This window comes from Mytilus trossulus, chromosome 5 (genome assembly GCF_036588685.1).
Source record: "Mytilus trossulus isolate FHL-02 chromosome 5, PNRI_Mtr1.1.1.hap1, whole genome shotgun sequence".
NCBI lineage: Eukaryota > Metazoa > Mollusca > Bivalvia > Mytilida > Mytilidae > Mytilus > Mytilus trossulus.
This window is the reverse complement of record NC_086377.1, coordinates 65,363,130-65,435,218: the sequence shown is the minus strand read 5'-3', so window position 1 is coordinate 65,435,218 and position 72,089 is coordinate 65,363,130. Positions and strand designations below refer to the sequence as shown.

The 72,089-nt window shown below is 33.5% G+C and overlaps 3 protein-coding genes and 3 long non-coding RNA genes across 6 annotated transcripts; all 6 read left to right on the top strand.

Moving 5' to 3' along the window:
* Nucleotides 1-1,254: 1,254 nt before the first annotated feature.
* LOC134719079 (uncharacterized) lies at nt 1,255-10,409 on the top strand. The gene is made up of 3 exons (XR_010107498.1): nt 1,255-1,417; nt 4,549-4,746; nt 10,146-10,409. It is a non-coding gene; the product is annotated as an uncharacterized LOC134719079 (long non-coding RNA).
* Nucleotides 10,410-14,469: 4,060 nt separating this feature from the next.
* Nucleotides 14,470-24,115, top strand: LOC134719078 (uncharacterized). Its single transcript, XR_010107497.1, has 5 exons — nt 14,470-14,668; nt 15,116-15,167; nt 19,339-19,392; nt 20,158-20,225; nt 21,472-24,115. It is a non-coding gene; the product is annotated as an uncharacterized LOC134719078 (long non-coding RNA).
* A 9,077-nt stretch (nt 24,116-33,192) lies between these two features.
* LOC134718205 (uncharacterized) lies at nt 33,193-34,362 on the top strand. Its single transcript, XM_063580698.1, has one exon. The coding sequence runs from the start codon at nt 33,193-33,195 to the stop codon at nt 34,360-34,362; it is 1,170 nt and encodes a 389-aa protein (XP_063436768.1).
* A 1,367-nt stretch (nt 34,363-35,729) lies between these two features.
* LOC134718204 (uncharacterized) lies at nt 35,730-37,001 on the top strand. Its single transcript, XM_063580697.1, has one exon. It carries the CDS (start codon nt 35,730-35,732, stop codon nt 36,999-37,001), a length of 1,272 nt encoding a protein of 423 aa, XP_063436767.1.
* Nucleotides 37,002-37,079: 78 nt separating this feature from the next.
* LOC134718203 (uncharacterized) lies at nt 37,080-38,342 on the top strand. The gene has a single exon (XM_063580696.1). It carries the CDS (start codon nt 37,080-37,082, stop codon nt 38,340-38,342), a length of 1,263 nt encoding a protein of 420 aa, XP_063436766.1.
* Nucleotides 38,343-56,197: 17,855 nt separating this feature from the next.
* Nucleotides 56,198-60,468, top strand: LOC134719075 (uncharacterized). Its single transcript, XR_010107491.1, has 3 exons — nt 56,198-56,320; nt 57,652-57,739; nt 60,065-60,468. It is a non-coding gene; the product is annotated as an uncharacterized LOC134719075 (long non-coding RNA).
* Nucleotides 60,469-72,089: the final 11,621 nt, after the last annotated feature.

Genomic DNA, 72,089 nt, shown 5'->3' with positions numbered 1-72,089 from the left:
TGCTTAGATTTGCAATGGTGGTTTAAAATAAATTCAAATGGATTATTAATTGGTACTTAACCTCTTTTCTGTTATATAAATTGGTTATTTTGAAAGTGTGTACAGGTATTCATAAACTTCTGAATTAAGAAATTATTCGGCAAAACTAAGTTTCCCTGTAGAATGTTTGAATTGATTTAAGTAAAATCAGGAAATCCTTAAAGTTTGAGATGTTTTATGAGACCAAAATAAGTCTCTTCATAAGAGGTCCCAATCAATTGCATGCCACATGTTTCACTGCATACAACATCTACCATGAGTAAAGACAGCTTCAAATACGAGTTGAGGATATAAAGGCATTCATGTAGGAAACAAAATATAAAGATATGATAGATAAAATAAATGCATCCAGAATTCCACATTCCAAAGCAAACTGAGTAGGTTTGTGCAATTTGCATAAGTCATCCGGTTAGTAGAAATTAGGATTTGCCAAAGGGTTATAATCGGAAAAATTATGTACATTCCCAAGTAATAAATAAAATAGTCGAGCTTTAAAATAACTATTCAAATAGAAGAGGAAATATATACTTTCAACTGACTTCTTATATTCACAGTCAATTATTTTAATTCAAAAGCAAACACAAATTCAGCAACAATCTTTTGGTGAACCGGCAGTCAGCGGTCTTAGGTTCATGTATTGCTTTTCTTTTTTTTTAAAGAAAGCAACTTGTTTTTGGATTGATTGTGTATATATATGTGGTTAAGGTGGTACCCAACACTTTCACTAAAATTAATTTGGCTCGTTTAATTTTCATAATATTTTGTCAAAATATTTACTTTGACACTTAAACAACAATATAATTTTTTTTTTAAATTTTAACCAATTGTTTTGTCAGAAAAATTACACTGGTTATATAGCAATTTGACAACCCCCAATTTTGATCATTGAGAAGCTTAATATTCCTTTTACAAAACAACATAATTAAAACGTTTAGCTGACTTTACAGAGTTATCTCCCTGTAGTGTTAGGTACCACCTTAACAGGTAATTTTTTATATTTTTATTTTTGTATTAAATTTTTACATAATTTATTATATATACCATGTATATCTGATGAGTTTGACAAATTTAATTCTTTATATTTATTGAGTAGTTTTAAGTTATGCATCAGTGGTTATATTTATTTTAAGACTTTGTCATGGCTCAGTGAGTTCTGATATATTGGTTATACATGTAACTCTCTAGGTTTTACTAATTTGTGTTATGAAAATTCTGTTCTGTATGATAATTGGTTAATTAAGTCATATGTCCATTTTTTGGAGGGAAATTCTATTGTTTGGTTAGAATAGGATTTATTTTGAACTGAGAGAAAGTGTTATGCTGTTATAGTATTCATAATTTGGTGGACACCTTAATTTAATTTCGATAAAAACATAAGGTCAGTTTTCTCAACTTATTTATAGGGATTTCTAAAAACATGAAAATGTAAAAAAAAGTTGTATAAATAACATATACAAACAGCAGCTACATTTGAAATATTTTTATTGCTATATTCTGGACAGTAATTCCTATTTAACATGTTGAGAAATATATAGTTCAGTTACTAATTATTTGAATTGAAGTCCTAGATATTTGCACACATTTCCTATAGTTGTGTTACAATAGTGTCATGTTTGAATTAGACTTGTTATAGAGAGAAAATGTATTTTTTTAAAGTCCCAATGAATGTGCATGAAGTATATGCACTACAAAAGTCAAAAAGTCTGAAAAGACCAGTTTTTGTCTTGATTTGCATGAACTTTTACTTGACATTCTCCAAAAGTATGACTCGTGTCTTAATTTTTCTTGACAAATTCTCATTAATATCAAATTTGTATGAAATTTACTCGACATATTCTTGACATTCTGAATATGGTCTTAAAATTTCTTGACAAATTCTTGACATTTGAATACTGTCTTGAAATTTCTCGACATATTCTCGACATTCTTATTCTTTCTCAGTTTGGCTTGACATAGTCTGAACATTTTGAATTGTGTCTTAAATTTACTTGACAATTCTAAGTTTTACAAATCATGACCAATATTCATAATATAACTTTAATCTTTATTTCTTTTTACATAATATACTGTTGTTTTTAAGTTACATTCCTTACAACAAATATGAATTTTGGCATGTAAAACAATTGAAAATTTTGGTATTTAAATAGTTTCACAAATGCAAATAAATTGGCTACGAAATCTAATGTATAAAATAATTTAAATGAGGGTGTGTTGATATAAAACAATTTAATTGTGTTTTTTTGTAAAAAAATAAAAAATTTTATTCCTAAATCTTAATTATTATTTAAATTATTAAAACCAATCATATGGTAGACATATTTCACACTACATTCGTAATATCCATTGTTAATATGGTAAATAATTATTGTACAAAAATGTGGTTTATATAAATAGCAAATTATGATGATATAGAATCATTCATTTAACAGAAGACAAATTTGTGTAATGCCATCTGTTGAAATATATATTAAGTATTATACATGAACAGGATGTTCCCCATGAAATTTAGTTATAACACACCCCAGAATACACGCAACTGTCAAATAGAAATTACTGATTTACCTGTAATCAGCCATACAACTTATCAGTTGACCTGCCATAAACATTCCAAAGATTAAAAGAAAATTATTATCTACTCCAGGAATAATAATAAAAAAAAGTATTCATAATGGTTCCCATCAATGATTTCTATTTACTATTCAAATTTGAGTGTTGAATTTTATAATTTTTAATCAATAATTTCATTGGTCTCAAACAAACATACATAATATAGATCTAAACATTTTTTTTCAGGAAGGAGCCCGTTATCACAATTTTTTGTTGACAAAAAATTATAAAACTCAACACCCAAATATAAAACAAAAATGTTTTGGGGTTGTTCTAAAAATATAGAGTTTGAATCAAGACGAGAACAAATTCTTTGACCAACACGAAAGCCCCCCTCCTCTTTTTTTAGCCACACAAACCCAAAAGATTTCATAAACCGTTCAGGCGAAATTTATACTGTTGAGATAGTGTCAAGACATATTTAATACTGTCAAGAATGTGTCAAGACATATTCAGACATTATTAAGAATGTCAAGAATATGTCAAGACAAATTCAGACATTATTAAGAATGTCAAGAATATGTCAAGACAAATTCAGACATTATTAAGAATGTCAAGAATATGTCAAGACAGATCGAGACAAATTTAAGACAGTCAAGAATTGGTCGAGACTAATCCAGACTCTTTATCAGATGATACAGGAAGTGTCGAGAAATTTTAAGACAATGTTAATACTGTCAAGACACTTGTCAAGAAAAATCAAGAACCTTTTTAGACAAACTAATACTATGTCAAGAATTTTCAAAAATTATGCAGACAAATTAAGAATGTCAAGTAAAAATTCATGCAAATTCAGACAAAAACTGGTCTTTTCAGACTTTTTGACTTTTGTAGTGATGATAGCTAGTAACAATGGCGGATCCAGAAATTTTTATAAGTCAGGGGCCCCGCTCTGAGAATGCTTCAATGGTTCCCTGTATTCAACCAAATTTCTAAATTCGCTGTAAGGAAATGCTATATTATTTTAAAATAGTATTTCTATGAACTCGGAGAAATAATATATCATGGATATTAAATGATACATGTTTTTTTACATGCAGCTACAAAAGGTCCAAAATAATGTCTTTGAATAATAATATACTTAATGTAATGTTCTGTGAAAGTACTTTTATTCGTGGGGTACCAATATCGTGGTTTTCGTGGATGACTTTATTCACGAATTTAAGTGTCCAACGAAATAAAACAACCATTGTCCAAGACATTGAAAGATCCCCATCGGTATGTTTGACTACTGATATGATCTAGAAAATGATATATTGAATAACGTCAAAACTGAGAATACCTTAATAGCGGTCACAGAACTACAACTGCATGCAGGATTTACCCATTTAATCTTTAATAACCTAAACTGTACAACTTTTGATCTTTTAATAAAAAATAGTTTTGATCGATGAAAGGCATCTTTCCGGTATTGATATGCTAGTATGATAAAGTGTCCATTTTATATCCTCATAGTCCTCGCACTTATGGGAAATAAAAATTTCATGCTGGGCTTTAATAAGAATTCTTGGACAATATAAGATACGTTTATAGCATTTGTTTATATTACTGTTTTCTTTAGGTGACATGTTTATGGCCTAATTAACACCTTTGATGGTCTTTAATCTGGTGATCACTTTATCATGGGTTAATTGGTGTTATCACTACGATTTACACGGGTCAATGTTTACTTTGCAATTTCCTTCATGATCCAGACTATTTGTTACCTTCGTTTCTAAAGGCGTTTTTTTTTTTTTTTTTATATAGATTTCTAAAATCCACGAATTTAAAAACCCACGAACATGTAAATATTGTTCAAACCACGAAAATTGATACCCACGTTTTAAAGTACTTTCACAGTAACTGCAGTTATAATTTAGTTCATTAGACTTATGTAGACCTGTTATTTTATATTTTGTACAGGATTAGAAAGCTGATGTTTTAATGATCTGGTGATCTGGTGTCGGTGATGTTACCAAATAATCTGATAATAGGAGATGGACATTTGTATAAATATACATGGTAGAAGATCAGAGTTTTCATTTTTGTCGAGCCTGTCACTTTTGTTGCAGAAAGCTCGACATAGGGATAGTGGCGACAGTGAAGATTATGTGATATTAGGTGAGACGTCATTTCAGTATGTGCATTCTTGTTTTAGATACTGTGGGTTTATTGATATTCATTGGATACCAATTTTCAGGGATTTTTTGGAATAAGGGAACCACAAATTTGAATATTCAACAAATAACAAATTTTCAAAAGGAATGAATGGAGACTTTGCCTTTATACCATGAAATTTAATATCCACCAATATGCAAGTTTTCCTTAAACCGCGAAAATAAATGAATCCACAGTAGTCTGTGTTTGTCTAAAGAATATACACCCATTTCTTGTTTCAATGCTAAGGCAGCAACCATTTGATTTTCGGGGGGGGGGGGGGGGGGGGGGGCTATGGGGTTTTTTTCTGTGCAAACTTTTTTTTCGCCTTCGGGGAAGAACAATCTATTTTTTAGCGACAATCCGAAAACATTTTTTTTTTTCAATTTTAACATTACATATCGTGGCAGCTGAGGGTGAAAGAAACAATTTTTTTTTCTCGGGGTCCAAAACAATTTTTTTTTTCTCACTAAAACCTGGAAACAAACATTTTTTTCCAAAAAAAACCATAGTCCCCTCTGAAAATCAAATGGTTGCTGCCTAAGCATATGAAAATTTTAAAGAAACTTTATAGTAATAGATATACCTCATTTATAAATCAATGAGTGATTACCATTGTACATGGGACAAAATTACCACCATATTGGGTGTTTACTCCTAACCTATTGTAGTGGATACTAAGAATGTAGTAATTTAGTAGATCTACATCGTACGACGATTCATCAGCTCATTGATGACTATACATGTATGTCAGCGCATCGCAAACAGTCACACTTAATAAAATATAATAACGAATGAGTGCAATAATTCAAAAATATTTTTGTGCAAAAACAAAACAAATAAATTAACACATTTACATATTAAATTGTACACACAGGTTGGATATCTAAATATACTGACTCTGGATCAGTATTTTAAACTGATCCAGGGAGTTACCCACGGAGATGGGGGGGGGGTAACTTCCCATTATTGGGTATACAGGGATGTGCCAAACATATGGGTCATTATAATTTTGCAAGATTTTATATAAGGATGACCCTCCTTTTTAATGACATCCTATATTAAAATGCATTTATGTTTAATAACTGTATATTGATTTGGGGTGTGATCTACATATCATATATAAATATGCTATTTAGAATCTTACATTATAAAATATTTGTGCATCAAACGATGTCAATTCATATATAAAAACTTAAGGGTAGCTGGAATATTTATGAATTATGAGTGATGATGAGTTAGTGCTTATGTCGATGTGTCTCAATGTCAGGCTAGCTTATACCAAACAAATATCGAAGTAACAGATCAAGTTTGATTTTTAGCTCACCTGGCCCAAAGGGCCAATTGAGCTTTTCCCATCACTTGGCGTCCGTCATCGTCCAGCTTTTTTTTTACAAAAATCTTCTCCTCTGCAACTACTGAGGCAAATTACACCAAACTTGGCCACAATCATCATTGGGGTATCTAGTTTAAAAAATGTGTCCGTTGACCCGGCCAACCATTCAAGATGGCTGCCATGGCTAAAAATAGAACATAGTGGTAAAATGCAGTTTTTGGCTTAAAACATAAAAACCAAAGCATTTAGACCAAATCTGGAGTAAAGTTGTTTATCAGGTCAAGATTTATCTGCTCTTGAAATTTTTGGATGAATCACAACCCGTTGTTGGGTTGCTGATCCTGAATTGTTAGTTTTAAGGAAATTTGCTGTTTTCGGTTATTATCTTGAATATTATTATAGATATTATATTTTTATACAGATGAACTGTAAACAGCAATAATGTTCAGCAAAGTAAGATTTACAAATAAGTCAAGTGACTGAAATGGTTAATTGACCCCCTAAGGAGTTATTGTCCTTTATTGTAAATTTTTAACAATTTACAAAATTAGTAAATTTTTTCTAACATTTTCCACTGAAACTACTGGGCCAAGTTCATTATAAATAGAGATAATTTTAAGCAGCAAGAATGATCAGTAAAGTAAGATGTACAAACACATCACCATCATCAAAACACAATACAATGTACCACAATTTTGTCATGAATCCATCCTCTTCCTTTGTTTAATATTCACATAGACCAAGGTGAGCGACACAGGCTCTTTAGAGCCTCTAGTTTTTCTGTTCTAATAAATTTGTGCAAAGTTTTGGTTTTTGGACACAAAAAAATCACTTAAATAATCAGTTTTCAACAACTTCTTTACATTGAAGACCTGGTGGTGACCTTCTGCTGTTGTTTTTTTCCATGGTCGGGTTATTGTCTCTGATACATTCCCCATTTCCATTCTCAATTTTATTCATCTGACCTTGACCTCATTTTCATGGTTCATTGGTCAATGTTTAAGTTTCCTGGTAAATGTTAAGATTATGTGACAAAGCTTTATATTTAGGACTATCAATACAATATCAATGATAAATAAAGACATTTCAGCATGTGCTGTCTTGTTCTGGTATCACCTGTAGGTTGAACAAAGGTTACAGAAAAAAACATATTAATTAACATTACATTGCATTGTACATTTGTGCATAAAAATATGAGTTATATTACAATGGTATGATCAGTTTAGCTGACAGGTTAACATCAGAGAGAATCCAGTTTGTCATTTATAATTCTAATAAATTGGCACAATTTTTGAAGTTTAGATTTCTTTTTTTGGTTCAGTATAGCATTGTATTTTAACAGCTTATCAATAAGTAGTGCTATAGTTCGTTTTTATGTTGTACTGTTATACCACTGTCCCAGGTTAGGGGGAGGGTTGAGATCCCGCTAACATATTTATCCCCGTCACATTATTTATGTATGTGCCTGTCCCAAGTCAGGAGCCAGTAATTCAGTGGTTGTCGTTTATCTGTTACATATTTGTTTTTCGTTCATTTTTTTTACATAAATTAGGCCGTTAGTTTTCTTGTTCGAATTGTTTTACATTGTCTTATTGGGGCCTTTTATAGCTGACTATGCTGTATGGGCTTTGCTCATTGTTGAAGGCTGTACGGTGACCTATAGTTGTTAATGTTTGTGTCATTTTGGTCTTTTGTGGATAGTTTTCTCATTGGCAATCATACCACATCTTCTTTTTATACCCCACGCAATGGGTTGCCGAGGGTATAAAGATTTTGACCCGTCAGTCCTGTTTCTTGTCATCGCAACTCCTCTGAAACCACACAACAGAATTTTATGAAACTTTGTAGATAATAAGGACATACTACGAAGATGTGCATATCGACAGGAAATTATGATTCATTTATAAAATGTTAAAAAAGTTGAAAATTTTCATCACATTTTTCTCAGGAACTACAATACAAGGATTTCTGAAATTTGGTTTCAGGATTTATATAAGTCAGCTATACCGTGTGAAGCGTTTTCAGATTAATCACTTGACAACTTTCTGTTTACCAAACACTTGTATGATTTTACACATGATAGCCAAGTTGAAAATTTTCGTCACATTTTTCTCAGGAACTACAATACAAGGATTTCTGAAATTTGGTTTCAGGATTTATATAAGTCAGCTATACTGTGTGATACGTTTTCAGATAGATCACTTGACAACTTCCTATTTACCGAAAAACTTGTATGATTTTACACATGATAGCCAAGTTGAAAATTTTCGTCACATTTTTCTCAGGAACTACAATACAAGGATTTCTGAAATTTGGTTTCAGGATTTATATAAGTCAGCTATACTGTGTGATGCGTTTTCAGATTGATCACTTGACAACTTCCTGTTTACCGAACACTTGTATGATTTTACACATGATAGCCAAGTTGAAAATTTTCGTCACATTTTTCTCAGGAACTACAATACAAGGATTTCTGAAATTTGGTTTCAGGATTTATATAAGTCAGCTATACTGTGTGATGCGTTTTCAGATTCATCACTCGACAACTTCCTGTTTCCCGAACACTTTCATATTTTTACACTATTAATATTATCCACATGCGTCGGGGGTATCATCAGTGAGCAATAGCTCGCAGTTTCACTTGTTTTTTCTAGGAGTTACGCCCCTTTGAACTTATTTGCTTCAATGTGCTTCTGCAACAGTTTGTCATCTCAACTCCTCTGAAACCACACAACAGAAATTCATGAAATTTTGAAGATAATAAGGACACACTATGCATGTAGATGTGCATATTTACAGGAAATTATTATTCAATATTTTTTCTTATAAATTTTTTTTTCCTTACACTTATTTAATTTCTCCAATGACAATGTGGGGACGTGGGGTATGTGAGCGTGCTCACTAAGGTTCTTTAATTAATGCTTTATTGTTGTCAGTAGACTTGCATTCCATTACATAGTGGTGTTTGTCACCTATTGCAACTCTGCACAAAGGACTGTTCTCAGGCAATGTTTTTCCATCTTAAAGATGTTTAATTTTGCTGCAATCAATTTGATTATTAATGTAGAATACGACAGGATAAATGAAATGTTGATTTGAAAATGTCTGATAGGTAAAGGTAAACCCCGATGCAAAAAAGGACTGTAAAACGTAACATTTAGTTTTTGGTTACATACATTGATGGTAGAAAACAGAGAAAATGTTGTATTTAACATTAAGAGACCTTTCCAATCTTGTAGTAAACAGGGAATCCTACTTTAGACAAATTATCCGTTGGTTATTAATAGAGGTCTGAAGCAAGGTTGAATCTAAATCATTTAAGGAGGCTCGTGGGTATAAGATTTTAAGAAAAAAATTAAACATTTATTTTTCATTACAAATTTATTAATTACCTTTAGTAGTTGTTACTTTATCATATGGTACAAATATCATCCCAAAAAATCATTTTTTGCTGGCCCCAGGTGACTTTTAAAATGGAGATATCATTGAAAAATCTCCAAATTATCTCCCTTTGGTGCAAAAATGCCTTTTTTGCCTTATTTAAAAATTGAAATATCTTTTTCAACTCATCGGTATTACCGCTTTTTCTCCCATTAGTTCAACAGAAAAAAAGGACATTATCAAAAATGTATGCTTCTTTCGAATGAAGATTGTGAGCGTAAATGAACGGTGACCCCATTTTTTATTTCATTTTTCTATATAGTATAAAATAAAATTCATTTATAGAAAAATATAGCGAAATCCTATATTAAATAAAAAAAAATATTGAGACCCGTGAGCCCCCTTAACCAAGGATTAAACAAAGGAGTTAAATTTATCCACAGGATGAACAGAAAATACCATACTAAAAAAAATTAAATGGCAAACATGAACCAACCACAATCATGTTCATTAGCAAATTTAAAAATGTTTGCATATGCATGTTTAGTTTTAGGATGATTTTATTCCAACCAGTAGCATAATCATGATAATGTAGCTAGGATAATGTAGCTAGGATAATGAATACTGTTTTTTGTTTATTTTTCAGTATGTAGAGAGAAGTTCAGAACAAGATATTGTTTGAAGAGGAATCACAGAGGAAAAGAGCTCAACTTTTAATGAATCTTCTTAGTACAGCACTGAATCATGTGACAATAATTCATAGTTGATTGTTATTACAAAGAGTGGATGTATCTGACTAGCATTTATATGACATTAATCATATGAAGACTTACAAGGCAAAGAATCAGATGTTACAAACACATGTGTGTGCATTTAAAGACATGAATATATGTAATGTTACTTTCTTCTTGTGATTTGAAGAGAATTTGTTTTAGATACTAACTGTGTATGAATTGATGGTTGTTTTAATACTATTTATAAATACATGATTGTAACCCTTAATCAATTAAAGAAGAAAACAGAAATGTTAGAAAAGTTGGGGTTTTTTTTCATGCCACTTATTATATAATTCTTATAAACTGATTCTTGATAAATATGCTTAGTGTACAGACATACCACACAAATAGACCTTTGGAAAATGTATGTATCCTTCCATTATCTTTATTTCATAGATTCTATAAGATGTTTGTGTATGACACATTATATATGTGTTCATAGATTCTATAAGATGTTTGTGTATGACACATTGTATATGTGTTCATAGATTCTATAAGATGTTTGTGTATGACACATTGTATATGTGTTCATAGATTCTATAAGATGTTTGTGTATGACACATTGTATATGTGTTCATAGATTCTATAAGATGTTTGTGTATGACACATTGTATATGTGTTCATAGATTGATTTACTGGAGCTAATGCCACACTTGTTTCATTTGTAAGCAACACAAAATACTACAGTTGTACTCTCAGCCAATGATGACACGGGAGATGTGAAATGATTGCCAATGAGACATTCACATACTCCATTTATTAAATATGTATCAAAGATAATGAATCAATGATAAATTATCATGGAATTAAATACATAAGAAAAGTCACCAAATTGAATACTATTAATGCTGTATAAAGTTATGATAGTTTACTGTTAAAAACTGTTTTGACATCTTCGTGTATTTCTGGTTGAGCTGTATTATTCAGTTTCTGTCACACAGTGTTTACCCTATCACCACAACTTTCCCTATACTTTCAACTTAAATTGAAGAATGAAATTGAGAATGGAAATGGGGAATGTGTCAGAGAGACAACAACCCAACTAAAGAGCAGAAAACAAGACAAAGGCCACCTAATGGGTCTTCAATACATCGAGAAAATCAGACGCTCAGCTTGCTTCAGCTGGCAGCTAAACAAAAATATGTACTAATTCAATGATAATGGACTGGTTATTAGAACTTGACAATTATAACACCAAGAAAAAAACTTTATATTTTTTATACCGATATTATTGAATTGCATTAGGTTCTTCAGTTGTTATAATTTTTCAGTGACTGACATGAAAAACAAAACATTATGTATAAGTTGGATACTTGTGTAAACATATGGGAAGTTAAGTCGCCATCTGTGTTTAGGGTTCACAGATACTATACCTCCCATTTAGGTATAGTAACGTCCCCTACCATATGTTACACAACGTATCCACAAACTGAGGCAGCTCAGTTTGACCGAGAAAAAAAAATATTCTTCAGCACACCATATGTACCTAGTAACCATTATTACTGGTACTAACTGAGAGTGAGGAGGCTCAATTTGACTGATTCAGGTCACTCGGTATCTACCAAGTATGCTCTATTACTGGTACTAACTGAGAGTGAGGAGGCTCAATTTGACTGATTTAGGTCACCCGGTATCTACCAAGTATGTCCTAGTACTGGTACTAACTGAGAGTGAGGAGGCTCAATTTGACTGATTTAGGTCACTCGGTATCTACCAAGTATGTCCTAGTACTGGTACTAACTGAGAGTGAGGAGGCTCAATTTGACTGATTTAGGTCACTCGGTATCTACCAAGTATGTCCTAGTACTGGTACTAACTGAGAGTGAGGAGGCTCAATTTGACTGATTTAGGTCACTCGATATCTACCAAGTATGTCCTAGTACTGGTACTAACTGAGAGTGAGGAGGCTCAATTTGACCGATTTAGGTCACTCGGTATCTACCAAGTATGTCCTAGTACTGGTACTAACTGAGAGTGAGGAGGCTCAATTTGACTGATTTAGGTCACCCGGTATCTACCAAGTATGTCCTATTACTGGTACTAACTGAGAGTGAGGAGGCTCAATTTGACTGATTCAGGTCACTCGGTATCTACCAAGTATGCTCTATTACTTGTACTAACTGAGAGTGAGGAGGCTCAATTTGACTGATTTAGGTCACTCGGTATCTACCAAGTATGCTCTATTACTGGTACTAACTGAGAGTGAGGAGGCTCTATTTGACTGATTTAGGTCACTCGGTATCTACCAAGTATGCCCTATTACTGGTACTAACTGAGAGTGAGGAGGCTCAATTTGACCGATTTAGGTCACCCGGTATCTACCAAGTATGCTCTATTACTGGTACTAACTGAGAGTGAGGAGGCTCAATTTGACTGATTTAGGTCACTCGGTATCTACCAAGTATGCTCTATTACTTGTACTAACTGAGAGTGAGGAGGCTCAATTTGACTGATTTAGGTCACCCGGTATCTACCAAGTATGCTCTATTACTGGTACTAACTGAGAGTGAGGAGGCTCAATTTGACCGATTTAGGTCACCCGTTATCTACCAAGTATGCTCTATTACTGGTACTAACTGAGAGTGAGGAGGCTCAATTTGACTGATTTAGGTCACTCGGTATCTACCAAGTATGCTCTATTACTGGTACTAACTCAGAGTGAGGAGGCTCAATTTGACCGATTAAGGTCACTCGGTATCTACCAAGTATGTCCTAGTACTGGTACTAACTGAGAGCGAGGAGGCTCAATTTGACCGATTTAGGTCACTCGGTATCTACCAAGTATGTCCTAGTACTGGTACTAACTGAGAGTGAGGAGGCTCAATTTGACTGATTTAGGTCACTCGGTATCTACCAAGTATGCCCTATTACTGGTACTAACTATGAGTGAGGAGGCTCAATTTGACTGATTTAGGTCACTCGGTATCTACCAAGTATGCCCTATTACTGGTACTAACTGAGAGTGAGGAGGCTCAATTTGACTGATTTAGGTCACTCGGTATCTACCAAGTATGCTCTATTACTGGTACTAACTGAGTGAGGAGGCTCAATTTGACTGATTTAGGTCACCCGGTATCTACCAAGTATGCTCTATTACTGGTACTAACTGAAAGTGAGGAGGCTCAATTTGACTGATTGAGGTCACTCGGTATCTACCAAGTATGCCCTATTACTTGTACTAACTGAGAGTGAGGAGGCTCAATTTGACTGATTCAGGTCACTCGGTATCTACCAAGTATGCTCTATTACTGGTACTAACTGAGAGTGAGGAGGCTCAATTTGACTGATTTAGGTTACTCGGTATCTACCAAGTATGCTCTATTACTGGTACTAACTGAGAGTGAGGAGGCTCAATTTGACTGATTTAGGTCACCCGGTATCTACCAAGTATGCTCTATTACTGGTACTAACTGAGAGTGAGGAGGCTCAATTTGACCGATTAAGGTCACTCGGTATCTACCAAGTATGTCCTAGTACTGGTACTAACTGAGAGTAAGGAGGCTCAATTTGACTAATTTAGGTCACTCGGTATCTACCAAGTATGTTTTATTACTGGTACTAACTGAGAGTGAGGAGGCTCAATTTGACTGATTTAGGTCACTCTGTATCTACCAAGTATGCCCTATTACTGGTACTAACTGAGAGTTGGATGGCTCAATTTGACCGATTTAGGTCACTCCGTAACTATCATTTTTACCAAGTAATTACTGGTTTAAATTTTGGATGTTCAACTGTTTTTGTAAAGTTTTTAGATTTGGATGTTAAACTGTTTTTGTAAAGTTTTTAAATTCAGATGTTTAACTGTTTTTGTAAAGCTTTCAAAGGGGAATATTTAACTGTTTTTGTAAAGTTTTTAAATTCGAACGTTTAACTGTTTTTGTAAAGCTTTCAAATGCTAATGGGGATGTTGAACATGGTGAAACTGTTTTTGTAAACTTGTTAAATGGGGATGTTAATCTGGTTTAGGAAAAAAATAACTTGGATTTTAACTGATTTTTGTAAAAAAATAAATAATTGGGGATGTTTACATATAGTTTTTGTTTTTGTAAAGTTTTTAAATCGGAATGTGTAACTGTTTTTGTATAGTTTTTATATTGGAATGATTTAATATTTTTGTAAATTTTTAAATGGGGATGATTTAATGACTCTCAATGTTTGTAAATTACAAAATAGTAAATCGGATATTTTACTTTCATCAACATTTTAGTGGCCTTTTTTTATTTAAAAAAAATAACAACTTGGCTGAATACCTTATGCCAAAGTCATGACAGAGAATTGAAACTGGTATATCGAAAGGAAGAGGCAGGTGTTTTGCAGTTGGCATTTACCTTTGTCTACATGCACTTTTAAGTCCAGATAGGCCACAGCTGAGCTGGCGAGCACAAGCAAACAGGTTAGTTTATAACATTTGACCTTTTTAGCACTTATTTTCACGTTTAGAATTTTGCCTTTTTTTGTCGAGCCTGTGACAAAAAAGCAAGACAAATCAATCCTACTTTCTGTTATTGCTGTCGTTGTAAAAGGTGGCGGCATCCACCAATATTTACTCTGTGGTTAGTCTTTGAAATTTTGATAACTCTCTTAAAATATCCTGCTTTTCTACCAAACTTGGACAGAAGATTGTTTATGATCAAGATTGTATCCAGAAATACATTTTTATAACCATAACCTCATGGTACTTTGGTCAATACTACATTTTTTTTTTTCGTTATTTCAATTATAATAAGCAATAGGTCAATTATAATTTGTGTTTTGAAATATTGGAAGATGTATATGTCTGTCTGACAGCATTGAGTTGTATACCGATAATACTGATGAAAAACTGTTTTTACTTCTTTAGATTGCTCTTCCGAATCATGAAGCCAGTATCAGGATGTCCTTCCACAGAAAAGGTAACCTGTAGATAAAATATATTCTCCAAGGTCAAAAATGGTTAAATTCATACAAGTCTTTTGGATTATTGTTGGTACAATACTAATTTACAATCACCACAAGGTATAATACTTATAACTTAAATCTTCTACTGTATTCTTAATATGGTCCTAAACATAGTACTGTCAGTATGAGGACCACCATCTTTGTTTGTAGGATGACTTTATTTTGGTCAGGCATTTTTTTTTATTGTACATCAAAATTATAGATATAGTGCTGAATTTCCGGTAGGACATGTGCTTTATGATGGTAAGCATTCATCTGTGCAAAAGACATTGGATGTTACCGATCTAGAAAACTTGCTCAAATTGGAGAATTCACTTCTGCTATAGCCATATGAGTTAACCCTACCTTTTTAACAAAAGCTTTCTATAGGCAGATCCTATTTTTATAGACGAATCCAATAGAACTGAAATTCTAACTATTGTTGAGGAAAATCGACCAAACTACCTTTTGATATTTGTTTGTAGAACCGTAGCTAATTTGCTTCTCCCCTTCACTACTTCACCTCTCTTAACTAGAAGATTGTCTAGGGTCATTTATACGGAAAGTTGGACTGATAGTGTGAGATATAACCTTCCTAACACTATCGGTATCCAGGACTCTCCTCTTGACTAGAAGATTGTCTAGGATCCTTCATATGGAAGGCATTAGACTGATAGTGTGAGATAAAACCTTCCTCACACCATCAGTGTCTTAGACATCAATCTTCACAGACTTGGATGCTTTACTCCCTTCCACTTCACCACTTTGGTTTTCTGCCATGTGACGAAGCAGAAGATTTGAGTTTAACAGTCCTCATGACTAGAAGATTGTCTAGGATCCTCCATATGGAAGGCATTAGACTGATAGTGTGAGATAAAACCGTCCTCACACCATCAGTGTCTTAGACATCAATCTTCACAGACTTGGATGCTTTACACCCTTCCACTTCACCACTTTGGTTTTCTGCCATGTGACGAAGCAGAAGATTTGAGTTTAACAGTCCTCATGACTAGAAGATTGTCTAGGATCCTCCATATGGAAGGCATTAGACTGATAGTGTGAGATAAAACCGTCCTCACACCATCAGTGTCTTAGACATCAATCTTCACAGACTTGGATGCTTTACACCCTTCCACTTCATCACTTTGGTTTCTGCCATGTGATGAAGCAGAATATTTGGGTTCAGCAGTCCTCATGACAAGGAGATTGTCTAGGATCCTCCATATGGAAGGCATTAGACTGATAGTGTGAGATATAATCATCCTCACACCATCAGTGTCTTAGACATCAATCTTCACAGACTTGGATGCTTTACTCCCTTGCACTTCGCCACTTTGGTTTTCTGCCACGTGATGAAGCAGAAGATTTGGATTCAGCAGTCCTCATGACTTGAAGATTGTCTATGATCCTCCATATGGAAGGCATTAGACTGATTGTGTGAGATAGAACCATCCTCACACCATCAATGTCTTAGACATCAATCTTCACAGACTGGGATGCTTTACTCCCTTTCACTTCGCCACTTTGGTTTTCTGCCACGTGATGAAGCAGAAGATTTGGATTCAGCAGTCCTCATGACTTGAAGATTGTCTATGATCCTCCATATGGAAGGCATTAGACTGATTGTGTGAGATATAATCATCCTCACACCATCAATGTCTTAGACATCAATCTTCACAGACTGGGATGCTTTACTCCCTTCCACTTCGCCACTTTGGTTTTCTGCCACGTGATGAAGCAGAAGATTTGGATTCAGCAGTCCTCATGACTAGAAGATTGTCTATGATCCTCCATATGGAAGGCATTAGACTGATAGTGTGAGATATAACCATCATCACACCATCAGTGTCTTAGACATCAATCTTCACAGACTGGGATGCTTTACACCCTTCCACTTCATCACTTTGGTTCCTGCCATGTGATGAAGCCGAAGAATTGGGTTGAGAAGTCCTCATGACTTGAAGATTGTCTAGGATCCTCCATATGGAAGGCATTAGACTGATAGTGTGAGATATAATCATCCTCACACCATCAGTGTCTTAGACATCAATCTTCACAGACTTGGATGCTTTACACCCTTCCACTTCATCAATTTGGTTTTCTGCCATGTGATGAAGCAGAAGATTAAGGTTCAGCAGTCCTCATGACTTGAAGATTGTCTCGGATCCTCCATATGGAAGGCATTAGACTGATAGTGTGAGATAAAACCATCCTGACACCATCAATGTCTTAGACATCAATCTTCACAGACTGGGATGCTTTACACCCTTCCACTTCATCACTTTGGTTTTCTGCCATGTGATGAAGCAGAAGATTTGAGTTCAGCAGTCCTCATGACTTGAAGATTGTCTCGGATCCTCCATATGGAAGGCATTAGGCTGATAGTGTGAGATATAATCATCCTCACACCATCAATGTCTTAGACATCAATCTTCACAGACTGGAAATGCTTTACTCCCTTCCACTTCGCCACTTTGGTTTTCTGCCACGTGATGAAGCAGAAGATTTGGGTTCAGCAGTCCTCATGACTAGAATATTGTCTATGATCCTCTATATGGAAGGCATTAGACTGATAGTGTGAGATATTACCATCCTCACACCATCAGTGTCTTAGACATCAATCTTCACAGACTGGGATGCTTTACACCCTTCCACTTCATCACTTTGGTTTCTGCCATGTGATGAAGCCGAAGATTTGGGTTCAGAAGTCCTCTTGACTTGAAGATTGTCTAGGATCCCCCATATGGAAGGCATTAGACTGATAGTGTGAGATAAAACCGTCCTCACACCATCAGTGTCCTAGACATCAATCTTCACAGACTGGGATGCTTTACACCCTTCCACTTCATCACTTTGGTTTCTGCCATGTGATGAAGCCGTGGATTTAGGTTCAGAAGTCCTCTTGACTTGAAGATTGTCTAGAACCCCCCCCCCCCCATATGGAAGGCATTAGACTGATAGTGTGAGATATAACCATCGTCACACCATTAGTGTCTTAGACATCAATCTTCACAGACTGGGATGCTTTACATCCTTTCACTTCATCACTTTGGTTTCCTGCCATGTGATGAAGCAGAAGATTTGGGTTCAGTAGTCCTCATGACTAGAAGATTGTCTAGGATCCCCCATATGGAAGGCATTATACTGATAGTGTGAGATATAACCATCCTCACATCATCAGTGTCTTAGACATCAATCTTCACAGACTGGGATGCTTTACACCCTTCCACTTCATCACTTTGGTTTCTGCCATGAGATGAAGCTGAAGATTTGGGTTCAGAAGTCCTCTTGACTTGAAGATTGTCTAGGATCCTCCATATGGAAGGCATTAGACTGATAGTGTGAGATATAATCATCCTCACACCATCAATGTCTTAGACATCAATCTTCACAGACTGGGATGCTTTACTCCCTTCCACTTAGCCACTTTGGTTTTCTGTCATGTGAGGAAGCTGTCTCTTGACTAGAAGATTGTCAAGGATCCTCCATATTGAAGGCCTTAGAATGATAGTGTGAGATATAACTATCCTCACACCATCAGTATGTTGGACTTCAATCTTCACAATCTATCCATCACCACTATGGTTTTCTTTAATGGGTTGAAGCAGAAAATCTAAGGTCAGCTATCCTCTTGACGATAATATTTTTTTTAGAAACTTTCTTTTGGAAGGTATAAGACTTATAGTATGAGATATTATACACCTTCTTCCCATTCGCAATGTTGCTTCAGCTGAGCCAATTTGGCCTAGAAATTCAATTCCATTGGATATGTCTATCAGAATTAATCTAGCAAGAAAAGTTTTGTTAAGAGAGTAGGTTGACTTTCTCGTATGGGCGTTAGCAAGTGAATCCTCCAATTTAAGCTGGTTTTTATCCCACTGTTTTCTGGTTTGTCATTTTGGAATTTTTGAGAACCATTTTTCAGGAATAAAATTTTTATTAGAAAAAGTAATCTGAGACAGGATTTTCTTTCAAATGGAAGTTTAATTCAATGGAAGATAACTGAAAGAGCAAATAGTAAAACAAAATTAAGGTTGAAATTAATATAAAAAAAAATGTTAGAAAACTAAATTTTAGGCTGCTGATTTCATAGATTTGTAAAATATATATTTGTGTTCATTTTTATTCTTTTGTATGTTATTTCAGCGACAATGTTTTCATGAATGTGGACTTGGACAAATACTGCATATATATTAGTAGGTATGTAATTCTTCTAGTGAAACACATTTTATTTTCGGAATAAAATAATTTAAAGGAAGTGTTCTAGTTTTTAAAGCTGAAAGAGGTGAGAAAACCATTTTTCTTCATATTTTTATGACTGAAGTTTTTAAAGATTTGAAATAGATAGTTAAAGCTGCAAGGAATATAATTTAGTACACCAGACGTGCGTTTCGTTTACATAAGACTCATCAGTGAAGCTCATATCAAAATGGTTATAATGCCAAACAAGAATTAAGTTGGAGAGCATTTAGGATCTAAAATTCAGAAAAATTGTGCCAAATATGTCTAAGGTATTCTATTCCTGGCTGGGATACGAAAATCCTTAGTTTTTCAAAAATTCAATGTTTTTGTAAACAGGAAATATATGAAAATAACAAATACAATTGACGTTCGTGTCAAAGTCTAGTAGATGTCATATTTTTTGTGTTTTTGGGATGATGTCAAACTGTGTTCCCTTCATCTCCTAGCAAATTTTCTATGGCTTGTATGCAGACTTTGGCAAAAAACTGAATCAAATTCCTACGAAAATACAATTCTTCCTTAATCCATGGGAATCTTTACCCACAAAAATCCTGAATAAATTGAAAATGTTACCCACAAAAATATAATTGTCCATCAATCCATGATAATAGTTAACAACAATAAATACAAATGTTCCTCAATCCAAAGTTAAAGGAATCTAATAATATTTGAACACTGATTTTTTTTAACAAATTTCGAATGACTTATCATTTTACTTTTTAGGCCAGCATTTATTATAATTTGTCAGTATGGATTGATGTTTTAAATAGTCATTGGAGTTGACTTTTAAGGTAAGAAAGAGTATTGTAATAGTATCACCTTGTGATTGCAACACCTGGAAACATTTGATAGACAGCTCTCATACTTGTTACGATAGTTTGCCATGGTGTGAGGTTGATTTCCATTTTGATCCAACCCTTTTTACAGGAATTTAACCATAAATGTCTATTGTACCACAATTACACATTCTCTTGACTGTTTAGTTTAAACTGGTTTATTTATAGTGGGTTGGGAAACAATTAGTTATTACAACTTATATGAATTCCTTTCCACTTTACGAGTGCAAGTGTTGTCTTGTAACAGCATACTAGCCTGCTCTTTTTCGAAATCTATAAGGGTTTTACGTGCAAGAGATAGTGCTCTCTTTTAACACAGGTCAGCCATTTATCGTCCTTTTCCGACGGACTATCATTGTTTCTCAAAACCATACTAACTAAACGTGTGACTGTTAAGGGAGAGCCGAAAATTCAGTCACTGAAGTTTTCTACCCGGAACTGTTATCGAAGCACCAACCTCATGCCTCGGCAAAATTTATAGGTCATAAGTGAGAAACATATATTGACACAGAGATATTGAATAATGATACAAATAATAAACTAAGCTATTGCTTGAACCAGTCTGGTATTTCTATCTTTCATTAAGAAAAAAATTAAACCTAAACTGTTTTTTTGGCCGTGCCATGATGAAATATCCAAACAATCCCCGAGCAGGGCGCTTTCACCTAATTCGTGGGAAAGTGAGTTATGGATGTTTTGGAACTTCGATTTTCAAAGAAGTTGTTTATAAAAACCACAACTACAATGTAACAATTGTTTTACTTTAACAGCTAACCAGCCTATAGGATATTTTTCATCAAATGCTGCTGTAGTGCGTTTGACACCTTCCTTTGAAGTATATTATATTTATAGAACTTAAACAAACCATAGGTTTGTTGTTAAGTAATCATGTTTGTTGTGATAAACTTACTTTTTAAATTTTCGTCCTCTCAACAAATACTTTTTATTTCTGAGGACACCCATGCTTTGCAAATTTTAAGGGGGCGCTATCCTGCCACAATCCCGCCTAAATCTGCGAAAAAAAACTATTTGATATCAACTGCCATATTCCTGACTGGGTACAGAACATTTTAAAAAATAGACAAATTGATTAATTTTTAAATTGTTATTTGGATGGAGAGTTGTCTCATTGGCACTCACACCACATCTTCCTATATCTAATCATTCCACTTGCTATATAAGTGTCTTAATTCTTTTTCAGCCTACCATTACCATGATAACTGTGACTGCATATAAAAATTGGAATTAATTTTGTCTTATCTAAATGTTAACATACAGTTAGCCTACCGTGCATGTTTTCATTCAAAGGACACAGCTTTCAATAAAGTTCATCACATTGAGCTAGCACTTGATAACAACTGTTGTGCTATTCTTGGTATGTGAGACTTATCTGCTGCATTTGAAGTTATTGACCAGCTGATTCTGATTGAACATCTTGAATACTTCTACAGAATATCTGTTATGCCATTTCATTGACAAGATTTTACTGAAGCAACTGAACATAAATTATCACAAAACTCTCTATTAAGATTACCACAAGGCTCTCTATTAAGATAACCACAAGGCTCTCAATTAGGATTACCACAAGGCTCTCAACGAGGATTACCACAAGGCTCTCAACTAGGATTACCACAAGGCTCTCAATTAGGATTACCACAAGGCTCTCAATTAGGATCACCACAAGGCTCTCATTAGGATTACAACAAGGCTCTGTATGAGGATAACCACAAGGCTCTCTATTAAGATTACCACAAGGCTTTCAATTAGGATTACCACAAGGCTCTCAATTAGGATTACCACAAGGCTCTCAATTAGGATGACCACAAGGCTCTCAATTAGGATTACCACAAGGCTCTCTATTAGGATTACCACAAGGCTCTCAATTAGGATTACCACAAGGCTCTCTATTAGGATTACCACAAGGCTCTCTATTAAGATTACAACAAGGCTCTGTATGAGGATAACCACAAGGCTGGTTTGACATATATAATTGCATAGATGAGTTCAAATTAGATATGCTTACATTAAATCAAGACAAAACTGAACATATTGTTTTTGCTCTTAAGCAACTAAAAATGGACATATTAGATTTCTGGCTTGCTTTCGTTGAATCTTCAGTGTGTAATGCTTAATTTGTTAATAGGTATATAGGTATATTTATACAGTTGTAATGATTATTCATTCTGTAATTTTATGTAGTTTTATTGTATCAACCTTTTTATTTTATCTGATGTGACATATTTTAGTTTGTTAATTGACAAGATTATTCAACATTTCATGACATATATAAGTGTGATTTGAAAATAGCCCCGTCCCCTCAGACAACCATTTCAATTTTTAAATGATATTTTGAAATCTAGTATAAATATTAGTTAAAGGAACCTGCAAGATAAGATTTTTCTTTGTTTAATTTGTAATGATCAGTTAAAGAGGATAACTTTTGTGTATTTGTCCATCTTCACCTTCTATCCAAAACTTCCTCCTGAACATGCATGCAATATATGACACTGGACGTAAAGCAACCAACAATCACTCAATCCAAAGTCCAATACGATATAATCTGAAAGTGATTCATGTATGAAGGGTTGGGTTTTGATAAATCACAGAATAAGATGATTTAAAAGAACAAGAGTTTAGGGATTGCTGCAGTGATTGGTAAGATAGACATAATTTGGTTTCTATGGCACCTTCATCAGAATTAAAACTACAGAGGTATACTAAAGCCTGAAGAAAAAATTAGTATTTTACAATGTCACCATCAGGAGAAATTATAAATAGGTAGTGAAAGTAGATGTGAAAGATAACTTGATCAAGAATGTTTAATAAAATATGTTTTTTTATAAATTTGGACGACATTTTACTTGCAATTATGTATCATTTCCTACATTGGAAATAGTACAGACTTGCAGTCCTGTACCAATTCAACACTTGAAGAAGTATGTACGGTTGTCTGAGCGAAGCCAATTGGAAGCATGTACCTCTTAGTGAAGCTAATTGGGAGTGTACCCTCTGTCCTTGCGAAGCCAATTGGAAGCAGTGCATATATATCTCTGTCTGCTAACACTAATTGGAAGTAATGTACCACTGGCAGAGCGGTCCCAATTAGAGGCATGTAACTCTGAGCGAAGCCAATTGGAAGCATGTACCTCTGCAAAATTAATTAAACACTTTTAAACAAATTTTATTTAACATTCTTTTTAAAGTTTACTTTCATACCTACTTTCATTTTCTATTTATGATTATTCCCCCTGTTGACACTTTGAAGTGCAAATTATTACTTCACCATTTTGTACTCATCTGTAGTTCTTATTCTGATGAAGGTGTCCTAGAAATTAAAACATGCAAACATCTTTAAATACTCCAACAATCCCTGACATTTATTAATTCATATGAACAAATTGTGCAACGATATCAGTTTGTTTATTAACATTTGTAACAATGAATAATCATAATATCCTTGACATAAAATGTTTATTAACATTTGTAACAATGAATAATCATAATATCCTTGACATAAAAGTAACTATAAGTCACCTAATAGAATTTACTAGAAACAAAGTACTTTTAAAATGTTGCACAAAATAGATTTAAACAGTAGCCTAAAGTACTTAATATGACAACAGATAGATTTTACTATTTATAAGTACTTAAAATAACACCATATAGATTTGAATAGAAACATTAAGTACTGTATATGGCACCAAATAGTATGAAATAATTCATTTATCACAACCAACATAATGTAAAATAATCTGTTTCATTGATACATGAGCTCTGTATCTGTAAAAAAAAAAACTTATTGCATGTTTTCATTGTATTTAGTTAATTAATCTGTATGCAAATTACAACATCATAATTTGTGAACAAAAATATCTATTTTCCTTTGTTTTAACACAATGTAATCTTTTTTTTTTTTATCTATTTTCCATTTTCTTATTGTTACAGCTTATGATACTTAGTGATAAGTAAGGATACAAAAGGGAAATAATCCATTACAGTAAACACATAGTTTTTGTTAAAAAAAATCAAAACATGCTGAGATTGTAATCAAAATGCATATATATACATATATAGATACAATATGCTACTACAAATAGATTTTAGTGTCAAATTTGATGAATTAAACTTAGTATTTGTTAGAAATATTCGTTTTGTGCTAGGATTGTTATGAAAATTTATATATAGATTTGAGCTGTTATTCCAAATTGATTTGCTATGTCAAAAATGTTGTGAAACTTTATATTTACTAAGATCAAATCTTATGAATTTTTATTTCTAGTGTTAAAATTCATGAAATTTGAAACCCTTTTACAGTCATGTTAGGTTTAGGAAATTTTGTCAGATTATTATTTTTGAACTCCTATGCTTTCTTTCTATGATTCAGTGAAAAATATTTTGCACTATATCACTCACTTTTCTTTTCATTTTTAAGACTTTAAAAGTTTATAAAAGGTCATTTACCAAAATTTACGCAGATTCTCTATTTCTTTTCTTAAGATTTTAGACCCCAAAAATGCCAATGCTAATTTGATGGTAAAAGTCTGTGTCAGCCATTTCCCATCATTTTTAAAATACATGTATTAGATATCAAATATCTTTAAAAGGAGTTCAACAACCATCAATATTTAGCTTATTTTGATTCTTATCTTATGCTCCTCCCTGATTCATAGTACCAATTTTAAATATCACTGGACTACTGCTTATTTTGATCCTTAACCTATGCTCCTCTCTGATTCATAGTACCAATTTTAAATTTCACCGGACTACTGCTTATTTTGTTTGTATCCAATTAAAAGTGTATGTATATGCATCACATAAAAATGTGCAAGCTGGACAATAGCTTTCTTGGTCTGTTTTATAACAACATGTGCACTGGTAAATGTTTATAAAAACATTAGGTTGTGTCATTTATGCATTTTGAATTATGAGGCAAAAGTTTCCCTCATTTCAGGGAATAGCAAGAAAACTTGTTAAGAAGTGTTAAGTTTTTGTTTAATTATAATTTAAAATATGAAATATTTTGTTTTTTAGCTCACCTGGCCCAAAGGGCCAGGTAAGCTTTTCTCATCACCTTGCATCCGGCGTCCGTCATCTGGCGTTAGCTTTTACAAAAATCTTCTCCTCTAAAACTACTGGGCCAAAATCAAACCAAACTTGGCCACAATCATCATTGGGGTATCTAGTTTTAAAAATGTGTGTCTTGACCCGCCAAACCAAACAAGATGGCCGCCATGGCTAAAAATAGAACATAGGGGTAAAATGCAGTTTTTGGCTTATAACTCAAAAACCAAAGCATTTAGTGTGTAATGCTCAATTTGTTAATAGGTATATAGGTATTTTTATACAGTTGTAATGATTATTCATTCTGTAATTTTATGTAGTTTTATTGTATCAACCTTTTTATTTTATCTGATGTGACATATTTAAGTTTATTCATTGACAAGATTATTCAACATGTCATTAAATATTTAAGTGTGATTTGAAAATAACCCTCAGACAACAATTTCAATTTTTAAATGATATTTTGAAATCTAGCATAAATATTAGTTAAAGAACCTGCAAGATAAGATTTTTCTTTGTTTAATTTGTAATGATCAGTTAAAGAGGATAACTTTTGTTTATTTGTCCAGCTTCATCTTCTATCCAAAACTTCGTCCTGAACATGCATGCAATATATGACACTGGATGTAAAGCAACCAACAATCAATCAATCCAAAGTCCAATACGATATAATCTGAAAGTGATTCATGTATGAAGGGTTGGGTTTTGATAAATCACAGAATAAAATGATTTATAAGAACAAGAGTTTAGGGATTGCTGCAGTGATTTGATAAGATAGACATAATTTGGTTTCTATGGTACCTTCATCAGAATTAAAACTACAGAGGTATACTAAAGCCTGAAGAAAAAAATAGTATTTTACAATGTCACCATCAGGAGAAATTATAAATAGATAGTGAAAGTAGATGTGAAAGATAACTTGATCAAGAATGTTTAATAAAATATGTTTTTTAATAATTTGGACGACATTTTACTTGCAATTATGTATCATTTCCTACATTGGAAATAGTACAGACTTGCAGTCCTGTACCAATTCAACACTTGAAGACGTATGTACGGTTGTCTGAGCGAAGCCAATTGGAAGCATGTACCTCTTAGTGAAGCTAATTGGGAGTGTACCCTCTGTCCTTGCGAAGCCAATTGGAAGCAGTGCATATATATCTCTGTCTGCTAACACTAATTGGAAGTAATGTACCACTGGCAGAGCGGTCCCAATTAGAGGCATGTAACTCTGAGCGAAGCCAATTGGAAGCATGTACCTCTGCAAAATTGATTAAACACTTTTAAACAAATTTTATTTAACATTCTTTTTAAAGTTTACTTTCATACCTACTTTCATTTTCTATTTATGATTATTCCCCTTGTTGACACTTTGAAGTGCAAATTATTACTTTATCATTTTGTACTCATCTGTAGTTCTTACTCTGATGAAGGTGTCCTAGAAATTAAAACATGCAAACATCGTTAAATACTCCAACAATCCCTGACATTTATTAATTCATATGAACAAATTGTGCAACGATATCAGTTTGTTTATTAACATTTGTAATAATAAATAATCATAATATTCTTGAAATAAAAGTAATTATAAGTCACCTAATAGAATTTACTAGAAACAAAGTACTTTTAAAATGTTGCACAAAATAGATTTAAACAGTAGCCTAAAGTACTTGATATGACAACAGATAGATTTTACTATTTATAAGTACTTAAAATAACACCATATAGATTTGAATAGAAACATTAAGTACTGTATATGGCACCAAATAGTATGAAATAATTCATCTATCACAACCAACATAATCTAAAATAATCTGTTTCATTGATACATGACCTCTGTATCTGTCAAAAAAAACCTTATTGCATGTTTTCATTGTATTTAGTTAATTAATCTGTATGCAAATTACAACATAATAATTTGTGAACAAAAATATCTTTTTTCCTTTGTTTTAACACAATGTAATCTTTTTTTTATTATCTATTTTCTATTTTGTTATTGTTAAAGCTTATGATACTTAGTGATTAGTAAGGATAAAAAGGGAAATAATCCATTACAGTAAACACATAGTTTTTGTTAAAAAAATCAAAACATGCCGAGATTGTAATCAAAATGCATATATATATACATATATAGATACAATATGCTACTACAAATAGATTTTAGTGTCAAATTTGATGAATTAAACTTAGTATTTGTTAGAAATATTCGTTTTGTGCTAGGATTGTTTTGAAAATTTATATATAGATTTGAGCTGTTATTCCAAATTGATTTGCTATGTCAAAAATGTTGTGAAACTTTATATTTACTAAGATCAAATCTTATGAATTTTTATTTCTAGTGTTAAAATTCATGAAATTTGAAACCCTTTTACAGTCATGTCAGGTTTAGGAAATTTTGTCAGATTATTATTTTTGAACTCCTATGCTTTCTTTCTATGATTAAGTGAAAAATATTTTGCACTATATCACCCACTTTTCTTTTCATTTTTAAGACTTTAAAAGTTCATAAAAGGTCATTCACCAAAATTTACGCAGATTCTCTATTTCTTTTTTAAAGATTTTAGACCCCAAATATGCCAATGCTAATTTGATGGTAAAAGTCTGTGTCAGCCATTTCCCATCATTTTTAAAATACATGTATTAGATATCAAATATCTTTAAAAGGAGTTCAACAACCATCAATATTTAGCTTATTTTGATTCTTAACTTATGCCCCTCCCTGATTCATAGTACCAATTTTAAATATCACTGGACTACTGCTTATTTTGATCCTTAACTTATGCTCCTTTCTGATTCATAGTACAAATTTTAAATTCCACCGGACTACTGCTTATTATGTTTGTATCCAATTAAAAGTGTATGTATATGCACCACACACAAATGTGCAAGCTGGACAATAGCTTTCTTGAATTGTTTTATAACAACCAGACTGCATGAACATGTGCACTGGTAAATGTTTATTAAAACATTAGGTTGTGTCTTTTATGCATTTTGAATTATGAGGCAAAAGTTTCCCTCATTTCAAGGAATAGCAAGAAAACTTGTTAAGAAGTGTTAAGTTTTTTGTTTAATTATTATTTAAAATATGAAATATTTTGTTTTTTAGCTCACCTGGCCCAAAGGGCCAAGTGAGCTTTTCTCATCACTTTGCGTCCGGCGTCCCGGGGTTACCTTTTACAAAAATCTTCTCCTCTAAAACTACTGGGCCAAATCAAACCAAACTTGGCCACAATCATCATTGGGGTATCTAGTTTAAAAAATGTGTGTCTTGACCTGCCAAACCAACCAAGATGGCCGCCATGGCTAAAAATAGAACATAGGGGTAAAATGCAGTTGTTGGCTAATTAACTCAAAAACCAAAGCATTTAGGGCAAATCTGACAAGGGGGTAAACTTGTTTATCAGGTCAAGATCTATCTGCCCTGAAATTTTCAGATGAATCGAACAAGCCGTTATTGGGTTGCTGCCCCTGAATTGTTAATTTTAGAGAAATTTGGCTGTTTTTTGTTATTATCTTGAATGTTATTATAGATAGAGATAAACTGTAAACAGCAATAATGTTCAGCAAAGTAAGATTTACAAACAAGTCAACATGACCAAAATGGTCATTTGACCCCTTTAAGAGTTATTGCCCTTTAAAGTAAATTTTTTACAATTATTCGTAAATTTTATGTCTTTTACAAAAATCTTTTCTTCTGAAACTGCTAGGCCAAATTAATCCAAACTTGGCAACAATCATTTTTGGGGTATCTTGTTTAAAAAATGTGTGGCGTGACCCGCCAAACAAACCAAGATGTCCGCCATGGCTGAAAATAGAACATAGGGGTAAAATGCAGTTTTTGGCTTATAACTCAAAAACCAAAGCATTTAGAGCAAATCTGACGGGGGGGGGGGGGGGGGGGGGGGAAATGTTAATCAGGTCAAGATTTATCTGCCCTGAAATTTTCAGATGAATCAGAGAACCTGTTGTTGGGTTGCTGCCCCTGAATTGGTAATTTTAAGGAAATTTTGCTGTTTTTGGTTATTATCTTGAATATTATTATAGATAGAGATAAACTGTAACAGCAATAATGTTCAGCAAAGTAAGATTAACAAACAAATCAACATGACCAAAATGGTCAGTTGACCCCTTTAGGGGTAATTGCCCTCTACAGTAAACTTTTAACCATTTTTCGTAAATTTTATATATCTTTTACAAAAATCTTCTCCTCTGAATCTGCTAGGCCAAATTAATCCAAACTTTGCCAAAATCATCTCTGGGGTATCTAGTTTATGAAATGTGTGGCGTGACCCGCCAAACGAACCAAGATGGCCGCCATGGCTAAAAATAGAACATAGGGGTGAAATGCAGCTTTTGGCTAATAACTCAAAAACCAAAGCATTTAGAGCAAATCCAACACGGGATACAATTATTATTCAGGTCAAGATCTATCTGCCCTGAAATTTTTATATGTAATCGGACAACCCGTTGTTGGGTTGCTGCCCCTGAATTGTTAATTTTAGGGAAATTTGTCTGTTTTTGGTTATTTTATTGAATGTTATTATAGATAGAGATAAACTGTAAACAGCAATAATGTTCAGCAAAGTAAGATTTACAAACAAGTCAACATGACCAAAATGGTCATTTGACCCCTTTAAGAGTTATTGCCCTTTAAAGTCAATTTTTAACCATTTTTCGTAAATTTTATATGTCTTTTACAAAAATCTTTTCCTCTGAAACTGCTAGGCCAAATTAATCCAAACTTGGCAACAATCATTTTTGGGGTATCTTGTTTAAAAAATGTGTGGCGTGACCCGCCAAACGAACCAAGATGGCCGCCATGGCTAAAAATAGAACATAGGGGTAAAATGCAGTTTTTGGCTTATAACTCAAAAACCAAAGCATTTAGAGCAAATCTGACGGGGGGGAAGAAGGGGGGGGGGGTGAAATTGTTAATCAGGTCTAGGTTTATCTGCCCTGAAATTTTCAGATGAATCAGAGAACCTGTTGTTGGGTTGCTGCCCCTGAATTGGTAATTTTAAGGAAATTTTGCTGTTTTTGGTTATTATCTTGAATATTATTATAGATAGAGATAAACTGTAACAGCAATAATGTTCAGCAAAGTAAGATTAACAAACAAATTAACATGACCAAAATGGTCAGTTGACCCCTTTAGGAGTAATTGCCCTCTACAGTAAATTTTTAACCATTTTTCGTAAATTTTATATATCTTTTACAAAAATCTTCTCCTCTGAAACTGCTAGGCCAAATTAATCCAAACTTAGCCACAATCATCTCTGGGGTATCTAGTTTATGAAATGTGTGGCGTGACCTGCCAAACGAACCAAGATGGCCGCCATGGCTAAAAATAGAACATAGGGGTGAATTGCAGCTTTTGGCTAATAACTCAAAAACCAAAGCATTTAGGGCAAATCTAACATGGGATAAAATTATTAATCAGGTCAAGATCTATCTGCCCTGAAATTTTCAGATGAATCAGAGAACCCGTTGTTTGGTTGCTGTCCCTGAATTGGTAATTTAAGGAAATTTGTCTGTTTTTGGTTATTATCTTGAATATTATATCAAAGTATTTATAAGGTTAAGACACAGGTTTCCAACTTTTTTTCACGAGTTTGCTCGTTTTAGTTGGTTTTTCCTGACCAGGGGGATTGTCGATGACAACAATTTTGCCATTTCTTTCTCTTTTAAATACATTTTCTTATTAATAATTGTTATGATTTTATTGATGCTTATGCTTATGAGTTGTATTAATGTATATTGTTTTAATAAATATTAAAATCTATTGCCCTACTAGCTGTCTGGGTTATTGGCAATATATATTTGTAGTTTGCGAAAAGATGTTGCTGGTGAGTTGGGTCATAACATATATAATGTAATGGTAACATTATTCTTGATTTGGTGATATAAACACTTATGTTGTGTCTGTTTCAACCCAGTTCTTCCTCATAATTTAGTTCATGTCACCAAATCTTAATTTCTGCACACGACACTCGGGTGTTACAATTAGAAGAGAACCTTCTGAACCTTCCGTGGGCACTTGAGATAACCCCTGGTTTTCAGTAAGGTTCGTGTTGATCTTTAGATTCCTATGTAGTGTTTTGTAGAATTTTGTTTGTCATACATCGCTCTTCAACTTTTGCCATAATGTTTTGATATTATTGCTGATTATTGGTACTAAATAGATAGCATTATTCAGATATGAGGAAATTGACAATTGGAAAGTTAAAATCATCCTTTTAAAAGATTTTGGTTTGAAGGCGTCAATATGTGTCAATATCAAAGTAAAGATTGAGATATGAAGCAAAAATCTTGGTTTCTGTAGTATCCTATATCACAAGCTCACTGGGGTATATGATATGTAAGAACTGATTGACTGACAATTGGGTTTTAAAAAGAGAAACATGATATCTTTAATATATCGAACTTTGAAATCAAAGAATTAAGCAAAATGTATTTGTAGAGGTGTACAGGTCCAACTGGCAGGTGTCATCTGACCTTGTCCTCATTTTCATGGTTCAGTGTTTACAGTTAGGTTTTTGCGTTTGGGTTGTTTTTCTATTACTGTAAGCAAAAGGTCTACTATGTTTGGTATATGGAATGATTACAAGTTATACATGTCTAGTTGGTAGGTTTCATCTGACCTTGACCTCATTTTCATAGTTAAGTGGTCAAAGTAAAGTTTTTAGGTCAACTATATTTGGTGAATGGAAATATTTTATGATGTACATGTCAGTTTCGCAGGTTTTATTTAACCTTGACCTCATTTTCTTGGATACCATTTCAAGTATAGTCAAACCTGCCTTAAGGTCATCACTTGTTTAAGTCAACTTTCTCTATAAATGGTCTCTTGGATACCATATCAAGTATAGTCAAACCTGCCTTAAGGTCATCACTTGTTTAAGTCAACTATCGCTAATGGTCTCTTGGGTACCATATCAAGTATAGTCAAACCTGCCTTAAGGTCATCACTTGTTTAAGTCAACTATCTCTGATGGTCTCTTGGATACCATATCAAGTATAGTCAAACCTGCCTTAAGGTCATCACTTGTTTAAGTCAACTATCTCTAATGGTCTCTTGGATACCATATCAAGTATAGTCAAACCTGCTTTAAGGTCAACACTTGTTTAAGTCAACTATCTTTAATGGTCTCTTGGATACCATATCAAGTATAGTCAAACCTGCCTTAAGGTCATCACTTGTTTAAGTCAACTATCTCTATAAATGGTCTCTTGGATACTATATCAAGTATAGTCAAACCTGCCTTAAGGTCATCACTTGTTTAAGTCAACTATCTCTAATGGTCTCTTGGATACCATATCAAGAATTTTCTCTATACATTTCAGTAGTCATCTTATTTATGGATCTAGAAATAGGAAGTAAATTTGTGACTCCTTGTATTCCACTCCCTTCAATTAATACCACTGAAAGTGTTAAACCTATTTATTAAGCCAATTGTATCAACACCTTTAAATGTCTTCTTTAAATTTACAGAGCAAGAATCCACCATTCAATATTTGTCTGCTCACATGTCAGAACAATAAATCTTCCAGCTGAAACACTTAACCAAGTTTCAATCCCAGCCACATGTGTCGAGATTACCGCGGGATTACGACGTTCCTAAGTTTGTAGATCTTTTGTACATTACCATTGGCGACGTTGTTATGTCGAGATTACCGCGGGATTACGACGTTCCTAAGTTTGTAGATCTTTTGTACATTACCATTGGCGACGTTGGCGACTTCAGTGACGTCGCCGTGGGCTCTTTGAGTTGTTATTAAAAGTTATGGCTGAACAGACGTATTTGTTTATATTAGCGAAAATATCCTACTTTTAACCTCCACATTTATGGTACCGTGACCAATGGATTTAAGCAAGCTCAAAGCGATAAGATCCGGGAACAGAAGTGCTGTTACAAAACTTTTTCGGAAGATAGATGCAGCGAAGCAAGAAACAGATTTCGATCCAGAAGAGTTGAACGCAACATTTGAAAACCTTCTTCAGAAGCAAAAGATATTGAACAATTTGAACGAGCAGATACTCCAGCTAGCGGAAGCAGAAGATATTGAAAGTGAAATTCTAGATTCAGATGAGTATTGTATTACGTTAGAAACCAAAATCAGACACATAAGAAATTTTTTTAGAGATACTCATACCACACCAAAGACACGTCAGAGTGAAACTTCATCCCAGATATTAAATGTTGACTCTCAACCGTTCGTCTCAGCAAACCTCACAGAAAACTCATGCACGCAGTCGTCACAAAATCCTTTCTCTCAAGCGAGTAACACAGTGAGTACTAATATAAATTCGTATACATCCGCAAGCAGTCAGAATCACTACTTACCCAAACTCTCACTTCCGATATTCACAGGGAATATATTAGAGTGGCAAACTTTCTGGGATTCGTATGAATGCGCCATACATTTAAACCCTTCATTGATCGATGTCCAGAAATTTAATTACCTCAAAGCGCAGTTACAAAATGAAGCTTTACGCACCATAGCTGGTTTTGCGCTCACCAATGCAAACTATGCGGACGCCATTATTTTATTGAAAGAGAGATTCGGACAAACACACAAAATCACGCAAGCATACATTCAAGCATTATTAGATATTCCATCACCACGAAACCATCTTGTCAGTTTGAGACAATTCTATGATCAAATGGAAACTTACGTCAGAGGGCTAGAATCTTTGGGCCAGTCACAAGACTCGTATGGAACATTACTTGTACCAATTATTTTGGAAAAATTACCGGGAGAAATTAAAAAAAACCTTGCCCGTGAACATGGAACAGAAAACTGGTCATTACGAGACCTCCGGAAAAGTATTTGCAATGAAATTAACATAATTGATGCGGGACAAGACACTGAAACTTCTGACAATTTACCAAGTACATCATCTTTCTTTACCGGAACTAAATCAACAAAACCCCACCAAAATCAAGCTCCAAATACAAGAAATATACGCCAGAATTTAGACACTAAACCTTGTGTATTCTGCCGCGATGTACACGCACCAGCGCATTGAGCGAACATATCGGATCCAGCAGCACGCATGAACATTGTAAAACGGGAGAAATTGTGTTTCAACTGCCTTGGAACACATCGTATACATGAATGTAAGTCAAAACACTTATGTCGAAATTGCAACAAAAGACCTCACACAAGTCTGTGTACTGTACGCCAATTTAACAACAAGAACTACGATAATGACAGAAGTAGACAAAGCGTGCAAAATACAAATTACAGCCAACAACATATGAATTTTCATGGTAACAGTGGACAAGCTAATCAGACATCTGTACATTTGGTAAATGACACGGATCGGAAGGAAGAGGACACGTCAATTTTATACTCATCGTCAGTCGAGGTACGTACAAATGTTCTCTTAAAAACTGCAGTAGCACCCGTATGGTCAGACAACTCATGTAGAGACACCCATATACTTTTTGACGAGGGAGCACAGAGATCATTTGTGACCGAAGATTTAGCCAGAAAACTTAATTTACAGTCAGAGGGAACTGAAATTCTACAGTTAAATTCTACAGTTATCATCATTTGGAGATAGAAACAAAAACGTAAGACATTTAGATAAATCGACAGTGTACGTAGAAACAGATGCAGGACAGAAAATACCGATAAACGTTCTAATTGTACCAATGATTGCCGTACCTTTGCAGAACAATATTCGCCACATCAACAGAGGACTGAATTATTTACAGGGACTTAAGTTAGCACATCTGGTAACACAGGACGAGTCTTTCGAAATATCGTTATTGATCGGAGCTGACTACTACTGGGACTTAGTCGAGGATGAAGTCATACGGGGGAATGGTCCAACCGCCGTGAGGTCAAAGTTAGGTTTTTTACTTTCCGGTCCAGTAAGCGACAAGAGGGATAACTCATTGATGGGTACTAGCATTTTTAATATTCTTATTTCTCATAAAACGGAAGAGCATGATATAGAAACATTTTGGAGATTGGAATCGATTGGTATTAACTCGAAGGAAACAGACATAGACGATACAGATTTTTTGGAAACATATCAAGACACTTCGATTGAACTCAGAGGTAATAAATACTTTGCAAAATTGCCATGGAAACAGGAACATGACGAACTACCATCAAACTATAGTCACAAGAAGAAGAACAGAGAACGTTATTAAGAAACTTAGTCAAGATCCTAAACTACTAAAGAAGTATGGAGATATAATCGCCGAACAGGAACGCAGAGGATTTGTTGAGACAGTAGATGAAAATGAACAAAAAGGCGGGAAAATTCATTACATTCCACACCACCCTATACACAAGGAATCTAGCACAACTCCTATACGAATAGTATAAGACTGCAGTTGTCGTCAATCACCAAGTCATCCAAGTCTAAATGATTGTCTTATGGACACACCACCAAAATTAAATGATTTGACAAAACTCCTAGTACAGTTTAGAGCCAACCAGTTTGCTACATGTACTGATATTGAGAAAGCTTTCTTACATGTTGGATTGAGCGAAGAAGATAGAGATGTTACCCGATTTTTATGGCTTAGTGACCCTACAAATCCAGGAAGTCAGCTGAAAACTTATAGGTTCAAAGCAGTGTTATTTGGAGCGACGTCTTCGCCCTTTATACTCAACGCCACAATACAGAAACATTTGAAACAATTCGGAAACAGTGAAACAGCTAAAATTCTAGAAAGAGATATTTACGTTGATAACATATTGTCTAGTATGAACAAAGAGGAAGATTTACTTACGTATTTCAAAGAAGCAAGAAGCTTGATGGCTGGAGCTGGATTCAACTTGAGATCATGGAGTTCAAACAGTGCTAAATTACTAGAATTAGCTAAAGAAGAAAACGTCCTAGATACGGATAAGTATACCAAAATACTTGGAATGTTGTGGAACAGTCGTAGCGACGAGATTTTTTACCCTAAGCGTGATATTCCTACACTGGAACTACTTCAACATGTAACTAAACGAGAAGTTTTGAAATATTCTTCTAAGATTTATGACCCACTAGGCTTACTTAGTCCGATTACAATTAGAGCGAAAATTATGATACAAGAGTTATGGAAATGTGGATTAGATTGGGACGAACTTATACCAGATAATTTAAAGACTACGTGGATAGATTTGACCAAAGATTTGGAAAAGGCAATACAATTCACTATTCCTCGATATTACTTTAGCAAGCCATCAACATCAACAGAATTAGTACTTCATGTATTTACAGACGCAAGTCCAAAGGCGTACGGCGCAGCAGCTTATTTGAGTAACGAAAACGAAACAACTTTAGTAATGGCGAAAACCAGAGTAGCACCAGTCAAATGCTTAACCCTCCCACAACTTGAACTTATGGCAGCAATCATCGGCGCACGACTAGCTGCACATCTTCATTCAACACTTAATTATCCAAAAATTGTATTTTGGTCAGATAGCAGCATCGTTCTTCATTGGCTAACATCTACGAAGACTTTGAAACGTTTTATAGCTAATCGAGTGAGGGAAATAACAGAATTGACGCATCCATACAAATGGCGATATTGCCCTACTGATAACAACCCGGCAGATCTTCTAACAAGAGGACTTACAATTGAACAATTTGACCAGAGTATACTTTGGCAGAAAGGACCACATTGGTTAACAGATAGTACAAAATGGCCGTAACTAAACAGCGCAAAAAACACTGTTTTGACGTCACTGGTAGATGACAGAGAAAATGAAGAGGAATTGGACAACTTGAATATGACGCACCAAAAGAGTCTAGGAAGTATAACAAACATATTGGATATTTCGAACTATGGATCTTACATGAAGTTATTACGTATTACCGCGTATGTCATCCGTTTTATACGCAACTGTATACGGGATAGGATTTCCAGAAAAAGTGGACCACTGGAGGTAAATGAAATTCAAACAGCAGTAAATACTTGGATTCTAAATTGTCAAGAGTCTACGTATACAGATGAAATGTCATATCTGAGAGGAGCACAACACAGAAACACAAATAAAGTACCCAGAGTCCGACAATTGGGACTTTTCTTAGACGAAACCGGTCTTATTAGATGTAACGGGAGAATACACAACGCACCAATACCAGAATCAGCGAAATTTCCGTACCTTATACCGGCAAATCATCCGTTAACTAGACTAATTGTATTGGACACACACGAAAAATTACTTCATAGTGGAATGAATGCTACAGTCACCAATATTAGACAAACGTTTTGGATACCAACTATTCGACAGTATGCAAAGAAATTACTCCGAAAATGCGTTATTTGCCGCAAAGTGAATGGAAAATCGTACGTTGCACCAGACCCACCACCTTTACCGAAAATCAGATTACAGGAAGCACCCCCCTTTACAGTCACAGGAGTGGACTTTACAGGAGCATTACTTGTAAGAGACGAAAATAGAATTTTAACAAAAGCATATATATGCCTGTTTACCTGCGCTTCTACCAGAGCCGTTCATCTAGAGGTGGTACCGAACCTAACCGAACATTCGTTTGTTCAAGCTTTTAGGCGTTTCGTAAGCCGCAAATCAATACCCAAGACACTTATATCAGATAATGCAACTACATTCATTGCAGGAGCAGAGGAACTAAAAAGATTATGTGAATCGGCAACACTAAAAGAAACGGTGTGTACACGAGGAATAGAATGGAAGTTCATACCAAAACGCGCACTTTGGTATGGTGGATTCTGGGAGAGACTTATTGCACTAACAAAGACAAGCTTGAAAAAGACACTTGGACAAACTCAAGTTAGTATGGAAACTCTACAGACTGTCGTGACAGAAATAGAAAGAATTTTAAATGACAGGCCACTTACATATCTTTCATCAGATATCCGAGATTGCAAGACGTTAACCCCCGCTCATCTTTTGTATGGTAGAAGAATATCAACGCTGCCATATCCGCAAATAGGCATAGAGGAATTCAACGATCCAACCTATATGAATCACAAAGAACTCAATAAATGTGCTCAAAGACAAACTTTTTAATACAACACTTCTGGACCAGATGGAAGTCCGAGTACGTAACTTCATTGCGCGAATTTCACAAAACTTTAGGAAAAAACGAACAATCTATTCAAATTGGAGACATAGTTCAAATACATAATGAATCACCTAGAGTCAATTGGAAACTAGGTATAGTTAATGAACTTATCAGAGGCAATGATGGACATGTACGAGCAGCACGGATACAGACAAGCAATAGTGAGACTTCCCGACCGATCGTTAAACTATTTCCGTTGGAAGTATCGGGGACACATTCGGATGTTACAAGCGATCACACTGACGAGCAACATCAAGACACAACGCAAAGAAGTACTAGACCGAAACGAAATGCGAGCATCAAGGCCCGGGAGAGGATAAGAAAGTGGACAACCAATGTAGACGAAAATGATGAAGAAGATTAACAATTTTTCAAAAGGACTTTCAAAGTTAATTCAAATTTTTCATTTATGTGAACAAGAACTCAGTTAATTCAATTTAGTTCATTCATGGAGATAGAGACTTTTTTAATTTGATTTATTTACAAATATGGACAGTTAATGTGAAATTTAAGATAATTTGCACTTTTTGCGGCCCCCAGTATGTCGAGATTACGACGTTCCTAAGTTTGTAGATCTTTTGTACATTACCATTGGCGACGTTGTTATATCGAGATTACCGCGGGATTACGACGTTCCTAAGTTTGTAGATCTTTTGTACATTACCATTGGCGACGTTGTTATATCGAGATTACCGCGGGATTACGACGTTCCTAAGTTTGTAGATCTTTTGTACATTACCATTGGCGACGTTGGCGACTTCAGTGACGTCGCCGTGGGCTCTTTGAGTTGTTATTAAAAGTTATGGCTGAACAGACGTATTTGTTTATATTAGCGAAAATATTCTACTTTTAACCTCCACAACATGTGTTTTTTTGGACTGGGAATATTTCAGAACCTCTTTTAAAAGGTAACTTTTCTCCAGCCATCACTTTTGACACTTCTTACGAGTGACATGCTTAAAACAGACTTGACTGTACATGGTCCTTAATACTTAGATCTTTATATTCAAATTTAATAGGGGGCCTAGGTGGCTGAGTGGTCTAAGAAGTTATCACTGTAATCACTAGACAGTAAACACTGAGGTTGTGAGTTATAACCATGCAATTGTGCAGGTGCATTTGACTCCAATCCAATATTTCGTATTTTTCAAAATTTTAACCTTAATTTCAATGGCTGCTTAAAAAGATTCTACTGAACAATTAGAGTTTAAAAATAAAGTTTCAAGTCAAGACTTTTCACGATTCATAAACTAACATTCAGGGTGTAGTTTCACTGCAATAAATCATCTGCAGACTTCATTTCTGAGGACATGTATATTATTAAAAAATAAGAAGATCTTCAGCCTTATAAAACACTTTAAAAAATAAATGTCTTGTATAACAAATCAATTTCTTTTAACTCAAATTTAGAGAAACTCAAAACCTCTACATCCCTTATAATAAGAGAAACAGAAACATTGCTGCAACCTGAAAGAAGACCTGAAAGTTGTTCACCAGTGTGTTAAAAGTTGCCGCAAGGTTGTCACAAACTCTAAATGTTCTTAAATTTAAAGGAACTTTGCAAACAAACTTTAAAGCAGTCCTAAAGTGTGCTGGAACTTCTACACATTCTACACAAACCTTTTCTTTCTTTTTTTTTATAGCATACTGAGCATGATCCCTGTACTAAAATCTCCCTGTTTCTTTGATGATAGGAGGGAAGTTCTAATGTTGGTGTTTTTATATAAAAAGTAAAAGGATGTTATATATGATAGATTATTTAGGATTCAATTAGTTCTTTGAACAGGCCATACATCATCGATCAACTTTGTAGTTAAATTTGCTATTATTGGTACAAAAATTACCACAGTCACTTGATTTGCCAGTAGTTCACTGCAAACTATATAAGGCTTTGGAAGTTTGTCAGAAGTTCACTGCAAAAATTGCCAGAAGTTCGCCACAAACTATATAAGGCTATCAAAGTTTGCAAGAGGTTCACCACAAATAGTCGCTAGAAGTTCATCACAAACTATATAAAGATATAAAACTTTGCAGCAAGTCTGCCACAACCTTAATTTGCATGGTAAAAGGTCGCAGAGTAGTTGCATACCTGCAACTTTCACGATTTAGGCGTGTAATACACGATTTTGACTCTTTGTCACGATGGCACGATCGTGATCCTGAAAAGCCCTCCAAAACACGATTTTGTGAAAATCTACACGAAAAATATGATTGTTCCTGATTTTGAACTGTGTACAATGGAATACAATTGTGTTCAGCCAATCAAATTCTAGGTTTCTCATGATCAAATTAATCAGCCAATCAAAAAAAATTAATTCTATTAAAACTTTTGATTTTTCAACCTTGTATACAACCATTCCCCATGTGAAATTGAAAATCCGTCTAAAAGAAATAATCCACAATGCTTTTCATCATAAAAATGGTAGCATACGCTATAAATTTATCACTTTGGGATACCATAAGGCATATTTTGTTAATAAGGAACAAAAGGGTAAAACATACTACACAGAGGAACAAGTGATCAGTATGCTGGAGTTTCTTATTGACAACATATTTGTTGAATTTGGAGGTAGACTTTTTCAACAAATTGTCGGCATTCCTATGGGAACGAACTGTGCGCCTCTCCTTGCTGACCTCTTCTTATTTTCATATGAATCGGAGTTCCTTCAGACACTTGTCAAAAACAAGAAGATCAAAGAAGCCAGGTTATTTAATTTCACTTTCAGATATATTGATGATGTTCTTTCCATTAACAATCCGAACTTTTCTGATTGGATTCCATTAATATACCCACCAGAACTAGAAATTAAAGAGACCACAGACACGGCTTCCTCCGCCTCATTTTTAGACTTATACCTCGAATTTGACATACACAGTCATCTCAGTACCAGAATCTATGACAAACGAGACGATTTTAATTTTGAAATTATCAATTTCCCCCACCTTAGTAGTAATATACCAACTTCACCTGCATATGGAATATACATTTCCCAACTTATTAGGTATTCAAGAGCTTGCAGCTCCTATTCAGACTTTGTAAAACGTCACCAGTGTCTGAGCAGAAAGTTGATGAACCAGGGGTATGTCAAAGAACGTCTCGTCCTTTTTCTAAAAAAGTTCATCGGAAGATACCAAGAACTTGTTGATAAATATTCCGTATCAACTTCACAAATAATACAAGATTGTCTTGAAGGATAGATTTTGCGTACTGACGTTTGTTATCATCTTAATTACGTATTATAGAATTCTTTTATAAGTCTTTTTTAGATAATCATTTGAAGTGACTCAGTGGTTATGTAAAACCACATACTTTGAACGGCAAAATTATTTCATTGATTGATATTACTTAAACTTAAGGATCTTGAATACTATGAATGACAAAACTATTTTATTCAATAACACTACTTTTTCTGTTTAGTCTGTTTTTCATGATATACATTTGACGTGAAACTGTACTTATGTATCCCGTCATACTTTGAACCACACCATTATTTTATTTATTATTATTACTTTTACTGTTAAGTCTGGTTTTTGGTATATCTACTTTACGTGAGTCTGTATTGATGTATGCCGACATACGACAAAATTATTTTTATGTCTACCTGTGCGAATTTCAAACGCGCTATTTTACACCAGTAATGAAAACCTTCTATCATTTATGGGTAGACTTTACATAGATAAATTCAGCCGTATTTGACGTGAAACTGTTCTTATGTATCCCGTCATACTTTGAACCACACCATTATTTTATTTATTATTATAACTTTTACTGTTAAGTCTGTTTTTGTTATATCAACTTTACGTAAGTCTTCATTTATGTATGCCGTCATACGACAAAATTATTTTTATGTCTACCTGTGCGAATTTCAAACGCGCATTTTTAAACCAGTAATGAAACCTTCTATCATTATGGGTAGACTTTACATAGATAAATTCAGCCGTATAAGAAAAGCAAAATGAGAATGTTAAATTAATGTATGCCTTTTTGTGCTTCTTTGTTACATTTGTTGTTTATGTAGAGATATTAAGATGATAACACAATATTGACTGTTGTACCCCTATTTTTGACATTTGCATTTGAGTATGTTTGTTTTGTTCATGCATCGTTGACAATTTAATGGAATTTGATGCGACTGTCATATAAGTGAGAGGTTTAGCTAGCTATAAAACCAGGTTCAATCCACCATTTTCTACATTAGAAAATGCCTGTACCAAGTCAGGAATATGACAGTTGTTACCCATTCGTTTGATGTGTTTGGACTTTTGATTTTGCCTTTTGTTTTTTGATTTTCCTTTTTGAATTTACTCGGAGTTCGGTATTTTTGTGTTTTTACTTTCTACTCTTAGGCAGCCAGTCCCCCATCCCTTTATGAAAATCTCTGGATACGCCACTTGACTACTGTTTCCTATATTTGACATGGGTGGGCTATTTATATAAAGAAGGAAAAGTTGAAATAGATGGTATACACGTTCATATAAGTTTTTTCAAGCTTCAAATTCTTACATTTATACGGGTTATATGACATGTTATATTGAAGTTAGTCTAGAAGTTGTTTTAAGCCAAACAGGGATCTATACCGTTTGATTTTTATATGGGGGGGGGGGGGGGGGTAACATTTTGAAAAAGGCAGGACAGGAGATTTGAGTAAAAAAAGGCCGGATGAACATCTTGACCAAACAAAAAGGCAGTATGACAATTTATGTAAAAAAATCAGGATGAAAAAGCAGGACCCAATGGGAAAAAAATAAAAAAGCAGGATAGAGATTTCAACATAAAAAATGTAGGACAAAATTATTCATCCTAGCCTCTCCCCCAAATTAAAATAAAGTAGTAGCTCCCTTTATTGACGGTTTCGTTGGTTTTTTTGTCATTGAACGTATATGATTACACATCTTAATGCTTTATTTTTTCAACCTTTCCTTTTAAAATCGTAAATCTGTTAATGAAAGAAACTATAAAGTCTGAATTCCAAAAAATACCAGATCCTCGAAAGGTACTGTTGACCCTTTAAAGTGTAAAAAGGGGTGGGGGATGGGAAAAAATATCCAATTTTAACAAACTGGTCAATAATATGAACTGTACAAAACCTTATTTATAGAAAACATTTGAAATCAATATTGAACTAGATAACTCTGTGATCGTTCATCACAATATCAGCTGATAACGTACATTTTTTCGCATACTAAACAGCGTTATCTGTCCTTATTTATCAGAAAATGCTTCTTTTGAACAGACAGTTACGATCATCTTTATTACTACCACTGGGTCGATGCCTCTGCTTGTGGACTATTAGTCCCCGAGGGTATCACCAGCCCAGTAGCCAGTACTTCGGTACTGGCATGAAAATACGGATTTTTTGTGTTAAAATTTGCTGTAACAAAATATTAGAAATTATTTTAAATTAAGGAATGTATCTCCCTCATGCAAAGCTCTGATTCCTTTCACTGATTTGGCTTTACTTTTTGGACCTTTTGTATTATAGCTCTTCATCTTTTATATAAGCTTTGGATTTCAAATATTTTGGCCACGAGCATCACTGAAGAGACATGTATTGTCGAAATGTGCATCTGGTGCAAGAAAATTGGTACCGTTAATTTTATTAAGTAGAAGTTACGATCATCGTTGATAAAAATAAATAAAAGTTACGATCATTATCGTGATTTTTTGTATGTCGATTTTCATTCTTCTTGTTGCTTTTCCTTCCTGTCCGAAAAAATATTTCAATGGCAATGCTTATAAAGATGTTCCTTGACATAATACAAATCTGAAAATAAGCTGCTAAAGTGGAGAAATCAGCCTTATAAAATTTCCCTATATTTGTGTCCGCCATATTGGGATGATCATCACGTTGACACCGGTGATACTGCCATGACGCCCATAGGATATATCGGTCATACCCGAAAAAACGATTTTTAGAATTATATTTGAGAATGAAAAGGTCACGAAAAAAAGACTAAAACAAAGAGAAATGTAATTGTATTTATTTATGTATTTTCTCATTTTGAAAAATAGCATGTAAGTTGCACAGACGCTGCTCCGTATTATCCAATCTAGCTCAACCTAATACACATTAGAAGTTTGTTTTTCTCTTATGATTTTTTTTTTTCAAATTATTATATGATATTTATGATTTCATGTTAAGTTCCAGGAAATTGCAAGAATGCAGAATTTTCAACTATTAACACCAGAGCTTCCAGGTACCTTGAGGGCCCCAAGACCCCTCGCCATATGACTTTTTTTTTTTTTTTTTTTTTTTTTTTTTTTTTTTTTATCCAACATATATATTAAACAACAGTACAGTTATTAAACAATAATTAAAGTTCATATATATAAATGTAATATAATACAACCTATTATAAAATGTATAGAACTTGAAAATAACATTTTGTTTGGATTTTATAATTGTATCTAATTAAAAAGGACATACCAAAAAAAATATAGAGAATTAATAAATAAAAGAATTAAAAGATGATTAAGAAAAAGAAAAAAACAAAAGCAACAAAAAACAAAAAACAAAAAACAAAAAACCAATATAAAAAAAAACAAAAATTCATTTTGATGTCTGCTAATTTTTTCATAGTTGCTAATCCACCAAATTATAAAGCCTCTTGGTAAATGCACCAAGCTTGATTAAACTTTTCAAAACATTTATTTTTAACTGATATCTTAATTCTTCTCCAAAATATAATGATGCTTTATTTTTTCAATCAATGCTGTTAAACTTAATTCTCCTTTAAAATATCGTGTATTATATATATATATATTGTTTAATCCAGAGAAAAAAGGGTCACCTTTGTACATTCGTGATAAATTTCCAAACAAAAAAATATCCTGTGTAAATGGTATACTAATACCATTATGGAGAAACCACATTTCAATTTGCTCAATAAATTGTTGTTCATAATAACAATCCCACAGTATATGTTCAATTGATTCAAGTTCAGTCTTACAAAAAGTACAATATGGGTTTTGCACTATCCCAATTTTGTTTAAAAACGTATTTGTTGCCAGAATTTTATCATTAATTCTATACTGAAGCCATTGTAGCTTAGTATTTTTTGTGATAGCAAATGGTAGTTGAAAAATCTTTTTCCAGTTTTGATTTTCTAAAACTAAAATTGCTTCCCATCTTTTTACTCCTGTAGGAACAGTGTTGTTTTTGTTTAGCACCAAATACATATCTTTGGATCCCTTTTTGCTTTTGAGAATGGTCTTTATAACTGATAGTATGAAAGGAGATACTAATTTATAATCTCCCCTATTAATTTTTTTGGAAGTTTTAGTTAGCATAGAAATTATGCTATTATATTTCATGATGTCTATATCCATCTGAAAACACTCCTGAAATTGATAAAAATTTAGAAAGGTACCATTCTCCCCCACAATATCATTTACATATAAAATACCCTTACTATGCCAGTCTTTGAAAAAAACTGGTTTGTTATCAATTTGGAATAGGTTATTCATCCAAATTGGACTGGAAAGAAAATATTCCCAGTCGCGCAAATTCATTTCTTTTTCAATTACCATTTGCCAAGCACCCAGTACATCTTTCCAAAATTTATTCTTAATACTTTGCTGTAGTTGCTTTACATAGCTATTACCACACCTAAATAATCTATCTCTATCAACATATGACAAAAATATATTTCGCCATTTACAATCATTTTTTACAAATTCTTCTAATCCAAGTAATCTTCAAAGCATTTATAAAAGCATGTAAATTTATCATTTTTAAGCCTCCATCACAATAATCTTTTTGTATTACATCTTTTTTCACTCTATGAACTGGTGAGTTCCAAATAAACTTATACATCAGTTCATTTATCTGTTTAATAATATCTTCACTTGGATTAGGTAGTGACAATATTAAATGATTTAAAATTGGCAACATAATTGTCTTTACAACAGTAATTCGACCAATAACAGTAATGTTACGTCTAGACCATTGTTTGACTAGTCTTTTTATTTTTACAATATTTTCATCATAATTGATTTTAACTAGTTTTTCAAAATCAACATCAAAATTAACACCCAATAATTTAAAGGATGTGCTTCCCCAAGTAAGATTTTGATTTGTACAAAGTGTCTCTGTGCTGTACTTTTTGCTTCCAATCCAAATGACATGAGTTTTGGAAAAATTTATATTCAAACCAGAAATTTAGCAAACCAATCTAGTTCCAATAATGCCTCATTTAAAGATTCTTCACTACCATCTAAAAGTAGTGATGTATCGTCAGCAAACTGCGAGAGTTTGTGTTAAACATCAAGAACTTTGATTCCATTTATATTTTTGTTATCTCTTATTTTTAACGCTAAAATTTCAGCGCAAAGAATGAAAAGATAAAGCGATAATGGATCACCTTGCCTACAACCCCGTTCAACTGTGAAAAAGTCTGAAAGATTCTCTCCCTGAATGACTGCCGAATTAATGTTTTGATAGAGCACTTTCACCCAATTTATAATAGAATCGCCAAAATTTAAAAAATTCAATACATTTAAAAGAAATTCCCATGAAATGGAATCAAAGGCTTTTTCAAAATCTATCAGCAATAAAAGGCCTGGTATATCATTATCTTCAGTATATTCCATGATATCATAGATCAATCTTAGATTTTCCCCAATATATCTTCCACTCATAAAACCTGTCTGATCAGTATCAATAAGTTTAGTCAAAACTGTTCTAAATCTTCCTGCCATAACCCCAGAGCCAATTTTATATACAGTATTAAGCAAAGATATAGGGCGCCAGCTTTTTTTAAAATGTCTAGGTTTGTTACCCTTTGGAAGACATGTGATTATCCCCTGTTTTTGAGTAACAGAAAGTTCCCCTTTATCATACCCTGCATTCAAGGATCTTACAACAACATTTTTTAAGTCAGGCCTGAATTTTTTTTTAAAAATTCACTTGAAAAACCATTTGATCCAGGCGTTTTATTGCTTTTCATTCTTTTTAAAGTTTCACCAGCTTCCTGAACTGATATTTCACCTTCTAGTTTATCTTGTTCATCAAAAGATAACTTTCTTACATTTACATTTTGTAGACTATTTTCAATATCTTTGGGTTTACAACATTCAACATCTCTTTTTTTGTACAAACTTTCATAAAATATTTTAACCTGTTTAAGTATTTCTTTTTGGTTAGTTACAATATCACCATTTTCTTTTTCAACCTTTGGAATAATCTTGCTGGTAAAATTCTTAGATTCAAGTCCACAAAAATAACTTGTGGGTTTTCCCTCCCTCTTCTATCCACTGTATTCTAGATCGAACTATTTTACCATGCATTTTTTTCCTTTCTGAATTTTTCTAGTTCATTTTTTTGTCTTCCAAGTGCTGTATAGAACCTGAGTTTACATTTTCTTCTAAAATATTAATGTCATCTTTTAAAGTTTTTTCCCTTCTCTCTCTTTCCTTCTTTTTGAAGCTAGAGTATGAGATAGTTTTGCCCCTCACCTCCATTAATAGAGTTTCCAAAAACAACTGACTATTAATTGTCAAATGAAGATCATTATTATTCACTTCATTAATATTGTCAAAATTATATACCAAGGCTGCATACTGTTTTTTTACATCCAACATGTTTTCCTTGATAACATTAACATAGTCAGCATCATACAACAAGGAATTATTGAACTTCCATAAACCTTTCCCCCTTAATGAATGAATTCAATTCAAGTTCTAGAATAATTCTAGAATGATCCGATCGGTAACTGGGTTCTACACAGCAATTTTTCAAAAACGACAAAATGTTTTCAGAAAATAAGAAAAAATCAAGCCTAGCTTGTTTGAAAGGTGATTTTTTTTTCTCCAAGTGTATCTACACAGGTCAGGAAAAAGTTCCCTATAGGGGTCAACTAGAGATCTATCGTCAATCAATTCTAATAGTTTGTCTCTAGCATTAGGATTATTAATGTGTAAATAATTATAACAATATAAACTTGGATTTAACACAAGATTAAAATCTCCACAGATAATAAAACACTCATTTTCAAAATCATCAATAATTGACATAATATGCTCATAAAAAATGGACTGTCAGTATTGGGCCATATATAGTTATGAGAGTAAAACGAACTTTATCTACAACCAAATCCAAAGCTAAGTAATTTCCATCAATGTCCCTTTTTTCTTTAAGTACTTTCCACTCAAAATTATTTTTAAACATAATAGCTACACCTCTTGAATTTGAAGAAAAGGATGAAAAGTAGCATTCATATCCCCATAACGTTCTTATACTATTTTCTGTATCCACTGTAAAATGAGTGTCTTGAAGACAATAAATGTTATGGTTTCCAGATTTTAGAAAACTAAATACATCCCTCCTTTTAGATAAATCACCCAGACCCTGACAGTTAACAGACAGTATCTTTAAAGAGCCCATAATGGTTTGAAATATGTGTACATCATCATTTCATATAGGCATGCATTTTTACATATGATTATCCATATTATACATTCACATGATACACAAAGACATATACGCAAAGATTTGCTCAAAACATCTAGATATGGTGGTATAAAAATTCTCAACATACATGTATTACCAAGCCTCGTACATGGACCAACAGTGTAATTCAATACTTTACAGACATTCAATTCATAGAAAAAAATTAAATTAGCAGACAAAAAAAGTGTTAAAAAAAATAAATATTTCAATATGTTTGGTCACATTGTAGTTGGGATTTGTCAGTGTATGCAGTTTGCCTTATATGACACCAACAAAATAATAGTTCAACAAAATTTAAGATTATCTGTACAAAAAAAAATTAATATCAATATGTATTGTAGAAAGAAAATCAATACTATACATGATCTATAGTTAAAAGAGAGATAACTCTGATTTCTTTATACAAAGAAAGGGAGATAAGCACAAATATTAAGTCAAATATCAACAATGAACTATAGAATTCTCAAAACTGTCCGTGAGGTCTAAGTTCTAATTACGTAACATCTATTTCCCTTGCTGTACTCTGTAATGAATGTCATCATAAAGTCCAAATTTCAGCTGAAGTCCTGCAGGTGTTCTACCATAAATTCCACAATTAAAGTACCAGACAGACTCAAACTCGTCAGTTTTTCTAAGTCTCTCAATTAAACTCATGTTTCTTTGGGTAACGTCATCCACAAATCTATTTTTACTGGTCAATTCTTTCCTACATCTCATAATTTGGCGCTTAACATCATTACTGAATAGCTTGACAATAACTGGATAGGGCCCAGCCTTTTGGGATGGTATACGATGGATTGCAACCACATCTCTGTCTTCTAATTGGACATTTACTTCTTTTTTCACAGTTTCCATAAAGTCCTTTCTAAGATCTTGTTTATCCTTTCTTGGAAAATTTATTATTTTAATGTTTTTTTTTCTCGAGTACTGCTCGTTATAATTGCTGCTTATATCAGTCTGTCTTGAAAGTCGACTTGTTTCGTTTAAGTCTCTTCTAATTGTTGTATTGGAATACTGTATAGCTTGTATCTTATTTTTCAGGTCTTCATTTTCTATAGTTAAAGCTTAACTTCTTCGCCATATGACTTACCCCCGGCTTTGAGTACGCATCATTTTGGCCTAGCTACAACCCTGGCTGTTTAAATTATTTATTTATGAAAATTAATTGTTTTTTATTGTACTGTATTTTTAATGCTTGATATTGTGATAAAATGATTTAAAATTATTATCAAGCTTTTTTATTCTCCACTAATCACATCAATGAACAGTTTTATTAAATGCCGGCTAAATAGCAAATTGCCGGCTAAATAGCAAATTTTCTATTTAGCCGGTGCCGGTCAAATAACAAATTTGTTATTTTGCCGATGCCGGTCAAATAGCCACTGCCTTTTTTTTTTTATATAGATGTTATTATATGAATTATTCTGATACTTATAGATGGTTATTAAAACTTTGAATAAACTATAATGTTTTAACATTATTTATCATGTTTTATTTTGTTATACATTCTCCGAAAGAAGGTTGTTAATTGCTTATTATTACTTCTTTGAAGAACATACTTATCAATCATGCTTTTGTCAAAAATTGCAAAGTAATTCGAGAGGCTATAAAAATACAGTACACAGTACGCAGTATATAGCGGAATGCAAACATACATTAGGTAGTGAAATTTTTGTAAAAATACAAGCTGTTTGAGCACGGTCTTTTTGATGTACCGACTTTGCTTTATAAAAGTAACCAGAAATGTCGATGGCACTGAAGTACCCCGCTAGATTAAAACTGACGAGGAAAGGTAACACACGGCCACTGAAAGCTTTATTATTTGTAGTTCTTCCCTCGCCAGGATTCGAACCCATGTTACTGAGATATCGTGATACCAAATCGCCTGCACTGCAGCCGTCCCGCTAGACCACACGACCACCTGGGCTCTACAAATAATAAAGCTTTCAGTGAAATTTTATTTATGACATGGTCTTTCTAAATTGTATGTTGAATTATAGTTTCAATCCTAATTTCATGGTTCACAGAACAAAGTAACTAATACAGACATTATGTATGTGCCTGTCCCATGTCGAGAGCCTGTACTTCAGTGGTTATCATGTGTTTATGTGTAACATATTTGTTTTTCGTCCATTTTTTTTTTAATAAGGCCGTTAGTTTTCTCAATTGAATTGTTTTACATTGTCTTATCGGGGCCTTTTATAGATGATTATGCGGTATGGGCTTTAATTGCTCATTGTTGAAGGCTGTAAGTTTACCTACTAGTATACGTTTGTAATTATTAATTTCCGAGTTACTTTGGTCTCTTTTAGATAGTTATGTCATTGGCAATCATACCACATCTTCTTTTTCCCCTAAATTATTATCTTTTCATTTTTTGTCCATTCTGTCTACTTTGTCCATTATTTTCTTTTATATCAACACTCCACCCAGACCTTCAGGCATGTGTATGACAGGCACCATTGTTTGGTTAATTAGAACGAGATTTACATTTTAGTCTTTAAGTTGTAGTTTACATGAATTATTCTCTATTTTTACATCAGAGGCCCCTGCGGGGCCTCGTGTGTATTGCCATCGCCTACTTTTCAAAGATCTTCAAGATCAAAGAAATGCATATATAATTAGAGTTGGGAAATTAACCGACAGTATGAACCCGCGGATATTATAGTGCAGAATAAAATTCCTTGTCGCTTCTTTTAAATTCATGTTTTCAATGGATACTAAGATTATTTTTTTTTTAAATGCAAATTAATAATATGAAAATGTTATGTCGTTAGAAATATTCGTATATTAATCAAACGATCTTCAATATCAATGATATACCGAAAAATTGTTGCTGCGGATGAATACCACGGATGCATATTCATCAAGTTAGCAAGAGCGAGAGAAAATTAATTTACGCAATTACACACAGAAAGGTACCCCCAGATAGCAATACTTTGTTGGGCCAACATCAGAGGCGGATTTAGGGGGGGGGGAGGGCAGGGGGCCCGGCCCCCCCTTTTTTGGAAAAAAATTGGTTGCTTATATAGGGAATCACTGAAGCGTGACTTGAGCGGGCCCCCTCTTAGGTCAGTCAGTGGGCCCCCACTTATGAAAATTCCTGGATCCGCCACTGAACATTGGTGATTAGTTGGCACAGTTGGTAAACAGTTGGCGTTGGTAGGACAACAAGAGACCAGCGTTGGTCCAACAACATTCAGCCAACAGTTATTTTGACACTGTTGGCCCCTCGTTGGCCCAACAACTTAGCACCAACTGTCATTTTTGTATGGTTGGCCAAATGTTGGCCCAACATTTTCTTACCAAAATGATAGGCGGTTGTATATTTTATATCAATATACAATACAGTATAGACCATAATATACTGATTACTAATAAATATATCATGGGAAGCATAATAAAACGTTGGCAAACTGTAGTACAACCAACAATGGCCCAACATAATTCCAAAACTAGACTACGTTGGTAGACTGTTGGCAAACAGTAAGTAAGTAAGTAAGTAAGTAAATTTTATTTAGAGTCGGCATATATATACATTATAACAGAGAAAACATGAGCTCTGGTGAGCTCTTTAACCGACTATCACATAAAAAATCATGCAGCATCATGCAAATACTACCAAATAAAACATGCAATATAATGAAAGCAAACTTCTATTTGATTTGTGAGCCTCCAGAGTCAAAGCTCATGTGGCAAGCGCCTCTATGTGCATTGAAACAGGGGAATCAGCAAATCACTTGACGATCATAAAATATAACAAACTAAAAGCATACAAACAAGAAATAAATAAAAATAAGCACTAGCATTTAATGGCAGAAAATGCATAAAAAGCAGAGCAAAAGGCCATTTGTAAAAGAAAGAAAGAAATTTCAGCTTTGAGACAGCACTGGGTGGAAACGACATGAACTGCAGAAGCATTTTTGACCCCCACACCAGGAATTTATGTAATTCCTAAACTGGTCAAAAGAAGTCATGAGTCTAGCCTCATTAGGAAGTGAGTTCCATACTTGTGCTGCCTCAAATCTAAAAGATCTTTTACCATAACTGGAGGTTCTTGGTCTAGGTACCTCAGCAGTGTTTACATACCTGAAATTATATGAATTGTTTTTTATTACAACTAAATCTTGTATAAATAAAGGACATTTTTTATTAATTATTTTAAAGGTCTCCAAGGCAATTGAGCGCATTCTACGAGTTTTTTTAATGATGGAAGGTTCGAAATCTGTAGGAGTGTTTCGTATGAGCTCAGATAGTCTTCATAAATAAATCGAAGCGCTCGTTCTTGTATTTTTTCTATTTTTCTGGTATTTTGTTCCCCACAGAAATGCCAAGTCAAAGGGCAGTAACTGAAATTAGACATAATAAAAGAGTAGTAAATTGTAAGCTTACTCAGTTTGTTTAGATGTTTCCCAATTCTTTTCAAAACATTTAATTGCCTTGCAGCCTTTTTACAAATATTTGAAATGTGTAAATTAAAGTTTAATTTAAAATCAATCGTAACTTCAAGAAGTTTCACCTCATCCTCACATGATATAGATATACCATTCAAGTCAAACACAATCTTTTTATCATGTGTTTTTTTGCCAAGAGAGATAGCTTGAAATTTCTCTGGGTTGGCCTGCATTTTATTGGAAGAAAACCACTGTATTAAATAATTGCTGTCTTCCTCAAAAGCAGATATTACATCTTGTAAGGAACTTCCAGACTTTGACAAAGTATTGTCATCAGCATAGTTATATAAAGAGCATTTTTTTACAAAAAAGAACAAATCGTTAATAAAAATATTAAATAGGATGGGTCCAAGGATAGAGCATTGTGGTACCCCTTTAAATATGTGAAGCATACCACTTAAATTTTGGTTTACTTTCACACATTGTTTTCTTTTTGTTAAATAACTATATAACATATCAAGTGAGGATTTGGATAGACCATAAGCTTTTAGTTTCAGTAGCAGTAAGTCATGGGGGAGACAGTCAAATGCTTTGGACAAGTCCATAAGGATAGCTGCAAGGTATATTTTGATCTAAGGCTAATTTCCAATCTTCAATCACTCTTAATAAAGTTGACTGACATCCAAAACCAGATCTAAAAGCTGCCAAAAATGGACTGAAAATTTTATCAAAGTACTGTACTAATTGTACTTCTATGGCATTTTCCAAAATTTTAGAAATAGCCGGTAATACACTTACCGGTCTATAATTTCCTTTTTCTAAAACACTATTCTTTTTGTGAATAGGTGCAACTTGAGCTTCCTTAAGACGGTCAGGGAAGGTCGATGATGATAATGACAAATTAACAATATCAGTAAGGGGTTTTACAATAGCTGGTTTAGCAAAATGCAGTAATTTAGGTGAGATGCCATCTATACCAGTGGCTTTTTTAACATTAATTTTACGTATACGTTTCTCAACAAAGTCTTGATCAATAGGGGAAAAGGTAAAATTGTTTTGATCAAGATTAGGAATATTATCTTTAATGGCCAAAATACTCGGGTGATCATCATTAACCTTTATTTGACTGCTACCTATATTCTTTGCAACATTTACAAAAAAATCATTAAATATATCTCACACCTCCTCCTGTTTTGTAATTAAAACATTATTTTCAGAGAGGACAGCTTCCTTTTGTTGTACATTTCACTTATTTGTAAAAAAAGGTTGCACTGTTGGCCAAAAATCTTTTGACTTCGGGCCTCCAGCACATCTCTCTACAAAATATTGGTTAATGGATTTATTTTTTAGTTTTGTAACAAAGTTGCGTTGCCGCCTATATGTCTCCCAGTTCTTACTACCACTGAATTTTTGAAATTTATTATACAACATTTTTTTCTTATAAATGGCACTTTTAAGCTCTGCATTCATATATGGTACTTGATTAGGAAAAAATTTCCTTTCCTTAAAAGGTGCGTGTTTGTCAGCTACCTCAATGAAACTTTTGCTAAAATTATCATATGCTGTATTTACATTATCAAATTCAGATATATCAAAATGCTGATTTTCTAAATCATTTAAAAAATTTGAAGCATCAAAATTCTTAAAGCTTCTGCATATCTTCTTTTTTGGTAAAATTTTAGGTAAATCACAATTTAACTGCACAGATATAAAGTTGTGCACATCACTAATTTCAGTGCCAAAATTACATATCTTTTTAAAATCACAGTCATGATTCATTAAAATCAAATCTAAAAGGGTTGCTTTAGCAATTTTTGTAAAACATGTAGCTTTCTTGATAATGTTCTTCAAATTAAAAATATCACAGATTTCTCTTATCATTGCACTCTTATCACAGTTAAGCATGTTATAATTAAAATCACCAATAAAAATATAGTTGTCATATTTTGATATAATTTTGTCTATAGTTTTGGTACAGTCTGTACTGAAATGGTCATCTGACATACTAGGAGGTTTATATATCCCACAGAAGAACCATTTTTTGTTACCAATTGCTGCCTCTATACCAATGGATTCAACATCTGAGAATTCAAGTTGAATTTTTCTATCAGCTGCAAGATCAGACCTTACATATGCAATGATACCTCCACCGTGTTGATTTCTGTCAGCACGCCACATTGTAAAATTATCGACACAAAATTGAGCATTGGGAAAAGATTCATCAATTTTTGTTTCTGATAAAAAGAGAATATCTACCAGATTTCGGTGTAGTTAGTCTTTAATGCATTCAAATCTATAGCGAAGGCTATTGATATTCAAATACCCACACATTAAATTACTGGTGTTACTGCTTCGAACTTTTTTTAGCTCCTCAAATACATCTTCGTGCATGTTGTCATTTGCACTCGCAATAACATTGTTGGCAGATAGTTGGCAAATAGTTAACTGTGTTGGCATACTGATGTTGGCCCAACAAAGACCCAACATGTTGAGCCAACGAAGGGCCGATGAGCAAAATGACGGTGGCCCAACATAGTTTTCCAACGTTGGCCCAACAATGTTGCCAACAGAATGCTAACGTGGGTCCAACCGACATGTTTGCTATCTGGGCCGTAATTATAAAATTGAATTGTTTGATTTAGAGTAACATCTTTAAACCGTCTGTAGCATATTTGTCTATAATATTAACGTAGCAAAATCAGGAATACTTAATCTGACGCAATATTAAAATATTTTTTTCAGGCCTCGTCCCCCGGAGCCATTTTGAAAATACCAGCAGTTTGGGTTGCAGTAACAAGAACCTGCAAGGCCCTTAAAGATAAGGTTACTTTCTTTGTATTCTTTAATGCAACATTTAATTTTTTTTAAAGATCTCAACAATTTTTGAAGTTAAATTTCTTTTCTTCGTAAATATCACGATAAGTAGATTGATCACTTGGACACACACGTGGAACTATTTTTTGTTTTTTAAGGTACTGTTTCGGATTCTCGCTCCTTCTCCGACTTAGTACTTGCATTAGTATATTTGAATAATTATGTCCCTTGACGACAAAAAAAGCGGATTTTGTTAATGAATTTGTAAGTATTTCTTATATATAATTATTGGTTGAAATAATTGTATTTTATGTAATATTCAGAGAATCTTCGACTTCTTATTCTTCCAATAGAGATGGACTATTTTTGAGTGTGAATTATGACCTTTTAAAAGCTAGAGAGTAGAGTGGGGAGTAGAGTCTTGCTTTTACACTAAAAGTCAGAAATTTGGGTAAATCACATTTACTAGCCTCTAGATATATTTGGAGAATCCTTACATTTTTAGAGGTATAAATATAGATTAACTGTTATGTTTTAAGTCTTCCTTGTAGTATTGTATAATTTTGGACCATACAATACATGCACCCCTGTTTAGAACAAAGGAGCTGGGATGTAATTTTTTGGTATTACATAACACTTGTATGCAATATTTCTGCAGATACAGATAGTTTTTTTTTAGAATCAGATTGCCCCATATTACATGAAACTTGCAAAACTTCCAGTGAATAAACTTATAGGCAGACTAGCTGAGTTAAACGCTTATTAATTCTTTTAATAACAATATTCTATTAAAATAGTATACATGTATATCTGATGAGTTAATATTTTTAATTCTAAGTTGCTTAGTGAGTAGTTTCAAGTCATGCACTAGTGATTATCTTCATTGACCAATGAGTTAGGTTAATGTTGTAACCGTTTAGGTTTTACAAGTTTGGGGTATGACAACTCTCTTCTTTATAATGATTGGTTCATTAAGTCACATGGTTTTTTTTGGAGGGAAATTCTATTGTCTTGGTTAGAATTTGCTTATATCTTGAACTGAGGGGTGCTGATATAGTTTGTACTCATATTTAATGGACATCTTTGATTTTATAAAATAAAAAGTAAGTTTTCTATAACATGTTAAACATTTGTAATATATCTCTTATTTCAACATATAACTGATATGATTTTATTGCATAAATGGTCAAAATGAAGGATTCTAGATATTTTATTAAGGTTCAACATTCTAGATAGTTTATTAAGGTTCAACATTTCAGGAATAACTATCAATATGCCAAGTTTTGTGAATCAATTACATCAATTGTGGAGAAATGTGTGAAGGTATGTTCCAATATTTCTGGTACCCTGAGGTCCATTCACCCTGAGTTCGTTTGCCCATAGAGTCCATTCGCCCTGGTTTTGTTCAACATTTCTTTTCTTTTTTTTTTTGGTGAGGGGGGGGGGATAAAACTGTATATATCATAATCAGTAAAAAATATTAGCACAATAAAAACAATCATTCTGTTAAACAAATTACATTCATAATTTATCTCAGTTAAGTGTATAAACAAATTTAACTTTTAGCAGCAACAGTTATTATGTTTTTATTGCAGATATTGAACCAGACTAAGATTGTACATGATGTAGTACCACAAGGGTTCCAGAGTTTTGTTTATACAGGACATTTGTACCTCATACAAGGTAGGTTTTGCATTCTGTTTATTGTCTCGACTTAAAAATTATATAAATCAATAGTACTGACGCTATGTTTCTTTTAATTCATATATTGAGGGTCAATATGAAAATGTTATGACGCCACACATAACAACTACAATGCTTCAGTGGTTACCTATATAATCAACTAGATATTTCCCACAACACGGGGATTTTCAAATTAAATAAGATATCGCATTAATATACAACATATATTTTGAATTGATAGGATATCTTAATAATTGAACGATATGAAAATGACTTCCAATGCACAGGACAGGGATTTAACCTGTTTTCATTTATAAATCTGGCACATCACATACCTACTATTCTGATTGCAATGTAATAAACTTTTGTCCAGGCCTGTGACTTTTTACGCAAAAGGTAGACATATAGTGTTCCTACGTTGTGTCATCAGCCTTGTCCACAAATATTCACTCTGTGGTTAAAGCTAATGGAATTTTGACAACTTAAATGTAAAAAAAAAAATCCTTTTAACAGTAATTTACTTATAACTTTTCTGCCAGTTAACATTATGGACATTAATAACTCTGTGGTTAAAGTTTTTTAAATTTAAATAACTTTCTTAAAATATCCTGGATGTCTACCAAACTTGGACAGAAGCTTGTTTATACTGTCATGACTGTGGATTCATTTATTGTCGTTGGTACCAATTTTCGTGGATTTAGAAAAACTTGCATATTCGTGGATTTTTAATTTCGTGGTTTTGCTGAAGTCTGCATTCAAAGCTAGAAAAATTATCATTCGTTGAATATTGAATTTTGTGGTTTGACTGTGCCCACGAAATCCACGAAAATTGGTATCCAACGAATAATAATGAATCCACAGTAATCAAATACTAGTATCTAGAAGGAAATTTTTGGTTTTCCAAACATTAATTATAAATGGACTTAGTTTTTGTTGAGCCTGGAACCTTTGTTGCAAAAAGCTCGACATAGGGATTATAAGTGATCTGGTGGTGGTGGCATTAGCTAACTTTTTTTTAAAGCTTTATAGTTTAGAAGGTGGAAGTCCTGGATGTTTCATACTTTGTACATGTATATAGATGCCTCATGTTACGGAGTTTCCGTCAGTCACATGTCCAATGTCCTTGACCTCATTTTCATGGTCCAGTGACCACTTGAAAAAAAAGTTAAGATTTTTTGTAATGTTGAATTCTCTCTTATAAGTATTAGGATAATTATATTTGGTATGTGCGTACCTTGCAAGGTCCTCATGCATGTTAGTCAGACAGTTTTCACTTGACCTCGACCTCATTTCATGGATCAGTGAACAAGGTTAAATTTTGGTGGTCATGTCCATACCTTAGATACTATAAGCAACAGGGCTAGTATATTCCGTGTATGGAAGGACTGTAAGGTGTACATTTCAAACTGGCAGGTGTCATCTGACCTTGACCTCATTTTCATGGTTCAGTGGTTATAGTTAAGTTTTTGTGTTTTGGTCTGTTTTTCTCATACTTTATGCAATAGATCTACTATGTTTGTTGTATGGAATGATTGAAAGGTGTACTTTCAACATAATATCAATGATAAATAAAGAAGGCGACACATTTCAGCGTGTGCACTCTTGTGAAACTTTTACATAGTTTACAAGTTAATGTTTGTGTTTAGGTTTGTTTAAAGGGAACGACTTATAATGTCAGAGACGAGGGTAATTGGTATGCAGTTGTATTAGCAGTGGCACATCTCTTTCCATTGAGATTGTTTAGCCATGTACCTTCAGTCATTGTTCATCGACTTTCAATATTTGCATAACTTACATGTTTAAGTATTGCTATTTTAATTTCAACATTTGCATTATCAAAATTACAAAAGGCGAGACATATCTCTGTGATAACAGTTTATGTTCCTTATTTTGTACTTTTATTAGGGCATTAGTTTTCTCGTTTGAATTATTTTACAATGGACATTTTGGAGCTTTTTATAGCTGACCATGTGGTATGAGCTTTGCTTATTGTTGAAGGCCATACTGTGACTTATACTACAGTTGTTAATTTCTGGTCAGTTGGTCTATTGTTGAGAGTTTTCTCATTGGCAATCATAACCACATCTTTTTATAAAAATTTAACAATTCAAAATTAATCAAACTAAATTTGTCATATGAATGGCTGATTAAACCATCCAAATAATGTTGGGTCAAATTGTGCTTTGTTGACTCTCACTGCATAAAATTTTTATTGACACAATGTTGCAGATGAAATCACTATCAATCCAAATCACAATTTATTAATGTAAACCATTAAAGGTCAAGAATACTTTAGGAATAATAAATGTTATTTTTACTTTTCAGTATGTTGAGAGAAGTTCAGAACAAGCTATTATGTTTGAAGAGGAGTTGTCAACACGTCATCATTGAATAAAGTCAGTTGTATTAGAAGTGAAGCCTAAACAGAAATGAGACAATTATCAAATAATTCAAAGACTACATGGATGTTATCTGGACTAACATTTGTATGACCCAAATGTGGTATTTTTCATATGAAGACTTACAAGGCAAATAATTGGCTGTGGCAACATGTGTATGCATTTAACATGTTTAAAGACTTGAAGAACTTGTACTGCCTTCTTCAGATTTCAGTAGAATTTGTTTAAGACAGTAAATTCTGAGTATGAATTGAAGAATTTTTGCTCATTTAAATGAATTATGAAAATGTTTTACATCTTAAATATACAAAAACAACATACCGGTAAATTATTTTTTCTTTCTTGAAACTTATTACAAAATAAATTCTTATATACTAATTCTTGAAATTAACAAGTTTATTTTTAGTCTGAATGTACAACTCAATGCACTGGTTATTCACACAGAAAACTACATTTATCTCTCAGTCATATTAAAAAAAATGATATATGGTAGAATTGCCAATGAGACAACTGTCCTTAAAATAAATGCCAATGATCAAAGATAATGTATACATATATAGTGTATCATGGATTCAAAGCGAAAGAGAGATTACTATATAAACATATTTTATATAAGATATCTTATATACTTTATAAGATATCTTATAATATATATATAGATATCTTATACAATTTATAAGATATCTATGATATCTTCTATATTATAAAAGATATCTTCTATAATTTATAAGATATCTTATAAAGAAAAGCATTTGAGATATTATAGATATCTCGTTAACTTTATTAGATATCTCTTTAACTTCATAAGATATATCATTAACTTTATAAGATATTTTATATAGTTCATTAGATATCTTACATAATTCATTAGATATCTTATATAGTTCATGTGATATCATACATGTATATAGTTTATGAGATACCTCATATGGATAATGAGATATCATATTTAATTTATAAGATATCTTATATAAAATATATTTATAAGATATCTAATAAACTAGGAGATAAAGTACATACTATATCTTATATACTATATAGTCTATCTTATAAACTGTATAAGATATCTAATATCTTCTATATCATATAAGATATCTTAGAAAAACAGATTATATAAGATATCATATTTGCTATATGAGATATCTTATTTATTATATGAGATATCGTATATAATATATAAGATATCTTATTTGTTATATGCGATATCGTATATAATAAATAAGATATCTTATTAATTATATGAGCTATCTTGAAATTCGAATAAATAGTAAAACAGCTTACCATATAAAAAACTTCATTATTACATAGATATAAGAATATGTGTCAGGTATGAGTGTCAATGAGGCAATTCACCATCCAAGTCATATCTTTCTGGTTTTACTCTTTAGTTGAGTTGCTGTCACACTGTACTGTGTTTACTGGAATGCAACATCTTATTCAATCCTTACAAAAACCATCAAGGATATCAAAACTAGATATCTTGTATAGAAAAGTTATTTCACTTCTTAACACAGGCAACTTGGATTCAAGGATTTTGTTATTTTTTTAGTTCATTTAAAAATTATTTTCAGTGACTGAAAATGAAAAACATGACAACATTATGTATCAGTTAGCATTAGATACTTGTGTACACGTATGGGAAGTTAAGTCGCCATCTGTGTTTAGGGTTCACAGATACTATACCTCTGCTCTAGGTATAGTAACGTCCCCTACCATACGTATCAAGTATCCATTCTTACTGATACAAACTGAGAGTGAGGAGGCTCAGTTGGACTGATGTGCGGTGGCTCAGTCTGACTGATGTGCGGAGGCTCAGTCAAAACATTTTTGCTTTTACGGTACAAACTGAGAGTGAGGGGGCTCAGTCTGCATGTGAAGCTCTGTAACATGTTTTTACGATACAAACTGAGAGTGAGGGGGCTCAGTCTGCATGTGAAGCTCTGTAACATGCTTTTAAGGGGAAATGGGTATTTTAATTGTTTTTATAAAATTTTATTGGGGACATTTTACTGTTTTTATCCAAATTTTAATTGGGGGTATTTTACTGTTTTTACTGGTACAAACTGAGAGTGAGGGGGCTCAGTCTGCATGTGAAGCTCTGTAACATGTTTTTATGGGAAAATAAGGGTATTTTATTTGTTTTTATCAAATTTTAATTGGGGTCTTTTACTGTTTTTACTAGAACAAACTGAGAGTGAGGAAGCTCAGTCTGCATGTGAAGCTCTGTAACATGTTTTTACGATACAAACTGAGAGTGAGGGGGCTCAGTCTGCATGTGAAGCTCTGTAACATGTTTTTATGGGAAAAAAAGGGTATTTTATTTGTTTTTATCAAATTTTAATTGGGGGTCTTTTACTGTTTTTACTAGAACAAACTGAGAGTGAGGGGGCTCAGTCTGCATGTGAAGCTCTGTAACATGCTTTTATGGGAAATGGGTATTTTACTTGTTTTTATCAAATTTTATTGGGGACATTTTACTGTTTTGATCCAAATTTTAATTGGGGGTATTTTACTGTTTTTACTGGTACAAACTGAGAGTGAGGGGGCTCATTCTGCATGTGAAGCTCTGAAACATGCTTTTATGGGAAATGGGTATTTTATTTGTTTTTATCAAATTTTATTGGGAATTTTTTTTTTTTTTTTTATTTTATTTAGTAAAAATGTTAAGCCCCCAAGTCAAATCAAAGATTTAAAAACTGGTACTCCAAAAGGAAAAGATAAGTGAACTAACTGTGGGCATTTGTCTTGGTGAACTAGCACCTTAAAGTCCAGCTAACCCACAGGCCAGCTGCCTAGTACAAGCAGACAGGTTTTTTTAATACCATTTGGCATTTTTAAACTTTGGCATTTTTCATTTGGCTTTTTGCTTTATGTGTTTTGAACTATTTGGATTTTTATAATATTTGGCATTTTTCATGTACTTTTTTTTCAACACACCCAAAACACTTAAATTGAGAGTTAAATATACACTTTTGGCATTCATAATGTTTATCAATCAAGGTAGCATTCTATTTTTAAAATTTACATTACACAATTTGGCTTTCTGTAACTTTGGCTGTTAATCTTTTGTACGAATGCTATGATAACCATTATGTGTAGAAAATAAGACTACATTTCTAAAAGTGGCTCAGGATCATATTTTTATGTTTGATATCAAGTTCTAAGTTTCCATCTTATTTCTAAAATTTAAGTTCTTCCATATCTGATACATCATATAATATTGTATTCATCTACTAACCCAATTTTCTCATAGGGACTTAACACGAAGCAGAACAGAGGGGTATAGGTGGTAGGTGGTTAAGGGTGTTACGAATAGATGAAAAGGCGAGGAAGGGAGGGAGAAAAATAAAATGATTGAGAGGATGAGGGTATATGATTGTGAGTGGAATTTGGAGAGGGAGGAAATCTGTGAGAGAATGGAATTTCATGGTAAGGGCAGGATGTACTGGTCTGGAAGTTCAGTTTTCTGTTTTGTCTCATGTAGTTTCTATTTTCTTCATCAATTCTATAAGTTTAAATATTGAAATTGCTGCCGTCTAAAATTTAACAGGGTTAACAGCCTTTCTTGTTACTGTTTATGTGCTGCTTATTTATAACTATTGTAGCACTTCTCAGTTACTAGATAGAGTTGTAGCTTTTCATCAGTTTTAGAAGCAGCTAAGTGTATCCTGTCTATTTCGGATTGACACAAGAATGACTAGGTTGTGAGACTCCAAAGTTTTTTTGATGAGTGTTTTCTCTTGTGATGGCAGGTGTCATCTGACCTTGACCTCATTTTCATGCTTCATTGGTCAATGTTTAGTTTTTTTGGTTACTGTTAACTTTATGTGACAGTTGTTATAAAGCTTTGTATTAAAACTAGTATATTTTTGTTCAGGGACTAGCTGTAAAAAGGACGCCTTCGGGTGCAGAAATGTCTTGCTACATTGAAGACCTGTTGGTGACCTTCTGCTGTTGTTTTTTCTATGGTTGGGTTGTTGTCTCTTTGACACATTCCCCATTTCCATACTCAATTTTATTATATTTAGGACTATCAAAATAAAATCAATAATTAGTAAAGAAGGCAGGGCATTTCAGTGTGTGCACTCTTGTTAAGTTATTTCAGTTGCTTGAAGTTGAAATTTAGGTATACCAGAAAATGTTTTTTAAACAGATGTTGGGTTGAGTGCCATTTTTTGTTTTAGGCATACAGTTGTTTTTGATCGGGTATTTATTTTTGTAAACTAAGAGGACAGATTATTCATTTTCTGCACTATTGGAGCAAGATTTTTCATTTTCATTAAACAAGGGACTGATTATTCATTTTCACAACTATATTTATGATATTCGAAAAAACATACAATTTTGAAATGATTTGTTTATTATAAATGTTATAGTCAAGTGATTATATACCATTTAACTAAAGTTAATCATCATCCTCTGCAGAAATGAATCTTTGTTTTAAGGGTTTTGGAGCCACTGAAGGTCGAAGAAGCTATAGAACAAAGGATGCAATTCATGCTTTCTTGGTTTTCAAAAGACCCTTTCATAATCTGAAAATGCAATTTTAATAATTTTTTGACAATATTTTGGTATTCTATATAAATGTATAAATTCAGTGAAAGCTGACTTAATTTTCTAGGGACAACATCAAAAGACCAATGTGCATGATAAAGCAAAAATGGAATTCATATAGTTAAGTCTGTGGCTGTTGTTTTTTTTCCCTCTAAACTCATGATCAAAGACAAATAAATAAGAAACATTGATCCAGAAAAATCAGGGCTACATGTACATCTGAGGGAAAGCATGAAATGTAATTACGGCCCTGTTAAAGGTTTCCTGAGACAATATACCTCATTTTAAATTAAACCAATTTTCAGACATTTCCAGTATATTTAAATAAACTATACTTTCATTGTTAAAAAAATTGGGAAGTGTTTCCCGATTTTTTGTTGGAAATAAGATGAATTTATGAAGAATCTGGTGCCATCTCATACTATCGATTAGTTATTTCGAAACATTGCAAGTCAGGTAATTTATTTTCAAGCTACCACAGAACAAACCATTTATTTTTGTGATTATCAAGGCTGAGTTATTTATTTTCAAAATCCATTGTTAACGATAAGAAATGAAAAATCATTTCTTTTATCATAAATTTTAGTATGTTAATAAATGTTTAAAATGTTTAAGGTTTTTGTTTATTTATTATTCTGTGGAAATTTAAATCTCAAGAATCTTTCTGTGAGTTTACATGAATAATTCCATGTTCTAATTTGTACCAGAAGCTCGAGTCGCACACAAGTTAACATGGATTTAAAATGTCCATGATTAAAACCACATGTACATATAAAAAAGAAGATGTGGTATGATTGCCAATGAGATAACTATCCACAAAAGACCAAAATGACATGTATATTCTAGATAATTCAAACAAAAAGTTCAGCAACATTTAAAGGAATCTTTCTATTTTTAATTCCCAAACATAATTTAATAATAATACAACCTTGCTTTAAAACAGTTCAGATTTCTATAAAATTGGATGAGAATCCAGGAGTTTTAAAGGGGGAGGGGTCTAGCAAGTCAACATTTTGGGTAAAACTAAATAAAAAAGGGACTATGCATTTACCATACATGGAGCTCCTTGAAAAGGACATGCCTTCAGCTCCTTCCTCCCCCCAAAAGTCTGCCTTAGCAATTTTAAAAACTCTTGCGCTGTCTATTCATGTAGCTGTACATTTTATGTACATTGGAGCCTATGAGGCTACAATCTGAGTAGCCATCTGAATCACAGAAAATCAACCTATAGATATTTTCATGTATAAATTGATAATTAAATTTTAACCAATTAACCCGGTAATACATTTTTTTAAATTTGTTTTGGACAATTTTTTGTTCATTTAAAAATATAGGGACAATGTTAACAGAGTTGGTGTATGTTCGATTCCCACCCTAGGCATTCATTTATATTGGCTGGTGCAAAGCGGGCAGTTTAGCTAAGTGGCCCCACACTGACTCTGTTGTTCATATGTCACTAAAAATATCGGACAGCCTTCTTCAGGTCTTGCCATCTCTATTTTTCTTTTTGTAAATCATACACAACAAAACTTTTGAATAATTGTGAAAATTATACCACAGATAACTATGGTAAAACTTAAATTGTTGTTGGCATAATTAAACTTGGCTGCCATCCAAGGTCCAAAAAGTTTTTATATTGATGAATTATATATATCAGATTTGATTTCTTTTGGTCACAAAACAATTTGGATGGTAGGTGGTGGCCAAATCTTTATTCTTAAAGGCTTAAAGCTTTCGGGTCTGAAAATTGCCCAAAATCATCATGTTTTGACAAAATTTGGAACATAAAATGTACTTTTATGAAAAGAACTGATTTATTGAGCGTTAAGACTTGAGAAATATACCCATTTGAGAAACCAAATTGTGAATTTTTTGGAGCTTTATGTTAAAGTTTATATTTTAGGCCATTTTGGACAAGAAGTGAAACCTGTCCTTTGAAACAGTACTAGTGGTTTCACACTAATAACCATACTACTAGTATATACTAAGTATCTGTAAGAAGATACATGTAGCTCTTTCACAGTACATTGTTAAACTTAAAGATATATTTATACCACAATGACAAATATTAATGATGGAATGAGATTATACATGTATATATACTGTTATTGTTACATGTACAGTACATACATAAATGAAAATCAACACCGTTGTCATAATTCATAAAAAAAAGAAATGAAAAGGGATTGGTAATCTGGTAATCAGACACCAGCCCTATACAAAATGACAAAAAAGGAAATAAAGCTTACCAAACAACACTTTTTTTACAATCAGAAAAAAAACTATACATGTACATACATCAGTAAGAAATAGCCATGAAATGACAAATGTTAAACAATACATACAAGAAAACTAATGGCCACATCAATGTACAAACGGAAAACCAAGATATACACCAAAAAATTACAAGCCCTGTTTTACATGCTTCTTACTAAGGACCAACACATTCATATGGTAGTTGTGTTCTATATGTGTGAGGCAAAATTTTCTCATTGCTTAAACCAGTGGTATTCAAAGTATTAAATCCAGAACAAAGTAAAAAAAAGAATAACTGAAGAATAACATCCAGATGTTGTAAAATTCAATTAACAAAAAAAACCCATCATTAGCGAAAGGCTATCTTCATATTATACATTGTAATATTTACAATGAATCATTTAATAATTAGAAAACAGAACCTACAATGTACATGTATAGCTGCAGATTCTTTTTTTTTTATAGATATAATGGATAAATGATTGACTGTGTTGCAATAAAACCAAGACCTGGTACATGAACAAACATTGTTAACAAATGTCATTTGTAGAGCAGGATCTGCTAACCCATCCAGAGCACCTGAGATCACTCCCAAGTTTTGGTGGGGTTCTTGTTGCTCAGTCTTTAGTTTTCTATGTTGTCTTAAGGGTACTTTTATTTGTCTGCATGTCTTTTTTAGTTTTAGTCATGGAATTGTAAATTTATTTTTCGGTTTATGAGTTTGCTGTTCATCTGGTATCTTTAGCTCCAATATTACAATTTGTCTGTTTTGATATGATTGTGTTAAACCTCTTTATCATAGTTCAGTGAGCATTGGTGAGTGACTATATAGCTACTCGAAGAATTGTGTGCCATGTTGATTCTCTATTATAAGCTATATGCTAACTATTTTTGTATGTGTGCAACTATATGGTCATAATGCCAATCTAACCGTTCTCGTTTGACCACATAATTTTGAGAATTCACAAAGTTAAGTATCCTAGTTCACGTCAGTATCTCAGATATGATATATATATATATATATATATATATTTATATAGATTCTTACATTGATAACAGTGAATTATCGGATTTATCCAATCGAGATAGTTAAATTATCTATTTTAAAGTCCGAGCCGCCTCGGCTATCGAGATTGGATAAATCCGATAATCCACGAGTAACTATGTAAGAATCTGTTTCTCTAATGATTAAAAAGACATTTTCTTTTTTTGTTAACCGAAAATCCCCTTCGAGTGCCTTTTACATTGCACGAAGTTGTCAATTTCATTAACACCTGTTATCGTATTTTGATTCATTCCTGTTAGCTAAAAAGGTCATGACCCTCAAAATCATCCAATGATCTTTTGAGATCACCAGCAACCACACGTTGATTAAATTTTTTTATACAATGGGTTCGGAAAGGGATACATTTCCATAGAGTTAGAGAAAAATATATATAGCATAGCAAATTATATTATTTGTACTATATTGTAAGGTGAACATATCTGTCCGGCAAGTATAATATAAACACCTGTCATTTATCAATAATTCAACACAACATGAGGTCCTCTGATGTTCAGTACTTCAGTACTTTGATTATCCTATTGTTTTTTTCATTTCCTTTTCGTGTCAATTCTGACTCAGTGGCGGATCCAGGATTTTTCATAAGTGAGGGCCCACTGACTGACCTAAGAGGGGGCCCGCTCAAGTCACGCTTCAGTGATTCCCTATATAAGCAACCATTTTTTTCCCAAAAAGGGGGGCCCGGGCCCCCTGCCCCCCCTAAATCCCCCTCTGTCTGTTGTCTTTGTCCATCATCCTCTAATATATTAAATATATACACCCTATCCAGAACTTCATTTATATATATGACAGGGCAGGCATCGTTATTTGTGAGTTGTATGAAACATATTTAGAACGAAAATTAAATCTTATTCTGTAAGCTTATAGTTTACATTTTATTTAGATCTAAAGGAGATACTACAAACCCAATATAAAAATAATTACATTTTCAAAGTATAATTTATTCAAATAAATCAAGACAAAAAAATTTAAATTATGTTAAAATGTTATTTCTCTAAAAACTTCAGACACTGTGTAAAGGGAGGCAAATCAATTTTTCCAAAAAAGGTGCCGTATCGCCAGTTGATGGTGCTATATCAGCAGGTGCTCTATCGGCAGGTGAGTGATCTAGACCTTACTGGGCGATTTGGTGTCACCATATCACAGTAGCATAGGTTCAAATCCCGGCAAGCAAATTTACAGATATAACATTGTTGGGTTGATGTTTAGGCAAGCAAAACAAACTGACAACGCCATTGCTGAAAGAGAAAAGGAAAAACAGACAAATGATAGTACACAAGAAACTACATAGAAATCTAAAAAACTAAGCAACACGAACAACAAAACCACCAAAAACTAATTTAAGTTGGTTGATTACAAGTTATAAACATAATTAATGTTTCTTTTCTCCATCGCGGCTATCTATCTTGACTCACTTTGTTTTTAAAAGACCCACTCGGAGACAATGGTACAGTTGATGCAATAGATCCGAATAGATACAAAGGTGCAGTGTGGGGGCATTACCATTACATTTGCGCGCAAAAATCTTACGTTTGCGCGCAGCTTTTCATTACAATTGCGCGCATGTATTTGACAGTAAACTCAGGTAAGCTTAGACAATAACTCTTATTTATCTATAAATTATTCAATTATTTTTAAGTAATAGTACCCATTCCGTAGGCCTAAGTCACCTACTCACCCACGAGGAGTTATAGATGTTGGATACAAGCAGGATAAGTCGGTTGCAAAATTATATTCTTTCAATCAGATTTGCAACAACAAAAAAAGTAACTTCAAATTTTCGTTTCTTGACAAAACTTTACAAACTAACTTAGATTGTTTACATTTGAGCCATGTCCAGTTGCAAACTTTACCGTACAGAGCTGGCGAGTCTAACCGAAATAATGTAGGTTGTATAAGTATTTATTTTTCTTAACAGCAACTTTGATCCTGAGCATTTCCCGAATGGTCCTAACTCCTTAAAAATAACTTCGGTTAAAACTTCCCCCAATTATACTTTTTCATTTGCGCCATGTCCAGTTGCAAACTTTGCCGTACGGATCTGGCGAGTCTTACCGAAATAATGAAGGTTGTTTACGTATTCATTTTTCTTAACAGCAACTTTGAACCACAGCATTTCCCAAACGCTCCCAATTCCGTAAAAAAATAATTCTGTCAGACCTTCCCCCAAATATACCCTTTCGTTTGAGCCATGTCCGGTGGCGATATTTGCCGTACGGAACTGGCGAGTACTACCGAAATAATGCAGGTTGTAAACGTATTTCCCTTTTTTAATAGCAACTTTGAACCACAGCGATTCCCTAATGGTCCTAACTCCTTAAAATATTTCGATGAGACCTTCCCTTAAATACACCCTTTCATTTGAGCAACGTCCGGTGGCAATTTTTGCCGTACAGAGCTGGCGAGTCTTACCGAAATAATGAAGGTTGTATACGTATTTATTTGTCATAATAGCAGCTTTGATCCTTAGCATTTCCCGAATGATCCTAACTCCTTGAAAATAATTTCTTTGAAAACTTCCCCCGATAACCTTGTCATTTGAGCCATGTCCAGTTGCATACTTTGCCGTACGGAGCTGGCGAGTCTTACCGAAATAATTCAGGTGATATACGTATTAATTTTTCTTAACAGCATCTTTGCTCCTTAGCATTTCCCGAATTGTAATAACTCTTTCAAAATAATTTCGGTGAAAACTTCCCCCAATTATACCCTTTCATTTGAGCCTTGTCCAGTTTCAAACTTTACCGTACGGAGCTGGCGAGTCTTACCGAAATAATGAAAGTTGTCTACGTATTCATTTTTCTTAACTGCAACTTTGAACCACAGCATTTCCCAAACGCTCCCAATTCCGTAAAAAAATAATTCTGTCAGACCTTCCCCCAAATATACCCTTTCGTTTGAGCCATGTCCGGTGGCGATATTTGCCGTACGGAACTGGCGAGTACTACCGAAATAATGCAGGTTGTAAACGTATTTCTCTTTTTTAATAGCAACTTTGAACCACAGCGATTCCCTAATGGTCCTAACTCCTTAAAATATTTCGATGAGACCTTCCCTTAAATACACCCTTTCATTTGAGCAACGTCCGGTGGCAATTTTTGCCGTACAGAGCTGGCGAGTCTTACCGAAATAATGAAGGTTGTATACGTATTTATTTGTCATAATAGCAGCTTTGATCCTTAGCATTTCCCGAATGATCCTAACTCCTTAAAAATAATTTCTTTGAAAACTTCCCCCGATAACCTTGTCATTTGAGCCATGTCCAGTTGCATACTTTGCCGTACGGAGCTGGCGAGTCTTACCGAAATAATTCAGGTGATATACTTATTATTTTTTCTTAACAGCATCTTTGCTCCTTAGCATTTCCCGAATTGTAATAACTCTTTCAAAATAATTTCGGTGAAAACTTCCCCCAATTATACCCTTTCATTTGAGCCTTGTCCAGTTTCAAACTTTACCGTACGGAGCTGGCGAGTCTTACCGAAATAATGAAAGTTGTCTACGTATTCATTTTTCTTAACTGCAACTTTGAACCACAGCATTTCCCAAACGCTCCCAATTCCGTAAAAAAATAATTCTGTCAGACCTTCCCCCAAATATACCCTTTCGTTTGAGCCATGTCCGGTGGCGATATTTGCCGTACGGAACTGGCGAGTACTACCGAAATAATGCAGGTTGTAAACGTATTTCCCTTTTTTAATAGCAACTTTGAACCACAGCGATTCCCTAATGGTCCTAACTCCTTAAAATATTTCGATGAGACCTTCCCTTAAATACACCCTTTCATTTGAGCAACGTCCGGTGGCAATTTTTGCCGTACAGAGCTGGCGAGTCTTACCGAAATAATGAAGGTTGTATACGTATTTATTTGTCATAATAGCAGCTTTGATCCTTAGCATTTCCCGAATGATCCTAACTCCTTAAAAATAATTTCTTTGAAAACTTCCCCCGATAACCTTGTCATTTGAGCCATGTCCAGTTGCATACTTTGCCGTACGGAGCTGGCGAGTCTTACCGAAATAATTCAGGTGATATACGTATTAATTTTTCTTAACAGCATCTTTGCTCCTTAGCATTT

Coding starts and splice junctions, on each gene's coding strand:
- LOC134718205 (XM_063580698.1), top strand. CDS start 33,193: ATGGATTTAAGCAAGCTCAAAGCGATAAGATCCGGGAACAGAAGTGCT.
- LOC134718204 (XM_063580697.1), top strand. CDS start 35,730: ATGGACACACCACCAAAATTAAATGATTTGACAAAACTCCTAGTACAG.
- LOC134718203 (XM_063580696.1), top strand. CDS start 37,080: ATGACGCACCAAAAGAGTCTAGGAAGTATAACAAACATATTGGATATT.